This window comes from Nicotiana tomentosiformis, chromosome 6, assembly GCF_000390325.3.
Source record: "Nicotiana tomentosiformis chromosome 6, ASM39032v3, whole genome shotgun sequence".
Classification (NCBI taxonomy): domain Eukaryota; kingdom Viridiplantae; phylum Streptophyta; class Magnoliopsida; order Solanales; family Solanaceae; genus Nicotiana; species Nicotiana tomentosiformis.
The window spans coordinates 64,394,036-64,461,484 of NC_090817.1; the positions used below are offsets into that span (position 1 = coordinate 64,394,036).

Consider the following 67,449-nt stretch of genomic DNA (forward strand, 5'->3'; position numbering starts at 1 on the left):
AATCTATTTCTTATCATATTTTATCAACATATCTTAGATTTTATAATCAAAATCATGTGAATCAAAGTAGAAATTTATGAAACTTTGTCAAGATTTTAAAAAATAAGAAATTGAGTTTTCAGAGTCGATTTGGATTCGGATTTTGAAACTAATCATATATATGAACTCGTGGAGTCATGGGTAGACGGAATCTACAATCGAACCCAGGTTTTGACCGGGCGTACCCCGGGTTGACTTTTGTTGACTTTTTGGGAAAATTATAAAAAAAATTAACTTTATCTATTACAATTGAATTCCCTAGCATTGTTTGATGATATTGAGTCGATTTTGGTTAGATTTAAGTCGTGTAGAGGCGGATTTTAAGGGAAAAGTTATTTCTAAGTATTGAATTGGCCTAATTGAGGTAAGTGTCTTGCCTAACTTCGCATGGGGGAACTACCCCTTAGGATTGGTAGTGTTTGATTCAATTGTGCTAAGTAAAATTCGTGTAGCGCAAGGTGACGAGCGGGTACACGGGTTATACTTAGTATTTGACCGGCTTAGGCTACTTAGACTATTTCCATACTTTAATTGAAATACCATATTATGTTCTAAATTCTCATAGTCAAATCATCCTTAAGGTGGGACTTATGTGTGTGATTGCTTGTAGGGGAACTACGTGAAGCCCGGTGGCGTCATAAGGTGGGCTAAAGTGCATGTAGCTATTTCGAGAAAACTATTTTCAAAACCTATTTTCAAATGTAAGGCTCACGCGGCGGCATAAGGAAGGATTGTGATTGAAATCAAGAAATGTGAATACGAGACGGTACCTCGGTTGTTATTCTTGATTATACGAGGCGGTACCTCAGTTTGATTTCATTATACACGAGGTGGTACCTCGTTATGTTCCTTGCTGTTATTTCATGTTGCAAAGTGTCGTGGAAGAAATATTTCTTGTTGCTCCATTCGTTATCATTCTAGTAGTTGTAGTCTATGCATGATATTTGTATCACTTTAGTTTCTTCTTTCATGCTATTCACTTTTGATTTTTCAGTATTAGATCATGCTATCATTTTGTTTCGTATTAGTTGCTTTCTTACTTCCCATTTTATATTCATATTTCATTTTATACTATCTATTTCATATCTTTGTAGGTGTCTTGACCTAGCCTCGTCACTACTCTATTGAGGTTAAGCTTGATACTTGCTGTGTACCATTGTGGTGTACTCATACTATGCTTCTACACATCATTTTGTGCAGATCCAGGTACGTCTGCTCGTGCTGGTAGATAGAGATTTCTGCTAGTTGTTTTATCGGAGACTTCAAGGTATGCCTGCTCGGCGTTCGCAGGCCTCAGAGTCAGCTTCCTCTATTCTCATTTACTATTGTATTTACTTTTAGACAGTGATGTAGTAGTTACTCTCGTTATACTCTATAGAGCTTATGACTTGGTTCCACCGATTTTGGGGTGTGTAGTGTGAGACTTGGTTTTTGGAAAGTTTTCATCTATTTTTCAGTTATTTCCGCAATTTGTTAATTCATATCTGTTCAGTTTACATTATTGTTAGGCTTACCTAGTCGTAGAGACTAGGTGTAACTACACGACCGATTATTTTACTTTCTAGATCCTCATTCCCCTAAGTAAGACTCCCCATATGTGCTTTTACTATTTTATGACTTGCGGGAATAGTTAGTTTAGGTTTGGAAGGGTTCGGGATAAAATCGGAACACTCAGTTTCTTAATATTGGCTTTAAAGGGCTAGGTTTGACTTGGGTCAATATTTCTAGTAAACGACCTCAGAATCAGGATCTGACGTTCCTAATAGGTTCGTATGATAATTTTAAACTTGGGCGTATGTTCGGATCGGGTTTTGGATGAACCGGGAGCATTTCGGCACCTAGAGTTGAAAGTTGGTATATTGATGGTTTTAAAGTTCTTTAAATTTGGGTTGGAGTAGGTTTTGGTGTTATCGAGGTCCGTTTGGAATTCCGAGATTAGGAATAGCTCCGTAAGGTGATTTAAGATTTGCACACAAAATTTGGTATCATTCCGAGTAGTTTAAGTAATATTCGGAGTGTTAGGAGCAAATTGGAAGAACTTGAAGTTCATAGGTTGATTCGATTTGGTTTGGAGTGTGATTCTTAGTTTTGGTGTTGTTTTTCGTCTTTCGTGAGGTTGAGTAGGTCCGTTTTATGATTTCGAACTTGTTGGTATGTTTGGGTGGGGCCACGGGGCCCCCGGATGCCATTCGGACAAGGCACAAAACTCATTTGGACTTGGAAAGAATAGCTGAAGCATCAGAGTTCTGGTGCAATCGCACATGCGGAGGGCCAGCCGCAGTTGGGAGCTCGCAAAAGCGAGCCAACAGCCGCAGAAACAGCCCAGCATGGGCTTCTCAGAGATCATAGATGCGGAGCATGGTGCGCACCTACGAAAGCGCAGGTGCGATGGAAGCAACAACAGAAGTGGTCAAACCGCAGGTGTGGCACGTGCATCGCAGAAGCAGTCCCGCATAAGCGAGCTAGTGTCCGCAGATGCGAAAGTAGGCCAACTGGGGGAGATCCACATCTGATATGATATAGCCGCAGATACGGAGCCGCAAAAGCGGCCATAGAGCTGCAGAAGCGAAAGTGCTATAGGTAGTGAAGTACATTTAATACGGGACTCAGACAATTTTTGACTAATGTTTTTCATTTCTTGGGCAATTTTGGAGCTTCTTAGAGAGGGGTTTTCACCTAGCTATTGGAGGTAAATAATTTCTATCCAATATAAGTTAAATACATAGATTATGGGTAGATTGTAACATGTAAAATTGTGAAAATTATGGGTTTAGATGAACAAACCTAGGTTTTGATAAAAATAGAATTTAACCACGAAAATTATTATGGGATGGGATGATAATTATATATTTGAGCTCGTAAGGTTATGGGTTACAATTATTTTCAAATATTTTCGGAATCCGAGCATGTGGGCCCGGGGATGAATTTTAGGAATCTTCCAATTGGGATAGGGGAATCACTCTAATAGTTAGATTATGAACTTTTGAACATGTATTGATTAATTTATACAACATTTGACTAGTTTCAGGTTGTTTGGCACCTAGTTGAGGATTTAAAGCATAATTGTGGATCAGAAGCGAGCTTTGAGACAAGGTAAGTCTCTTGCCTAATCTTGTAAGAGGGAATTTACCCCATAGGTGATTAAATTACTATTTTCTCCTAATTGTGGGGGCTACATACGTACGGGGTGACGAGAGTTCGTGCGTAGCTACTAATTATGTCTATATCCGGGAAGCTTAGGACCCGAATCATGAGATACTTGTAATGTTTGCACATTATTTGTTAATTAAAGTGCCTAAATTATATTCAAACCTGATAGAGGAATTGTAAAAGACCGACTCCCACTTACTAGAGTTTTGGCGAGATACTTGACCGTTATTAAAAATTGTGCTTCTTTGTGTATTAGCTTTGTAATAGCTTTTAAATCGAATGTTTATAAAGTATCATCTCTTCTTGTGGAGTGGGCCGAACGCCTCGGCAGTAGAAATAAATGCATCTATGGTTCGTGCCGCTCGACCCTCGACAGTGTACACATTATTCTGGATTGGGCCGTATGACCTCAGCATAATCGTGCGCGATAATACTCGAAGCTTAATTATATTTGATATTATATTATGGCTTGAGATGTTAGAACTATATACGACATAAACTGACTTGGAATTTATTATTAGTGAAAGAATTATTACTCACTGCTTGTTATTGAGTATATTTAATATTTACATAATCCACGCTTATTTAGAAATTCCGTATTTTACTGTTAGCCCATAGTAAGTGTCGATGTCGACCCCTCGTCACTACTTCTTCGAGGTTAGACTAGATACTTATTGGGTACATGTGGTTTATGTACTCACGTTATACTTCTACACTACCTGTGCATAATCTGAGGCGGGTGCATCTGGCAGTCATACCGGCGCGCACCCCCGTTACCCCGAGGGCTAGTGGTGAGTTATTTCATGAGCCGTTCTGCAGCACCTAGAGACTCTCTTTTGCACTTACTTTCTGTCTACTTTTATTTCAGACAATAGTTAGAGTTTTGTATATTCTACTACTTACTCATACACTTGTGACACCAGGTCTTGGCATACATACTAGTAGACTTTATTGGAGTATTTATATCACTATGATTGCCACTCAGTTCCCTTTGTTTTATTTACTAAATTTTCTACTCCTTAGTTTCTTAATAAATAAAATTTTATTTCTTGGAAACTTATTAAAAGGAGTAATCACATAGTTAGTTCACCGTTGGCTTGCCTAACAACGACATTGGGCGCATCACGGCTTATAGGAGAAATTAGGTCGTGATAATAGGTGCCATCACGATATCCTATGGAGAAAAATTGGTGTCGTGACAAGTTGGTATCAGAGCTCTAGGTTCATAGGTGTTACGAGTCATAAGTTGGTTTAGTAGAGTCTTGCTGATCGGTACGGGGACATCTGTACTTGTCTTCGAGAAGCTACGGAACTGTTAGAAGAACTTTACTTCTTTGATTCCTTATCGTGCGAATTAGATGATTTCGAAAACTAAATCTTTGACTTTCTATTCTCTCACAGATGGTGAGGACACATGCCGTAGTATCCGACGATCAGACACCTGCGCCCCTTAATAGAGCCACGAGAGGACGGGGCGGGGGCAGATGCCAAAGACGGGCACGGGGTATAGCCAGAGCACCTTCCCAAGCTGCGACAGAGGAGCCACCAGTAGCTCCAGTCGGGGGGTAAGACATATAAGGCGCCTATGGATTCCCCTGCACATCAGGAGACCCTCGCACAGTTCATGAACATGTTCAGCACCTTAGCTGAGGCGGGGTTGATCCCACTTGCACCAGCCACATCTCAGACTGGGGGAGGAGCATAGACTCTCACGGCCCGTACCCCATAGCAACGGGTCCAAGTTGATCAGGTCCCAGAGGTTATACTGGTAAAGCCTGTTGCTCCAATTCAGCCCATGGTTAGGGGAGCAACATCTGAGGAGCAACAAGTTAGGCTCGAGAGGTTCAAGAAGTACCACCCTCCTACTTTCAGTGGTTTGGCTTCAGAGGATGCACATGGTTTTCTTGCAGAGTGCCATCGTATTCTCCGCACTATGGCATTGTGACGATAAGTGGGGTTGTATTTACTACGTTCCGGCTGAAGGGAGCAGCATATCAGTGGTGGCGGGCGTACGAGATGGGTAGCCTAGCCGTGGCAGCTTCACTTACATGGGATCTGTTTTCAGAGTTTTTATTAAGAGAGTTTGTTCCTCAGACCCTCCAGGATTCTTGGCACGTGGAGTTTGAGCGATTGCGTCAGGGTACTATGTCAGTGTCGGAGTATGCTGTCCGATTCAGTGACTTGTCTAGAAATGCACCAAACTTGGTTGCCACAGTCAGGGAGTGAGTCCGTCGATTCATCGAGAGGCTCAACCCGAGTATTAGGTTCAGTATGGCTAAGGAGTTGGAGTTAGACAATCCGTATCAGCAGGTGGTTGACATTGCACGGAGAATGTAGGGTATGCGAGACCGTGATAGAGAGGATAGGGAGGCCAAGAGGCCTCGTGGAATAGGGGGATTTAGTGGTGGCTACGCTGCAGCTTCAACCCATCATGGTAGGGGCTATGTGAGCTGCCCAGTTCATTCAGCACTTCTAGCTGCTAGTGGTGTTCCGGTTGTATCGAGGTCCAAGGTTGCACACTTTGCTCAGCCATTTTCTAGAGTACCTCCTACACGGGGTGGCTTCCGCAATCAGTCCAGCCAACCAGTCCTAGCCGCCACGCCTACCGAGAGCTTGTTTTGATTGTGGTGATACCCGCCACATGGTTAGAGACTTCTCCAGACTCAGTAGGGGTGCACCTTCCCAGAATACTCAGGCTCCACGGATTCAGTCAGGTCCGCAAACTTCTCAGGCCATGATTGCTGGCCCAGTTGCCGCTCCACCTGCTCAACCAGCTAGAGGTGGAGGTCGGGTAGGTAGAGGTCGCCCTAGAGGGGGAGGCCAGGCTAGATATTATGCTCTTCCTGCTAGGACGGAGGTGGTTGCATTCGACTCAGTTATCACACGTATTGTACCGGTTTGTCATAGAAATGCATCAGTCTTATTTGATCCAGACACCAATTATTCCTATGTATCATCTTACTTTGCTCCATATTTGGGTATATCCCGTGATTCTTTGAGTTCTCATGTTGTTTTTAGTTGTTCTTGGTGGTTTTGAGACCAGAGTTGATCTGTGGTTACTTAGTATGGTAGACTTTGATGTTATCTTGGGCATGGACTAGTTGTCGCCCTATCATGCTATTCTTGATTGTCACACCAAGACTGTGACACTGGCTATGCCAGGTTTACCACAGTTAGAGTGGAAGGGTGCATTAGATTATGTTCCTAGCAAGGTTATATCATATCTAAAGGCTCAGCGGATGGTTTAAAGGGGGTGTAATGTTTATCTAGCCTTTTTGCGGGATGTCAGTGCTGATACTCCTACCTTTGAGTCAGTTCCGGTAGTGAGAGACTTTCCAGATGTATTTTTAGTAGATCTTTTGGGAATGCCGCCCGACAGAGATATCGATTTCGGTATTGACTGTTGTCGGGCACTAAACCAATTTATATTCCACCATATCCTATGGCCCCATTAGAGCTGAAGCAGTTAAATGAGCAGTTACAAGAGTTGTTTGATAAGGGATTCATTCGACCTAGTGTGTCACCTTGGGGTGCCCCGATCTTGTTTGTGAAGAAGAAGAATGGATCTATGCGCATGTGTAAAGAATATCGTCAGTTGAACAAGGTTACAGTGAAGAACATGTATCCATTGCCACACATTGATGACCTATTTGGTCAGCTACAGGGTGCTAGAATGTTCTCCAAGATTGATTTTCGGTCAGGTTATCATCAGTTGAAGATTCGGGATTCAATATTCTAAAGACTGCCTTTAGGACTCGGTATGGTCACTACGAGTTCCTTGCGATGTCATTTGGGCTGACCAATGCCCCAGCAACATTTATACACCTAATGAACAGTGTATTCCATCCTTATCTTGATTCATTCGTCATTGTGTTTATTGATGACATCTTGGTATACTCCTGCAATCAGGAATATTATGAGCAACACTTGAGGATTGTGCTCCAGACCTTGAGAGAGAAGAAGTTATATGCAAAGTTCTCAAAGTGTGAATTCTGCCTTGATTCAGTGGTGTTTTTGGGTCATATGGTGTCTAGTGAGGGGATCAAGGTAGATTCGAAGAAGATTGAGGCGGTGCAGAGTTGTCCTAGACCATCTTCAGCTACTGAGATCCGGAGTTTCCTTGGTTTCGTCCGGTAGATTTTGTTTACTCAGTTTGTTGAGACTGCCAGGAGGATCGATCGCATCAGAGGCTAGGCTAAGGAGACGACCTTTGACAAAACGCCCCATCACATTGGAGGACTCAATGGTGCCTCGTCTGGAGGCATGGGTTCCTTTGGTAGAGGCCATCCTATGCTGGTTCAGTCAGCTTTAGAGGTTACCTATGGTACTTCACGTAGCCACAATACTTATGGATCTCGTCCCGAGCAGCTAGCATATAGTGCACCTCCATCTCCGATTAGTGCACCTCTGCTACAGAGTACCACTGTGGTTATTTAGGTCAACATCTTTTGTTCCAGGGTTAGAAATCACGTCAGTCGATGGCTTGTTACACATGTGGGGATTTGAGACACGTCGTGAAGTTTTTCCCCATGTCACAGAGTAGTATGCCACAGTAGGGTACTCGTGCCATGATTCCAGCACCGGTGGCTCCACCACCAGCACAGCCAGCTAGAGGCAGGGGTCAGGCAGCTCGAGGTAGGGTCTAATCAGTTAGAGATGGAGGCCAACCAATGAGAGGTCATCCCAAAGGTGGAGGACAGGTTGGTGGGGCTTAGCCCTGTTGTGATGCATTTCCTGCTAGACCTGAAGCGAAGTCTATCATAGATGTAGTTATTACTAGTATTATCTCAGTCTATCATAGAGATGCTTCCGTGTTGTTTGATCGAGGTTCCACATATTCTTATGTGTCTTCATATTTTGATTCGCATTTGAGTATGCTTCGTGATTGTTTTGATATTCCTATTTTCGTGTTTAAACTAGTTGAAGATTCTATAGTGGTTGATCGGGTGTACATGTGTTGTTATTATTAAGGGTTTTGATACATTAGTTGATCTTTTGTTGTTGAATGTGGTGGATTTTGAGGTCATTATTTGTATGGATTGGTTGTCCTTGTCTCACGCTATCTTGGATTGTCATGCTAAGATTATTACTTTACCCATGCTAGGGTTGCTTAGACTAGAGTGGATAGGGACCCACGGTCACTCCACTAGCAGGGTGGTTTCATATTTGAAGGCTTGGGGTATGGTCGAGAAGAGGTGTTTGGCGTATTTGTCTTATATCCGTAATTCTAGTTCAGAGATTCCTTCTATGGATTTGGTACCGGTTGTTAGTAAATATCTATCACCCCGAACCTGGGGGGCGAGACCGACAACTGGTGCCTCACTTAACCTTGCATACCAACTTGCGACTGAGGGACTCTGAACATACAATGTCATAATTTGGCTATGGTGCCACATTGCAAGACAATTTGCAAAACAAAATATAAAAATGAACGGAAACTAGCTCTGACTAGACATCAATATAAATCTGGGCTGACAAGGCCGTCATAACTACTACAACTGACAAACCAACAAATATACATACAAGGCCTACAAGCCCAAAATACTGCACCAACATCACTAGTACCAACATCAACACAACCATTTTCATCATCTCCACCTTCACTCTCTAGACGGAGCTTAGAAAAAAATATAAACAATTGTAGCAAAATATTTTTTTAATATTGTCTAAGAGATTTTTTGTTGAAGCTTTTTCCAAAAGGAAGAAGAATATTTTGGTGATAAAGCGGATATTACAAGAAAAAATGCATTTAAAATGAAACCAAAAACAAATGATAGTTCATTTATTCGGCTACTGAATTGGCCAAATTACGTTTTTCCTTTTTTCCCATCACATTGTGTTAGTACATATTTTGGGACTGGACTAATCGGGATTAACATCGGGAGTCAAATAAGTATTTACAAAATACTGGACGGAGCCTAATTGAAATATGTATATTTAATAGTTTTGAAAATTATTACAGTGATTAAATATTTTATGAAGCGAATATTAAAAAAATATTTTGCTACAATTACTTATATTTTCCCCTAAGCTCGGTCTAGAGAGTGAAGGTGGAAATGGTGAAAATGGTGGTGGTCATGGCGGTGTTGGTGGTGGCACTAGTGGTGAAGGGATATGAGGTGCTAGTGGTGGACGAAAAAGGAAAGGTGAGGAATAAAATGGGTTGGGGGCAGTGAGGTGACATGTCACGTGGTCAAAAAATGTTAATGCCACGTGGAATTTAGCGTTCACCTTGGATAATGTTAACGAAAGAAGCATATATTTGATCCAATTATATAACAGGAGAAATATATTCAAACACAAAATATAATAGAGGATAAACTTGATCCTTTTCTTATAGTAAAGGGGTAAATTTTGAACCTTTTCCCTATAGTGGTAGGGCGGGCAGCGTTTTTCTTTCTTTTCAGATTAAAAATCACGTGCTATGCACACGGATTTTGTTGTACAGTTAATTTTAGACGAAAATGTTAACTATGGACCAAACTTGTTCATTTTAGGACACATGAGGGATGTTGTTTGTTAGCTATAATACATTAAGGATGCACTTGAATCTGCAACTATACTTTAAAGGATGATTTTCGTCAAAACCTCGAATTCCCATTGCCAAGACTTAAATTCAAACATCTATTAAGGTTTCCTCCGCACTCCTTTCTTGCCTTGACATGGACTTGTCAACTTGCCCTTTCTGTAATCTCACAGTTCTCACCCTTGAACTCGAAAGGTATACCCGTAAAACTTCGCTTGTCTACTCTTCTTTTCTTTGTGCTTGTTTGTTATTCTGTTATGTTCTATGCCAATTGCTAATTTTTTCTTTCACATGTTCTAAATTTGACACTATTAATACAGACACGCAAACAGTCACTTCGACGATGAAGACATTTCCAAGGACTTGGAATTGGCACAAGAAATTTCCCTTGCTTCCTCAAGTCCATCTTATTTCCAGGTACCCCTTTTTCTCTTTGTGAATTAACTATTAATACTGCTCTTTTATTAGATCTTTGATAATCCCTGGAAATTATTAATTTGACTATCTACACAATGGCCATCACCATTTTTGTAACCCTTAGGGGCAGTGAGGGGCATATTTGACTAATGACCCTCTTTGGGGCGAAGACTCCAAAATCTAAAAGTAGGGTTAGGGTTTCAAACTTCTCGTTAATAATAGGGTAAGCTTTCGAACTGCCGTTGGCAATGTGGGATGGATAAGCATCTTTACCAATGATGTGGGTGCTTTTGTTATTTGCTAGTTGGTTTTATCATTAGGAAGGAGCTTTGGAGCAACACTAAAGTTGTCTCCCTCTGACCTACATGTCACGAGTTCGAGCCATGGAATGAACCATTAATATTTGCATCAGAGTAGGCTTCCTACATTACAGCCCTTGGGGTGCGTCCCTTCCCCGGACCTGTGTGAACGCGAGATGCTTCTTGCACCAAGCTGCCCTTTTCTTAATCATTTCGTAGATAACCTTATAGTCTGAAATTGGTTAATGTCTCTTGTAAATATATCTTTAATTGTAACTATGATTGCAAAATTTCATATGGAAGATTCTTCTATGTGGATCTGGAAGAAGCTGGTTTTTAGACTTCCTAATAAGTTATTTTTCGAGAAAGGTAAGAACTTGAATACATCTATCATTAGCACAAAGGCAGTGCTAAATGCTGTGTTACTGTTAAAAAACAAGAAAGTGTATCCCTGTTCTTCTTACAAGGACTCTGTAGCGTCTAGGATAGACTATGCATCATCTACAAGTTGTCCTTCTAACAATTTACAAGGACTTCTTAATAAAATATGCATAACACTTAGGTTTTGCCTAACTTTCTGTTTTAATCGTGACTTCTGCTATGTTGCATTCTGAAGGGTTTTTTCCCCTCCTTAATTAAATTAAAACTTTTAAGGATTTGCCTAACTTTTTGACATTATTTATAACTTTTGTTAAGTTACAATTTGAAGGAGGAATTGAAGATCATTTCCTCCTTCAAATTTTATTATATTTTTAATGATTTCTTAGCTTTTTGACATTATTTGTTACCTTTGTTAAGTTACATTGAAGGGCTTATTCTTCTTTCATATTTAGTTAATTTTTTTAAGGATTTGCCTAACTTTTTTGATGTTACCTGTAACTTTGTTAAGTTATGTTTTGAAGGTTTTCTTTCCTCCTTCAAATTTAATCAAATATTTTGAGAATTTTCCTAACTTTTTTCAGCGTTACACTTTGAGTTTCTTTTCTTTTCCTCCGTCAAATTTTATAAAACTGTTTCTACCTCCATATAATTTTGGAGTCAAATTTGTATTTTTTGGCTGCAAATGTTTAAGAATTTTAGAGCATTAAAATTTCTAATATTCTTAGTGTATTTTAAATTGGTAAAATTTGTCGTCCAAAAATGGCTTGTTACATAAGATGGGATATAGGGTCCTAAAAATAATGAAAAGGTTGTAACCTTGTTTTTTGCTAGCTCTAACTTTCTAAAGACTTGTTTACATGATCATCAGGTTGATGATGCCATGCAGTGTGAAACCAGTTCTCGGAAGAATCATGAGAATAGTTTCTTGAAATGTGATGCCAAAAATTGCACACCCGGAGAGAAAGATCTAACTGAAGAGATAAGGATTTTAGCTAGTGTGCAGATCAAGGAAATCTGCCCTCAGATTGGACAAGGCTCGATGGATTTGTTGAAGAACTGTTTAGAGTTGGAGACTGAAAAGACCACCACTATTTTGTGTGGTTTTGTTGATCATTTTCAAAGCAGCCCTTCAGAGGATTTTGGGTGGGGTTGTGGGTGGCGTAATATCCAGATGCTTAGTTCTCACTTGCTTAAGCAACATCAAGAAGCAAGGGAGGTGTTGTATGGAGGTTCTGGGTTTGTACCTGACATCCCTTCACTCCAAAGATGGCTTGAAATTGCTTGGCAAAGAGGCTTTGATAAACAGGGCTCAGAAGACTTTGATCGAGCAATTTATGGCAAAAGAAATTGGATTGGAACAACAGAATGTGCTACACTCTTCCGTTCGTTTGGCGTTCGGGCCAGAATAGTGGACTTTATAAGCCGTGACTCTAGGTCTAATGGAGTCGGGAATTATGTCAGCAAGATGTCACCGCAGGTTTATGGACCAATGGATAGATATCTGTCCAAAAAGAAAAATGATATATCTGAGGCTGTTTCTATTTCGTACGATGTAAAGGCTAAGCCTAGGGTACAACAGGCACTCGTTGATTGGGTGTGGAGTTACTTCTGTGACAATAAATTCAAGAATTCAAGCAATCATGGTATCCTAGTGAGTCAAAAAGCGTAAGTGAATTTAGTCAACAACTATATTTCCTTGATTAACTAGGACTATGCAATCATCTTATTTTTCCATGAATTTTCTTTTCCGAGTTGTTTCATCAACATTATCTCTTTTTGTAGTGGGATCGCTTATAAGCTTCATTGAAACAGGCCCTTGTACTTCCAGCATGATGGCCATTCAAGAACCATTGTTGGGATTCAAAGTAGATGTCAGAGAAATGGGTCGATACATTACAATCTATTGATCTTAGATCCAGGTCATGTAAGTATATGCACATGCATTGATAAGCAAGTCTTTTATCACGGCTCTATTATTGCTTTGTTCTTTATGCACATCCCTGATGGCTATATTGCGATACTTCTTGAAAGGATTTTTAGTTATCCCTGATGACCATATTTGTCATATTCCTTGAAAGGTGTATGTTACATCCTTAGTCTCCTCTTCCCTAGTTAAATGATTATAATGAGTTTATTTTCTTTTATAAACCATTTTCTTGTTATCTTGCCGGTGTTACTGCCTGTTGCTATTGCTTTTTTCATCTTTCCTTGAGCTGAGGGTCTATTGGAAACAACCTCTCTACCTTCTCAAGGTAGGGGTAAGGTCTGCATTCATGCTATCCTCCCCAGACCCCACTTGTGGGATTACACTTGGTTTGTTGTTATTGTTGTATTAACTGAAGATGGAACAGCATATTACATTAGATGTTGGTTTTATGATTCAGAAAGTTGGCTATGCTTCATGACTTCCTCTTTTGGCAGTTGGGTTCATGGTTTAACCTGCTTATGTATCAATTATCATTGGTTCCAGAACTAAGAAGTCTTAAGGAATTTTAGACTTTTGCATTAAATGTGTTGTTAAGGGTATTCTTACATTATCAATACAACTGGAATTGTATTATGTGGTCTAGATAAGCACATATGAGAGATTCGTGAATGTGCTGCTCTCATTTAATATTGCTGTGCTGCAAATGTGCACACTTATTAAATGTTATCGTTTAAGGTTCTTAATCATGTTTCCTTGCATGTTGTAGTTCTCATCACTTAAGGTTAAGACATGATTTGGGAATGCCTGAAGATGGGATAGTTATCGAAATGTTTTGCTTTCTCCTCCCTCCTTCTCTTGTTGAGGTGTTGAGAAGAAATCAAATAATGCTGTTCATTGCAAAGCTATTTAATGCCCTTCCAAGTTAGGGCGAAAGCTAAAAGACTTCTGATTTTATCGTTCTTTTTACTCGTAAATTTTGTCAAAATATCAAATTGCCTGTCCCGGGGTTTTGGGGGGGGGGGGGGGGGATGTTACCTTTATGATAAATCATCTATAATATCTCTGGATTACTTACCAGAAGTTCCTTCCACTATGCCATGTCTCAGCCAACAGAATCCCTGGCAAAATCTCTTAAAGAAAATGCCGGTTGGCAAAAGCTAGTAAAAAGAGGTGTCCACACCCTGAAGAAGCCATTGTATCAGGTATTACTGCATTTCAACCGTCTGGCATTTATTTGACTGTCCTGTTTTATGCTATCAATTAACACATTATTTCTCTTGCAGTTGTGTTTTATTGATCCTGGAATTGCCTCTGGGGAAGAGATGGAAAGACTAAAGAATCTACACAGTGTCCGCGTTGAAGTTTAGTCCTAAAATCTAAAGGATCTACAATATCCAACTTGAAATTTAGACAAAAATCTTAAAGGGGTGCTCTTTCGTTACATGTAACAATCCTGTGTACTCAGTCATTGTGGATATGAAATATAAGTTAACTGTTTTGCCATATGATTTCTGCATATAATAGCTACTTAGACACAACTCTTTTATCTACCAAAACGAGAAAAAGGATTTAGGAGGTGGAAGTGTGTTAAGGTCCCTAGTTTTGGATCTGAGTCACCAGATGATTAACAGGAAAATCAGGCCCAACACGCAGGTCTCGGCCCTTGTTCTTCTTCCTTGGCTTGCCTATGATTGCTGAATTTTGCAATTTACTAAAAGGGAATTGCAGACCTTGGAACTCATTTGAGAGAGTGTCTAATCTCTTTACTTTAAGGGAAATTCAACCTGTTTCACTGATAGACATTAACTCTCTTAAATGGCGTGTTGCAACTTACGATAGCTCGAATCGTAACAAAACAAATTTAAAAAATTATCTAGAGTCCTAACTCACTGGTTGAAATAGCAAAGTCCTAACAAAATAAAAATTGCAAGAGCTGTAATTCACTTAGGAAACTTATCTAAATCTAACTAAATAATTCAACAGCTATCAATCCCATATGGCCATACCTGCCCTATCTGGTATATCATTTCTCAACATATGCAACAGTGTGAAAACTAACAAATATATTGTTTACATGAGGGTGACCCATATCTGGTCTATTTTATGCAATTATCAGGGTGCTTCAATTCCCCCCCCCCCCCCAAATACTTTGGAGCCTAACAAATCTTGAATAAACACCATCTGTTTCTGCCATCAGGTTTGAGTGGCTACCCTTTTCTACAATCTTACCTTTGTCCATAACAATTATAGTATCTGAATTTATTACTGTGGAAAGCCTGTGTGCCACTGTGATTTGTGTCACTTTCGTGCCCCCAAAACTGTTTAGTTTCATTGATCCCAGTGCACTCACCACTGCCCTTTCTGACTCGGTATCTAAGGCACTTGTTGCTTCATCCAACAGCATTATTCTTGGCTTTTTGAGCAAGGCCCTTGCTATTGCTATTCTCTGTTTTTGCCCTCCAGAGAGTTGGGAACCCTTCTCCCCCACAAGAGTGTCATATCCGTCAGGCAAGTTACTTATAAACTCATGTATGTTTGCTGACCTTGAGACTTCCACTATTTCAGCTTCTGATGCTCTTTCACTCCCATAGCAGATATTTTCTCTAATTGAGCAGCTAAACAGGAGTGGCTCCTGTTGTACCAATCCAATCTGTGCCCTTAACTTTCTAAGATTGTAATATCTTATATCCTTGCCATCAATCAGAACTTTTCCCTCGTTAATATCATAGAATCTCAGTAACAACGCCACAATTGAAGATTTTCCAGCTCCACTTTGCCCAACAAGTGCCACCTTTAATCCAGCTTCAACTTGTAGACTGAAATTGTTGAGAACTATTACTTTTGGTCTCGATGGATAACAAAACAGGACATTTAGGAATTCAATTTCTCCTTTAATAGTTTCATGTTCTGAAGTATCTGGCGCGTCTGGTATAATTTCTGTGCACCGGTCAAGGTTTTGGAATACAGGTTTTAGTACATCTATGGCTGATAGTACTGTGGGTATCAGTGTCCATAGTTCTGTAATTGAGGGTACAGTTAGGGAGAATATCTGGTATGCCCTTATCCCATTCTCAAAGCTGGCTTGGTTCCTGTCGACAAGAATTGTTGTGTACCACAAGGCTACTGCATGAGCTATGTTCCATAAGCAGAGAGAGGTGCCTTGGATAATTCCAAATTTGATGCTTTCTGTCTTCCCTTTCCTAAGTGGCCTCTTCAAAGACAGTTTGGCCTTCTCGAGTATCTGCTCTTCGTGGCAAAAAGACGCAACAGTCTTTATATTAGTTGCAGATTCAGAAGCTAGGGCAACAAGTTCTGAGTGTGCTAGAGTACCATCATCAGAAAATCCTTTAGCTGACTTTGCTTGAATGAGGCCACCTATGAAGTGGCATGGCATCACAGCCCAGGCTACCAGACTCATTCTCCAATTAACTATCATGCTGACAGTTGTTGCAATCACTATGGATGAAATGCACTGAACAATGACAGACATGCGGTCAGATATTATGATCTTGACTGTGAATGTGTCACTGACTATCCTTGATGTAAGTGATCCAATACCGTTTTCGGGCTTTTCAAACCAAGCTAATTCATTTCGTAGTGTGGCTGCAAATAATTTTTGAAATATCATAAACCTCAACTTTTATATTGGTAAAACAAAAAGTTTCTGCGTAGGGAACAAAACTGAAGGTAAAATAGCCATGGAGAAAAGAGGAAATGGAAGAAAACAAAAACAGAAATTGATGTATCTGATCTTCCAGGAGTTCATGTAAGTAGGATACCTGTATACAAAGCTCGCCTGAGATTTGTCATGGCCTTTTCTCCAACTATTCCAAATAAGTAATGCTGCAAAGTGTTAGCAAACAAAGAAAGCACCCCAATTGAAGCAAATATTGCTGAATACAGAGCTACTTTCTCCTTTGAATCAGGATGGTAATATGCCACTCCTATCGTAATGATGAAGTACCCAAAAAAAGGTTTGGAGATGCCTGCAAAAGCTGCTGCTAAGGAGCCAATAGTAGTCTTTATGATCTCTTTCTCAGTCAAGGCAAACCAGATTCTGAAGAATATATGTGTTTCTTTTTTCTGGATGTGCTCCTTCTCAGGAAGTTCCTTAACCTCTCTTTTGCTTTCCCTTGGCTCATCATGTTGCTCATCGTCCTGAGATGAATCCTCTTTTATGGGAAGAGTTTTCTTTTTTGTAACTTCCGACCTGTCAATTAAATGTATTTCATTTAAGTTCAACCAGTTTAATTTGTAACGATGAATATGTATTTGTTGTTGTTTGTTGGCAGTACCTCCTTGGTACTTGCCTTAATAAAATTACCTTATTTTATCCAAATAAAGGAAAAAGAAATTGTAACGATGAATATGAAGTGGAGTATAATCTGACCTGGTTTGACATTCTTCACTGATGTGCTGCATGCTAAATAAGCTATTGTAGAATGTACTCGTATCTAATAGGTTATGATGTGTTCCTGTCTCCACTACTTTCCCGTTCTCAACAATAGCTATCATATCTGCATTAACAATAGTTGACATTCTGTGCGCAATTAAGATGACTGTTCTGCCTTGCGCTGCTGTTTCAAGTGCTTCTTGAACTTGCTTCTCCGACTCTGTGTCAAGTGCACTGGTGGCCTCATCAAGCAAAAGAATTGGAGGATTCTTTAAGATTGATCTTGCTATTGCAATTCTTTGTTTCTGTCCACCTGATAGTTGCCGACCACTTTGCCCTACCTAGGAGAGGACATTACAAGAAAGCTAATTTAGCAGGCTTTGGTTTTTTCATGGAAGCTGCGCTAATACAAGAATCAATACATAGTTTAGAATGTACTGTGAGGTCATGCCTTAAAGCTACTTTCCTTTTGATTATCATGCTGGGAGGATGACAGAGGAGCAATGAATATTTCTTCGATAAGAATTTGGAATCCTCAATTTAGGGCATTTGGCTCTTGATGTCCTACAGTAGTAATTAGTAAATTTTTATCGTTAATCGTATTCCACCGTTAGATTTCAATTTACTACTTTAGGGATTTTCTTACGTGAGTAACCCTCTTTGATTATCAAATGGTTTCATCCTTTGTCAGAGTGTACTTCTTATACGGGGTTGTATGTGGTAACCAGCTGTTCTTATTTGCCTTCTTTCTTTCATTTTCCTACTGTGCTATACAGGAAAATTGAATAAGGAAACAGCACTTTCAGGTGATCTCAGCAAATGCTCTCTTGAGCTTGTACTGCAGCTGAAATTGGTGTTCATGGAATTATATTGGTTCATTTGAATCTGTATATCTACTGTACGAAATCTGTGTGTTCTCATCCTTCTATTTAGCAATCTCTTATTGTCAATGTCTCAAAAGGAATCTAACAGGGAAGTCATTTGTCGTGGTTTGGGTAAAGGCAGTAAGACTTGCTAGGTGCACAGCTTTTTCCTCCAGGCGTTCTCAAGCCCAAGACATGCCTTTGGGTGTCCTTTTTGTTTCTGAGGTGGAGAAGCGGAAAATCCTTTTTTTATCCTGATCATGAGGAGCAAAACTTATCATGATCTGGCTTTGGTATGCAAGCTATGCTTATCAGTTCTTTTTTAATTGAATCTTGTCTTTTTAGAGTTCATAAAGGTCTAATTAGCTTCTGATTATCCCAGCTAATTAAGGATTCTCTGCAGATGAGACTTCGAGCTATGATGATGCCAAAAATTAATGCTAATATCTTTAGTTTAGAATGAGAAGTCAACACCTACGAATTTCATTAGGATGCAAACATTAGCTTTTGGTACTTGTTTTATTTCTCGAAGTGCATTTATGTTTTTGTTCTGTTTCATTTGGCCCCTTGGATGTTTCTAACTGAAATGTTGGATTTGGGAGACACTCTCAGATGTTTCTCCTCAACTTTGATTCTTTAGGAATCTACTAGGTTATGAACTAGCATGTTCAAGTAATTGTAGACAGGTGTGGTAGACTGTCTTTTTGATGAAGCTAGAAAACTCTTTCAATGTCTGAAGTATCATTGGAGGATATATAATGCTACCTAAATTCATATGGTAGCTAACTTCTTCTATTTATGAATATCCTTCTCCTCTTCCCCTCATCTTCCTCTTTTTCCTTTCTTTAGCAATACCTCTAATTGACCCTATGAATTGTAGAAACATTTTTTATTATTATACTCCCTCCGTTACAATTTATTTGAACCCATTTGACTGGGCACGGAGTTTAAGAAAAGAGAGAAGACTTTTGAATATGTGGTATAAAATGAGGCACATATATTTTGTGTGGCTATAAATCATTGCATAAAGGTAAATTGTTGCCAAATAAGGAAGGAGGTCATTCTTTTTGGCACGGACTAAAAAGGAAATAGGTTCACATAAATTGAAACAGAGGGAGTATTAATTTTCATGTTCTTTCCGGCATGATTTGCCCATTACTCCATGACCAAATAGGAAATTTAATCATTCATTTAATTGAAAATATGCAGAACTTAATACCACAAACTGTGTAGATGGCTATATTTCTTTTTTCTAGAATCAGCCTAATGAAACAGTTATCATTGTCTGAGTGCTAGTGGTCTGACCTCTGTTAGATATTGATCCGGTAACTGGGATATGAAAGCATGTGCATTTGCCAAGAGGGCAGCTCTCTCAATCTGTTGATCATCTGCGTCTATGTTTCCCATCTTAATGTTATCTTTGATGCTGCCAGCGAATAGTGATGGCTCCTGGGAAACTACTCCTATGTGTCTTCTAAGAAACTTTAAATCAAGATCCTTGATGTTGTGGTTGTCAAGGAGAATATCACCTGATGGTTTTCATACACAGTGAGTTTTTGGATTTTGTGTGATTCAGCTAATGTATTTGATTGATGCAGTATGAACATTATGAAGCTTTTAGACATTTAGATGTGAAACATTTCTTTTGTCAGATGCTCTTGCAAATTCAGCATCTGAGATTTGTAATTAATAGTGAATATATGACCAACCTCTCATGGGATCGTAAAATCTCATTAGTAGTGACATGATGGTGCTTTTACCGCACCCACTACTTCCAACAAGTGCCGCTACTTTTCCCGCTGGAATTGTCAAAGAAAACCCTTGAAGAACCAACTTCTCCTGCCGTGATGGGTAAGCAAAGTGTACATCCTGTATCTTGATATTGCCATCGATTACTTCAAATGTCATCCTTCCGGAGTCAGCATTTATTGTGGGTTTTCTGTCGATCATCTGGAAAACTTCTCTTCCGGCTGCTTTTGCTTGATTGAAGATTTGTATATCTGGTGCAGCATACGTAAGTGATCTGAAATTTGAGAAAGAGAACAAAAACTCATCTAGTTGCTGTTTCTAAGGTACTTGGTTTTTCTCTTTCATAATACGAAGTGTCTGTATATAGAATATGAAGTTTTGGCTCTTACATTGCTCCAAAGAGGATGCTCATAACTGCAGCTATGACATCTCCTCCACTGGACCTCCTGGCTGCTACTACAACAGCTCCCACCCACACAATAAGAGCCCACGAACTGAAAGTTATAGTTTGGAACATGCCTGTCCCAAGACCTTTTATAAATGCTTCTTTCTTGCTTATGCTCATTTGTCTTTCTGTGCAGTCTGAGAACGATTTGATTGATAAATTCTCTCCAACAAAAGCAAATACAGTTCTTATCTGGGAGATCGTCTGTCATATAGCATCAGATATGCAGTATGAATAAATTGTCATCTGATATTGTAAAATAAGCTTGGCTCATTGGCCTATGCTTTATAATATGAAATTGTCACTGAAGAAATTGCTATAACTTGTCACCTGTTCTACCATTGATGTGGCCTCTGACAGGTATGTCATTTTTTTATTCGAAATCAGACTCATTCTCTTTGTATAGCTGGCGCCAGTTAACATAATCAGTGGGACAACTAGTAAGGATAGGAGTGACACTTCCCAGCAGGATATGAATGCAATCAAAACTCCAGAACCGAAAGTTGCAATGCATGATAGAAAATGTCCCAACTGTCATGGAAAAGGAAAAAATGTTAGGTTGAAATGGATGATAGCAAGGTAAGTGCTAATATTAGATTATAAATAAGTGAGAGATTTGTGAGGCTTCTTGATGTCTAAGATGTCATAAGGTAAATATTGTTAACTAAATCTTTCCAACTGTTATGGACCGTCTTTGAACTCAATTTCGTGCGACAGGCAACTGGTTCAGCTCTGAGGAAGCAATTCTAAAATCTACTGAAGTAGCTCTATCATGTGTGAGGAAATATCCATTTGTATGCTAAAATGGTCGATGCAAGCTAGCACCGAACAGGCTTTTTTTCCTTCCCTTTTTATAGCTTATTGAGCTGTTTCATCACTGATTCAATCATCAAGTTCGCTTCATCCTACGGATCTTAACTTCATTGATCACTTAAGTGCTTTCTTACTTATCATTAAACTTCATTATGAGGAGTAAGGTTCAAAAAGTTTGGTCTCGGACTTTTTTTAAAAAAACTAACAGCTCTCGTAGAAAGTAATATTCATTTCAAGTTTGGTCAACTTTGCCTGGACTGGATTAATTTCCTTCATAAGGGGTTGGTCCGTGTCCTTAAAGGGACCTGGACCGGGCGACATTCTCAACTGGACCAGCCGGGTTCTGGTGTCCAACCCATGGCCTAAAAGATTGGATAAAGCTCCTTCCTTGAGAAATTTAACCAGGCTCGACTGGCTCCTAGTGGCCTGGTCTGGTCATATTTAAGTGGAGCAGACACTTTGCATTCATGGCACCTTAAGATTAAAATAAAGCAGCATATCATAGATTGCTAATGGAAGCCAAGAATAATGTTGAGCTATTTACCTTCTCTCCTATGGTGTCCTGTATGAGTGACATGTGGTTGCTTATGCCAGTAAGTACTTTGCCACTAGTTATATCTGTATCAAAAGCCCCAATATCCTGTCTTAAGACTGCACTTAGAAATTTTAGTCTCAAGCCTGCTACTTGTCTTTGACTAGCGTACATCCAGCATCCTATTTCTGCATATCCCACATTAGCACTTTTTAACTCCAAAATCTTTCTACTGTTTCAAACCATATTCACAGTAAAATGTCGTTGCTTGGTTTTGAATTTTCAACTTGACATTTTCTAAACTGCTGTTATCATAATCTTTGCAAGACAGACTTGCTTATTGAAACTTTAGTATATAGTAATAACGTTAATTTTAAGAAAAGAATTAGTATGATATTAGTAAAGTCGTTACCCAGAACTCCAGCAGGAAATGTTGCAAAGGCCATATACCATACATAAGGAACGACCTGAAATAATTGTGAGAAAGACAGCTTAATAAGACCCCCCTTCGCCTGGTGAATAAAATAGTGAATTTTCTGTGTGGCCATAAATATTATGGAGAAACTTGTTTGAGGAATATTTCAAGTGAAGTAATGCTTTTCTCTTATAAATCTTCATTGTTTTATGTGAAATAATGTATGTTTACCTTTTATCAAACTTCAACTTTAAATATTCTTTTTTCAACTTCAACCATAGCTGAAGGTTTGAGACATACCTTTTTGAGGGCTCTAACCATAGCTGCAGTATCATCAATATTATTTCCAAATGCATCAAGGGCTTTGCCAAGAAGAAAATAGCCAACAGGCTGGGCAAGTCCATGGACAATGGAACCCAGTGTTCCCAAAGCCATTAACGTCCAGTCAAGTGCATCTGCTTCACTCAGCAGTTTGTGAAATGGCAAAGTCTCAGATCTAGCCTTCTTAATCGTGTCGTCTTCCTCCTCACCTTTTTTTCTCTGATTATCAATGGCTTCTCTAACTTGAGCCATCTTAATTTCCTCTTTTGTTGTTTTCATGCAGACATTTATATGCAGACATGCATGTTGTTGATAACGCCCACGAGGAATATTTGCTCGGATATACCTAAGATAAAATAATATACAAACAACCTTATTTAATGGTAAACCATGATTCAGTATGTTTTCAACCCGTATTCGATCAGTTACCTATTTATCTATATATTCAATGGATTAGTCCCAAGGTTATCGACAAAAGGATTTGACTAAGCCACTTCATTTCTCCTTTTGTCCAAGTAATAGTTTCATCCCCCTTTATGATTTGACTTAGGGGTGTACATATACTGGGTTAGTTCGATTTTATCAAAATCAAATCACACTAAACCAACTATATCCGTTTGGATTGGTTCGATTTTTTCAGGGTTTTGAAATTTTTTGTTACATGAATATTATTTTAATCTTACTTTGTTCAATTTATAGATAAAATTTTAATAAGTGAATATATATTTAGTAAAAATTGACAACATATGATCTATTAAATATTCTTATGGGAGAATTTTTTTTACTAACACATGATAGTTATTTAATCTAACCGGTTTGGTTTGACTTTTTGGTTTGCTGCGGTTTTCTGGTTCGGTTTGAACACCCTTAATTCGACTTAGCCAATCATCAGCCAGTACGTATTGTTTTATGCAGCTGAGGAAAACCATGATGCCAGTTCCCATCGTTATGCAAGTGCTATATTCGGTATTCAGTATTCTGCAGTATAGTCTATGAAGTATAATTATTAGGTTGACCACTAGGTTTCGCCTGCTTTCGGTTAACAGAATTAGGAATGTAATATCTTGCAATAAATTGTTGTGACATTTACAATTATATAGAGAGCATGATAAAGACTGGGATGTTGATCTAATGTCCCTTTCTATCTTTAATTCCTTAATTATCAGGATCAGCTTGCATATTCTCAGGAAAAGAATGGGCGTGGGGAAGCGGAGGAACGTTTTCAAATGTAAAGTATCAAAGGTCTAGCATATACAACTACGAGATAACGATATACAACAATCTTTAGACAAAATGTAGAAATCAAATTTGTAGAATATATCTTTCCATCAATCTCAATTGAGAGCTGGAGCTAGTAATAATTGAATTCCCTTTGTCGAAAAATTGTACAAAAAGGATAAACGTAAAATTTATTATTTATATATAAACCGTTGAATCTCATTGTCATAAACGAAAACTCAAGTGTAATGGCAAAGAGGTTTAAAAGTTGGTCACAAGTAGGGGTGACAAGCGGGTCGAGTCGGATATGAGCGGGTCGAAAACGGATAATACAAAACGGATATATTATCCGGCCCGACCCATATTTAATACGGATAGAAAATGGGTTAACCGGCGGATAATAATATTATTCATGGCTTTTTGAATATGATACTTTTGGGAGAATTCCCAGTTTTCCAAGCTTGAGGAGCCCCCAATTTGAGTCTTTACAAATGTAAAAGTTAAACCTATTAGTTATCTATTAGTTAACCATTGATTATCCATTTTCTAAGTGGATAATATGGTTCTTATCCATATTTGACCAGTTTTTAAAAAGTTCATAATCCAACCTATTTTTTAGTGGATAATATGGATGGATAACTGTTTATTTTTATCCATTTTGCCACCACTAATCACAAGATTGAATCCCAAGTATGCATTCTATAGTATTTTCTTGAATTTCCCTTATATAAATTCCCGACTCCACCACTGAGTGTAACAATACGTCACATCTATTGGAAATAAAAATTTAGATCCATCTTGCCTTGTTTGGATAATTTATTTTGTTTCTTTCAATTTCAGTTTTCTTTTCGGCTAAAAGGTGGATAAGAAAGTCGAACCTTTGATTGACCTGAACCCATAAAATTTTTACCGTTTAAAGAGATTTCTGTTTACCCATAAAACGGTACAATTGAATTTGTTACATGGTTTAAAGACAAGCGAACTGATTTGATCTCAAAATAATAAATAAATTAAATGAAAAGTAAGACTTAATGTTGAAATCGAAAGAAATAACAAGATTGGTTCCGGAAGCAAGGCTTTCGAAGACAGCGACAAGAACTATACTAGACAAAAGATAAAATTGTATTATTCAGCTTGATAGTAAAATGTAGCATAAGATTTGCTAGAGATCTCGTGTGTTACAATGGTTATTGAATTCCCTATTTATAGCTATACCTAGGGAACAAGATCCTAGGATCAAGACCCTCTTAAATGACAATAATGGAGGTCATTGATGAATATGTAACGACATGTCATAAATGCCAAAATTCTCTGCAACGGTTGCATATTTAATTCAGAAGAATATTCTTCATTAAATGCCATCTGGTGACAAACATTCATTTGCTTCTGTTGACTGTGTTCCCTTCAGAATCTGCCCGGTATCAACTGAAGCTTCTATCTTCGGTCTTGGTTTTCACTCCCCTCATCTTCTGTCTGCCTCTGGTTCCACGTGTCATGTAATCATTTGAACATTTAATATAAACTAATTTTACCCTATACAGATAGTCCCCCTGCTTTCCGGTGGCACATCTTTGTGTCATCGGAAAGTTGGTGAAGATTCCTTTCTTGGCGAAAAATTTTCTGAACCCTTTTGAAAAGTTTCCGATGCTTGATAAGACTCACGTCATACGTGTTACCCCATGATTTAGAAATATTTTTGTCGGTTCTCGAGGTAATCATGACTACGATTTTAGCCATATATACCTTTACTTATACACCTCATTCTTCTTCTTTCACGTATAACAACTTCATAAGCTTTCTTAACTTTTTTGCACTTAACTTTCTTCTGTTTTCATCTCTCTTTGTTCTTCTTCAAAAAACTTTATCAACTCCTTATCATTATGGCTTCTTCTAAATTTTTCAAGAACTCTGGTCTTCTCTTTGGTAGGGGCCCGAAGAGGAGCAAAGATAAAAAGGTTGATGTTGATTCTGATCATCCCACGGTGAGCACCATCATACCCAAACATCTGAACACTGCCAAAGATTTTGAAGAGAAATTCTCTACTTCAAACTTTCGAACTTGGGCTGTTGGTAGATACCCTTCTTCTATTCGCCCTTCCAGTATTCCCGCTGTGAAGTAAGATTGTGACTACCATGCCCTAAATATTATTGCTCCTAACTTGGTGGAACGGGTGACCTTCACTAAGATGGGTTTTACGTACATTTACATGTATCCCTTCACTTTGGGTCCATTTTCTTTGAGCGGGGGACTTGACCCCGTGATTTTGGAGTTGTGCCATCGGTACCAGGTCTATTTGGCTCAGGTGGGCCCTTCGGTGTGGCGAACAGTGGCTTGTCTGCGGTGGCTGTGCCTGGAAACGAGGGAGCCCCTCACCCTGGCACATCTGATGAACCTATACTCCCCCAAAATGGGGGAGTAATAAACTTCAACAACCATGGCCACCATTCGTTTCTTACCAGCATGGACGATGACAATGACCGTAGATGGATGGAGCGGTTTGTCATCATTTCCACTAGGGATATCATCCCGGGCGCAACTCCATCTTTCCCCGAATCTTGGAATCGTTCACGTAAGTTCAAAATCTACTTCCTTCTCCGAAGAAGGTTGTCCCATGCCATTGTTAACCCTTTTTCTTTCGTTATTTCATCTACTCAGTGGACACTACCATAAGTTAAAGGCCTTGATCGATGGGTTCAGAAGATTCTGGACATCACTACGCTAGAAACCCGCCGGTGGAAGGAGTTGACCCCCAAATACGGGCGGAGGGCCAAGAACCACGGTAAACTGACTCTTCCTTCATTCCTCCTTTGCAAATAAGAAAACCTGCTAACCCTACCTTTTTGTTTGATTCAGGTCTCCTGAAGGGTACTGTTTCCTGCCTTGAGGAGGATGTTTTGGTCGATCCCACAGAGGCTGCGAGGTTATTGCAAGAGGCTCTCACCCGGATCGGTGCCCTCAGGTCTGCTTCCGGTGCAGGTGCTTCCTCTCGAAGTCCTCGGCTAGAGAACAAGCAACCAAAAAGGCGGGGTTCCTACTCAGTTGGGGTAAAAATTTAAGAAAGTGAAGAAGGCCACGCCCGAGCCAGCCGTAGCCACTGTGGTTATTGATGATGACGGGGATGCTAGTGATGAAGAGGCTTCCCTTCAAAGAGACAACGATCTTTATCAGCTTAACATAATGCTCAATTTGGAGAGCTTAGAACCCCAACCGAGGGCGAGGTCCGAGCACTCTAGGAGAGTGGATTTAGTGAAGAATGCTAATTCTCCCTTTCCAGTCCAAAGAGGTTGGGTACCGGGCCCCTTCTGCCTTTGGTTGATGAGAAACCAATAAACAACACTGCCTTTGTCGCAGTTGCTTATGAACCTTCAACACCATCAGCTTTATCTCCCTCCACACAAGTTGTGCCTTCATCACCAACAATTGCTACATCTCCTCCACCGGCCGCAGACGCCCGAGAGGAGGATGTCCCTCCTCCCCAGTCCCCCGACCATGAGAATTTGGGGCACAACTATTCATCCCCTTCTACATATCCCCAAGGGAGGAGGAGCGTTTCTCTCTCGGACTCAAATAAGTACCATCTTCTATCCAGGCCGGTGGAACTTGCCAACTATCTGAAGCTGCTGGCTTCAAAGAAAGATAAGAAGAAAATACACTCTCTTTTGGGGGAGTGTATGTTGAATAATGCCATGTACAATGCAGCAACGGTATTGTACTTGCTTTCTTTATTGTTTGTCTCTATTTGACTTGTTTAAATAGGGTTTCTGACTTCAATATTTGTTTTACAAGCCAAAATCCTCGCTTTCGAGGTACTTCAGAGATTGATCCTTGACAAAGAAGGACTTATATCAGAGCGGGATCAACTGTTGGCCGAGAGGAACCAACTCGCCGTGCACCTCCCGGTGTTAGAAGTGAAGGCTGTTGAAGCGGCCGGATTGAAGTCCGGTTGCAACAGAGTGAGCAGAAGGTAATGGCTCAAAGTCAAGAAGCCACTCAGCTACATGCACAACTTCAAGATGCAAAGGCTAAGTGGGCTGAGTCTCAAGATGCTGCTCTTACTGCTACCGAGAGCGAGTCTACCTCCATAAAATGAGCAAATAATTTGGAGGCAGCTTTGAACTCCAAAGCTGAAGAAGCTGCTGCTGCCGAGGAGAAGCGGGCCCGGATGGAATATAGGTATAATAAGATCATGGATCAAAATAAGTGTCACATAACCACAATCTGTGATCTCAATCCTAGCCTCAGTGCCATGAAGTCCGAGTAGGATGGCCTTTCGACCGAGGTTGATAGGCTCAAAGCAAAACTTCGGTACCAATAAGATTCCCTCATTATTGAAAAAACATACTCTATGTACCACATAAGGAGGAAAATATTGGAAGAGGCCAAAACGAGCGTTATTGATATCAACGATGAGATCGCCAAGTCCCGACCGCTGGAGTTAACTGCTCGAGAACGTCTCCCGCTCAGCCTGATGCAACTGATTCTTCTAGTCTTGGTTTCAAGTTTTCGGGAATCGAGGAGAAACTTGAAGAGAATGATAATGAAGGCCAAGATTCTACGCCTGGCAGAACCGCCTACTTCTCCCGGGGATGTATATGCCTCTCTTGCTCCGAGTTCTGGTGGTGACTAAGTTTAGCCTTTTTGCTTTCTTTTTCTTTCGTTGTTTATCTTTTGTTTTTTTGTACTTGTGTCTTTTGGCATGTATAAATAAAAGGATATTTTGTTTAAGTGTTGCACAAAGTTCATTCTTTTTTGCTTTGAAATAAGTGAAGCTACAGGTGTGTTTTCTTCTGATAGCTTTTGGGTTTCGGGTATAAACATTTTCGGAACCAACCCTTTACTGTGAGGGTTTCATAAGAGAGGGCCCTCTTATTTTTACGGTGCTCTTGAAGAGGACGTCTCCTGTCCATTCCGGCACTAGCATTTGAAGTTTTTAGTTAACTTTCAAATGATAAAATCAATTCATTGTTTGGGCAAGAAACAAGATTAAAATAAAAAGACTTCATTTTATTTCTTCTATCTTCAAAAGTACACAAGCATTCGTTTTCTTAAAGAAAAGAAATTTCCAATACATATGACTAGTTTGTACAACTTGTTTCTACGGGGCTAGCTGTGCAGTTTCCGATCCCAATGAGACATTATTATTCCCGGGTTTCGCAGTCCCGATTTTCGTGGCAATCAAGTTGTCATATTCTCATACTATTCCCCCCTCCCCCGAAGTGTTCGAATGCGAAGAATGTGAATTGGAACACTGGAAGTCTTGCTCCTTTGAGGAAAAATACTTGTGAATGGTTGAATAATCTTTGGTTCGATGGCAAGCTTTGTTTCCAGTTAGGAATTTTTCCATCGAGCCAAAGATTATCTAACCATCCCCTAGTGGCTAGTTGTTTCAGTGCCTTGTCATTTAAAGGTCTTACTTTGCTGAAGATGCTCCTTCAGTTGTATGCTTTCCGTTGCTGCCTCGTTAAAAACCTTGCCAAAAAACCCAATTGGGACAAAAACTAGTCGAAGGGAAAAAGAGTGCAGCACATACTTACAGTATAAGCAGGATCCATCAGCAGTAATACCTTTTGAGGCGAGTCACGTTCCAGTTGCTTGGTAATTTGACTCCATATTGATTCTCTAGTTCGTATGATCCCTTCCCCGTGACAGTTGAAACTCGATAGGGGCCTTCCCATGTCAAACCCAACTTTCCCGCGTTGATCTCCCGGGTGTTCTGAGTAACTTTCCTCAAAACCAAGTCTTCCACTATAAAATAGCGGAGATTGGCCCTCCGGTTATTGTATCTTTCCATCCTTCATTTCTGAGCTACCATTCTTATATGCGACAAGTCCCTGCATTCGTCAAGCAACTCCAGTTTGACTAGCAATGCCTCATTATTTACTTCTTCGTCCACTCGAAAGTACCGTAAGGCTGGTTCTCCTACTTCCACTGGGATCAGAGCTTCTGCGCCGTATAAGAGAGAAAAATGTGTTCCCCCCCTGCTCGACTTGGCCGTCGTCCGGTATGCCAATAGTACTCCCAGTAACTCTTCGGGCCACTTGCCCTTGGCTGTTTCCAACCTCTTTTTGAGGTTTTGAATAATCACCTTATTGGTTGACTCCGCTTGCCCATTTGCGCTCGGATGGTATAGTGAAGATGTGATTCTTTTAATTTTCAAGTCTGCAAGAAATTTTGTGATTTTGGAGCCTATGTGTTGTTGTCCGTTGTCGCAGGCAATCTCTTTCGGTATTCCGAACCAGCAAATTATGTTTTTTCATAGGAAATCGACCACTTCACACTCACCGATCTTTTGGTAGGGACCTGTCTCAACCCATTTAGTGAAGTAATCGATTAAAATTAAAAGAAACCTTACCTTCCCAGGACCCATTGGTAGTGGCCCAACTATATCCATCCCCCATTTCATGAATGACCATAGGGACAGTACCAAATGCAAGAGTTCTGCCGGTTGGTGCACCAACTATGCATGGCATTGACACTTATCGCATTTCTGAACGAATGCCTTCGTGTCTTGTTCCATTCGGGGGCAATAATATCCTGCTCTGACTAAATTTAGCACCAATGAATTTGTATCGGAATGATTCCCACAAATTCCTTCACCAACCTCTCGTGTTACGTAGTCTGCCTCTGAGGCTTCTAAATATCGGGCCAACAGGCCTTGGAACAACCTTCTATATAACTGACCCCCAGAGGCTGTAGCGAGTTGCTTTGGTGCGAAGTGACCAGGTTGCCTTTGGGTTTTCGGGAAACTTTCCATGCTGAAGGTAGTCTACGAACTCATTCCTCTAGTCCCAAACTAGGTTGGTTATATTTACTTCGCAATAACCGTCCACATCCAGTACCGAATGCATAAGTTGGATGACAATACCGAAATCTAAGCCCTTCATGTTCGTGACGAACCCAAATTGGCCAATGCATCCACTTCTATGTTTTCTTCTCTCGGGATATGGGTGATCGACCACTCTTTGAACCGCCTGAGCAAAGTTTGAACTTTAATCACATACTGTTGCATGTGTTTCTCCTTTGTGTCAAAGATTCCATATACTTGATTTACTACTAGTTGCGAATCACATTGATCTTTATGACCTCGGAGTCAAGTGCCCGGGCCCATTCAAGTCCTGCAATTAGTGCCTCATACTCAACTTCATTGTTAGTTAAAGGAACGATTTTTATGTCCTGCCTCAGGGTTTCTTCCGAGGGCGTGATTAAGACCACCCCGAGCCTGAACCCTTTCACATTGGAAGCTCTGTCCGTGAACAAGGTCCAAATTCCTGATGTCATTTTTTATACCATCACCGCCTCTTTTGCAGCCAAAGGCAGTAGCCGGGGACTGAAATTGGCCACAAAGTCGGTCAACATCCGTGACTTGATCGCAGTCCTAGGCTTATATTCAATATCAAATTTACTAATTTCAAATGCCCATTTGGCCAATTGACCTAACAACTCAGGTTTGTGAGGGACATTCCACAGGGGAAAAGTTGTCACCACGGCTATAGAGTGACACTGAAAATAAGGCATAAACTTTCGAGAGGCGACTACGAGAGCTAAGGCCAGTTTTTTGAGGTGCGGATAATGAGTTTTTACTCCCGACAAAATTTTGCTAACATAATAGATAGGAGATTGCGTACCTTCATTCTCCCGAACTAGAACGACACTTACCGCTACCTCCGAGACCGCTAAGTATATCAGCAACTGTTTGCCTTCCTTCAATTTTGATTGTAGCGGAGGGATTGATAGATACCGTTTCAGGTCTTTTAAGGCCTGTTGGAATTCTGGAGTCCATTCGAAGTTGTTCTTCTTCTTCATAAATGAGAAGAAGTGATGACATTTTTCTGAAGACCAAAAAATGAACCTGCTTAGAGCAGCCAATCTTCCAGTTAGACTTTGGACTTTCTTCACGCTTGTCAGCTGGTCAGGGATGTCCTTGATGGATTTGATCTTATCGATATTTACCTCAATCCCTCTTTGCGACACCAGGAAACCCAAGAATTTACTAGAGCTAACTTCAAACACGCATTTTTCGAAGTTGAGCTTCATGTTATGCTTCCTTAGGATATCGAAGGCTTCCTGGAAGTGTTTTAAGTGGTCACCTACATTAAAAGACTTGACCAACATATCATCTATGTATACTTCCATTGTTTTACCTGTTTGTTTTTCGAAAATCTTGTTCAAGAGCCTCTAATAAGTGGCTCAGGCATTTTTAAGCCCGAAAGGAATCACATTATAACAATATGTGCCAAAGTTCGTTATGAACGAAGTTTTTTCCTGATCCTCCAGGTTCATCTTAATTTTATTGTACCTGGAATAGGCGTCGAGGAAACTCATTAACTCGTCCCCAGTCGTGGCGTCAATCATTTGATTGATGTTGGGTAATGGGAACGAGTCTTTTGCGCATACCTTATTCAAGTCCTTATAATCTACGCACATTCGAAATTTATTATTCTTTTGCGGAACTACAACTACATTAGCTAGCAAGTCAGAATACTTTACCTCCCGGATTGAACCGATGTCAAGTAACCGAGTTACCTCTTCTTTAACAAACTTGTTTCTAACCTCAGCTATTGGGTGCTTCTTTTACCTTACCGGTGGGATGCTTGGGTCCATGCTTAGCTTGTGCACGACCACCTCTAGCGGGATACCTATCATATTCGCGTGCGACCATGCGAAACAATCAACGTTAGTTTTAAGGAAATCGATAAATCCTAACCTGAGCTCCGGGTTGAGTCCTGTCTCCAAGTGAAAGTTTCTCTCGAGGAAGTTTTCGAACAAAGCCACTAGTTCGAGTTATTCTGTCGTGGACTTGGTCACATCTGTTTCTTCCGGTACTTGGACATATCTTGGTACCTGGTGGGATTTCGACTACTCCTCCCCTTTATCGTCTTTGCTTGGTTCGAGAGTAGGCGTCGGTTCCTATAATTGCTATGTGTTGAGTTCCTTCTCTTTACTGCTAGAAATCGATACTGCGTTCATTTCCCTTGCTGCCAGTTGATCTCCTCTCATTTTTTTGATTCCCTCAGGAGTTGGAAATTTCAGTAGTTAGTGATATGTCGATGGTACGACCTTCATCTCATGTAACCATGGCCTGTCGAGAATTATGTTGTAGCCTATGTTGCCATCCACCACTTCAAATAAGGTGGTCTTTGTGACCCCTTCGGCATTTTTGGGCAGCAAGATTTCCCCTCGGGTTGTCACACTTGCTAAGTTGAACCCGACGAGGAGCTTTGTTGCCAGAATGATGCTTCCAGTTAGTTTTGCCTGTTCCAGTACTCTCTAATGAATGATGTTGGCTGATCTTCCTGGTTCAACCAAAACACGTTTAATCTTGAAATCTGGAATGTTAAGAGAAATTACCAGGGCATTGTTGTGCGACAGAAGAAGTCCATCGACGTCTTCTTACGTAAAGGTGATGTCTTCTTCGGTGACTTCCCGGAGTTTCTTGCTATGAGTCACTGATACCTTCATATTTTTGGATGCCGAGAAGGTTACACCGCTGATCTCGTTCCCCCCGAAAATCATGTTGATAGTTAGTCGAGGAGGGTCTTTCCCTATCTTCGAGAGTTCTGCATTGTCTCGGCTGCGACCGTATTGTTCTTGGCTCGGTCGCTTAAGAATTCCCTGAGATGGCCATTCTCCAACACCGTTGCAACCTCTTCGCACAGATGTCGACAATCCCCAATTTGGTGGCCACGAGTCCCATGATATTCGCACCATAAATTAGGACCCCTCTGGTTGGGATCAGATCTAATCTGCCTCAGGAACTGTGCTTCCTTAATGTTTCTCATTGCCGATACCAGCTCCACTATGCTAACGTTGAAATTATACTCTGACATCCTGGGATAAGTGGAATAACGGGAACCCAATACCTCTTTGTCCTGCAATGACCTATTGTTTCGGCTGTGGTCAGTTCATCTATCGGGGGCGAATCTATTCGCTGACCGGAATCCTTTTCCACTGCGTACTTCGGCCCTCTCGTAGGTCAATAATCGGCCCTTAGAATATCGTCGATCTGCATCAAAATCATCCTTAGATTTATCCTTGTTCTTTTCTCGATCCCGACCCTTGGTTGATGCCGGGAACCCGAGCTGATCATATTTTATCCTTATCTTTGATTAACGGTTATGGACATCTGCCATGTGGTTACTTAGAACTTGAACAAGCTTTCTTTCAGCTTTCGGGAGGCGTCGGAGTTCCCCGGGTTCAACATCTTAGTATATACCACAGCTGCTCATTCGTCTGGCATGACCGGTAACAACATCCTTTCTTTCTGAAACCTAACCATGAAATCATGCAACAATTCAGACTCTCCTTGCGAAATTCTAAATATGTCCATCTTCCGGGCCTGGACCTTCCTGGCCCCGACATGGGCCTTTATGAAAGAATCTGCGAACATCTCAAAAGAATCAATTGAATGTTCGGGTAAAAGCGAATACCATATCAACGCCCCATTCGTGAGGGTTTCTCCGACTTTCTTCAACATGACCAACTTAATCTTATGTTGGTCCAAGCCGTTTCCTTTAAGCGTTGTTGTATAAGTTGTAATGTGCTCCTGAGGGTATGAAGTCCCATCATACTTCTGTACGTCTGGCATTTTGAACCGTTTCGGAATCAAATCTAGTGTTGCGCCCGGATTGAATGGCAATTAGGTGTACTTCTTCGAGTCCGGGCCCTTCAATACTGGTGGTGCGCCCGAAATGTGATCCTTTCGAGAGTGGAACATGATCTTAACCAAGTCATACCTCAAATTGGGGTTGTGAAGCGGTCGATTACAATAATAATACCCAACTAGGAGTCGGGATTGAATCCACATGGAGCGTACATGGGATTAGTGGTATGTATTTGGTCTAAGCACGTGAGTTGTCTAAGTTGCACTTCCATAAACATTTTTTTGATTTTACTTCTAAAATTATACTAAGGATTGCAATTGAAAAATATGAAACTAGAGAAGAATGTTTTTATTGTTGTTTTTCAAATATGTAATCTAGGGTTGTGACTTCCACCTAGGTGTTTGCCTAACGAGTTGTGGGCTTTAGGGCGAGTTTCATTGGTCGGGGTGTATTATAACAAACAACACTCAAATACCCACTCAATACCTCTCGGTAAGAGAGTGATTTTGCCCAATTTGGCTTTCTCAAGTCCAAATGGGTATTGAACTAAACAGTTGACAAATTGCTCAAATCGGGTTTTACTATCTCTAGGTTCAACCCTTTAATTGGGACTATCAATCTCTTGATTTCATCCCAAACTCGTGTTAGCCAAGTTTTCCTAGACTAAGTCTCTCTTTCTCAAGTATAGACCAATTTAAATAGGCTTGAACCAATGTTTGCAACCATTAATTCTACAATTATAGCAAGAACTAGGCTAAATAATACACACCCAACCATAATCAAGCCCTAAATCAAACACCCATTAGGTTCCCTCACTAGGGTTGGGTGACAACCCTAGCTAGAAATTTAGCTACGCATAGTGGTAATGAAGAAAATAAAGAAGAAAAGATGATAAAACTCATATTGAAAGATAAATAGATGAAAATCCAATGTAAAATCAATAATATAAACTAAAGTTTCCTAAAAGAGTAAAGAAAAACAGCTATAGACTTTTTGGTACTCAAAACTTCACCTAATTTTGTGAAAGTAGTCTATTTATACAAAGCTGGAATTTTTGGACAAAATTGCCCTTTCGGAGGTTCTGCGGCCGCATAATTCTATGTGCGGTCCGCACTTTGCTTCAGCTCTTGACATGAGTTGGATCAGTGGATGCACAATTCTGCACTGCGGCCGCATCTCTTTAGTTCTGCGGACCACACAATTCTAGGTACGGCAGCACATTTGATTTTTGCGGCCGCACAATTATAGTGCAGTCCACAGTTCTTACTGGGCTTCGAGTTGGAACTCTCTGAATCTTGACTTCTGCGGACGCACAATTATTGTGCGGTCCGCACCATACATTGCAGCTCTGTTAATTATTCTTTATGTTCTGCGGCTGTACACAAAATTCTGCGGTCCGCACGTTAGCTTTTTTGTGCTTTATTTTTGTCCTTGTTCAAAAGCACTCCTCTTGAGTTTGATTTCATCGTAATGGCTTATTTTTTAATACTCCTGCAAGTAAGCATATTTCATCAGTTTTCGGAAATACCTTTAAACATTTTTGAACTAAAACAAAAGTCAAAAGGCGCAAATAAGTAGTCAAAATTCCCAATAATCAACTTCCCTAAACTTAAGCTTTTGCTTGTCCTCAAGCAAATAAGGTAATTCCCACCTCCACAAGAAAAGAGCTATTCCAGCTAATCTAAGATGAAGCAAACACACATCAATTGGGACCAACAATTACCCACGACACTTATGAATTATCAACAAGGCAATGATTTGAAGTTTTAAGCACAAATAGTTCTAATGTGACACTTGAGCATTAAGAGTTGACTTACTCATCAAGGAAGTTCGCTCTTTCATGTACGTCACTTTGGATCTCAAACTTCTCCTCCTCTACTCTCCGTTAGCTTATCTCACTTAAGAATGTAGCACTCACTTCAAGGATTTGTGAAACGTTTGCTCATCTTTCTCAAAAGAATGTCACAAGTACGGATTTAAGTACCATATGCTTGCCCCTCATGTAAATCACCACTAATGTAAGTTCACTCGGCTTGAAATCACGTAGGGCTTTTTTGGAATGTAATGAAGGCTTTTGGACTGGTAGGAAATGTTAGGACTGGTAGTTCATCTTTCCTTAAGCACTCAATTATCTCTTTTTGGCACATGCTTTGCCGACTCTTTGAGTCATTTTCTTTTTACTTAGGGGAACTAGAGAGACTTGACATCACTCTTTCTTGGTCATGATATTCATTTTTTTCCTTCTTTATTTCCCCCATGCTTTGCACTTTTGCTTTTCTTTGAATCTCTTTAACTCTTCAATTTATTCACTTTCTTTTTATATTTTTTCTTTTGTTCTTTTTTTTCTTTGCCTTCCCCTTTCTTCATTTCTTTTCTCTTTTTATACCTTGATCTTTCAAACTCCTCGTCTCTCCCCCAAACTTATGTTTTCGCCAATTTCTTCTCATGAGTGTTAAGGAAAGCTCGGGTGCCAAGAGAGGGTAACTACAAAATGAGTAAAGGCTTGTAACATGGTTATCAAATGAGAAAGGCTTTAGGCTCAAAAGGGTTGACTAGGGATAACATCATTGATGGTCCATGGAAAATTTCAAAATGGGTCAAGAAGAGCCTACAATCACTTCTCAAGCCAAGCAAAACTTAAAATTTTGCCTAGAAATACATTCGGGGGCAAGTTCTAGACCATTCACAAGGGTACTTGGACTTGCAACGAAACATCTCACCTCTCACACAGCTGGATTGTTAAAGAGGATAGAGTAGAGGGCCCATAACAACCGTATTCAAGATTGAAAATCACTAATGGTTCAACTAAACCACTCGATGATTGCCTAAGTCAATGCAAGAGTCACAAGGTCACTAACTAGAGCTATTTCTTTTCCAAGAACTTGTTTTTAATCATAAGCATGTAGTTAAGTGTGTTGGTACCAAGTGAAGCATGCTTGACTCTTCTAGTTCGACTCAATTAGGTCCTCTTATTCATTATTACTATTGTTCTTACCTAAACATAAAAAACGGACTCAATCCCTTAAAAAATTGTCACACCATCCATCGTTGGGAAGAATCACCCGGTTCACACAAAAACCACCGTTGGAAAGGACCGTGGCATTAAGAAAAGCAAAGGCTTATTAATCACTTAAACATGAAAATAAACTACTAAATTAAAAAGAAGCTATTAAAGTAAATAAGAAGCTATTATACTAAACATTGCCTATTGAGAAAACAAAATAAAGAAGCTATGAAGTAAACTACTGAAAGCATAAATGAATATACAAACTGAGAAAGGGAAAGAGAATATATACATCAATAGAGAGAAGAATATGTACATAATGAAAGTAAAAATAAAAATAGAATGTTATCAGTTATTACAGGCTAATGTCAAATGTCATATCAAATCAAAATAGACCACCCCCCTGAATAAAAATAAGCATTGTCCTCAATGGTTAACAAAAATCAAAATAAGGAAGGGAAAAATTAGAGAGGACTCCCTATGTGGTCTCAGTGTCCATAGCAGCATCACCTCCCTCGGGCTCCTCCAAATGGATTTCATCATCCTCTGCTCGGGGAGTAGCTGGGTTGGTGAACATCTATAGCACCGCCTCAGCTGTGTGGACAGCGAGGTCTGGCTCCTCAGACTGGCCAGCTGGTGCCACTGGAACTGATGGTGCTGCTGGGTCTACTGGTACTGATGGATCTGTCTCCATCAGTAAGTCAAAGGGAAGATCACCAGCTGCTGCTATCTTGGTCACTTCACGTCTCAACTTGTCCATTGATTTTCTTGAGGCCTGGGATTTTCTCATCTTCTTCACCTGTTTACGTAGCTCCTCAATTGCTCCTTCATGTGCCACCAAGGTATCCATGATGGTCTTCTGATTATCCAATATCTTCTTCAATGTTTCCTCCAGTGACGGAGGAACCTAGGGTGCTAAGGCAGAAGACTGTGCTGCAACAACACTGGATAGGTCAAACATCTTTGCAGTAGCTGTCTGCATCCAGTTGTTGAAACTCGTAGCGCAGTGAGTGGATAAGTGGATGATGAAGGCACTGATACTGATGCTGATGGCCCTGAAAATGGAGGTGGTGGCATGGCAGCTGTCTCGGTGGAAGGCCCGGCTTCTGTGGAAGGCATGGAAGTTGTAGAAGGCATAGCAGCAGAATCTGCAACTACCACCGACGGCTCATTAGACTGGCCTACGGTAGTAGTCGACTTACCCTTGTTCTTCGGGTTCCTTGGGTCCTTTTGAGAGTAACAGGAGAAAGGCTGAGAGAGTACCAAGAGAAGGCTGCTTAGCCCTAACCTTCGTATCAAAGCTCTTGGGCTCCACCTGTCACGACCCAAAATTCCCACCTTCAGGACCGTGATGGCGCCTAACATTTCACTTGCTAGGCAAGCCAACGTTTAAAATAATCTAAACCATTTTTAAGCAATTTAATTTAAATAGAATTCAATTAATGAAATAAAGCGCGGAAGACCATAAATACAGAATTATCAAAATACATCCTCGAATCTGGTGTCACAAGTGCACGAGCTACTAAGATAATACAAATAAAGGTCTGAATAAAATTCAAGCTGTTTGAAAGATAATACACAAATAAAATAAGATAGAAGGCGACTTCAGAACTGCGGACGTTGTACAGTTATACCTCAAGTCTTCTCTGGGTAGTTGAATCCGAGCAAGTCTATGGTACGCCACTAGGACCCAACTCCAAAATCTACACAAGAAGTGCAGAGTGTAGTATGAGTACAACCGACCTCATGTACTCCGTAAGTGTCGAGCCTACCCTTGGCGAAGTAGTGCTTAGGCTATGACAGGACACGTACATAAACAACCTATACAAGTATATACAAATACAAAGCAATAATAAAACAATAAATAACACTTTATAAATTTGGGAGGGAACATGCGAAATGGGGTTGATATAATAATTTCAGCAGGAGAATGATCACTTAGCAGCCAAATAATTCCTCAACAATAAAATGAGCCACTGATGATATGAAAATGGCACGACACCACCCTTCGTACTTTTATTCTCATTTGGCACGGTATCACCCTTCGTGCTTTTACACTCTATGAAAATGACACGGCATCACCCTTCATGCTTTTACACTCACAAATGGCATGGCAACACCCTTCGTGCTTTTACACTCTTCTTTACCATGGAAATAATATTATAAATAATAAAAATGGCACGACATCACCCTTCGTGATTTTACACTCTTCCTAACCATGAAAATAATAATATAAATTTGGAAGAGTATTTAAATGCGGGGATATGTACTTATCAATCAATTCAATACCAGAATACCGACTTTACCTTCCAAAATATTCAACAATAATTAAATGAATAACAACTTCACGAATAATAATCGAATAATCAATAATAAACTTAAGCAGGAATATCTTAATTAAATAGACAATTATTCACAATAAAACAATTCCACTCGCATGATTTGACTCAACCACAATGCATAAGAACTCGTCACCTCACATATACGTTGTACCCGTACATTAAATAAGTCCTACTCCCTCAAGTCAAGGTTAATCACGACACTTACCTCACTTTGCAACCAAATTCAAGAATCCAATAAACCTTTGCCTCGTGAATTGGTGTCCGAAATCCTCAAATCTAGTCATAAATAATTTAATATACTCAATAAAAATCGTAGGAATTAATTCCATATGAATAGTCTAATTTGCCGGATTAAAATCCGAAATTCATCTAAAAAATATCAGTAGGGCCCACATCTCGAATCTCGGAAAAACTTACGAAATTCGAACACCCGTTCCGAGACGAGTCCAACCATACAAAAATTATCAAATTTCGATGTCCAACGGACCTTCAAATCTTAATTTTTCGTTATTGAAAAGTTTTACAAAAATTCCAATTTCTTCCATCTAAATCCGAAATAAATGATGAATATAGACACTGATTTATGAAATATAATCAATTTTGGTTATAGAACACTTACCCAATTCAAAGTCGTGAAAACCCCCCTTTGAAATCGCCTAAATCCGTGCTTGAAATGTCTAAAAATGAGAAAAATCTCGGAGTCTTCGATTTATACACTGCCCAGGGATTTTCGCTTCTGCGGTGGACTTGACCGCGCCTGCGGTCTCGCTTCTGCAGAAGCAAATGCGCATCTGCGCTACCTTCCGCTTCTGCGGAGGCGCAGGTGCATTCGAGGTCCCTCACCTGTGGATCTTTGCCCAACTTGCCCAGGCCACTTCTGCGAGGGATTGCTCGCTTCTGCAGAGCCGCTTCTTCGGCCAAGACTTCGCAGAAGCGAAGGCACCAGAAGCAACAAAATTCAGATTTTGCTTAAGTCCAATTTTTGTTCCGATTTCGATTCGAATCACACTCGGGGTACTCCGAACCCCGTCCGAATATAGCAACAAGTCCTATAACATAATACGGACTTACTCGGGGTCTCATATCACGTCAAACAATACTGAAATTACAATGCACACCTCGATTCGAACTTTTGAGTTTCAAACTTTTCAATTTACAAAACTTGTGCCGAAACATGTTAAATGAATCTGAAATGACTTCAAATTTGGCACACAAGTCATAAATGATATAATAGAGCTATTTCAATTTCGAGAATCGGATTCCAGCCCATATACCAAAAAGTCAACTTCGTGGTCAAACTTGGAAATCTTTAGCCTTTAAATTTCTAGTTTCCATTAAATGGCCATAACTTGAGCTAAGGACCTTCAAATTAAATTTCGGGCATACGCCCAAGTCCCAAATCACGAGACGGACCTACCGGAACTATTAAAATACTAATCCGGGTCCGTTTGCTAAAAATGTTGACCAAAGTCAACTTAATTGAGTTTTAAGACTCCCTTTTACATTTTAATCAATTTTTCACATAAAAACTTTCCGAAAAATTATACGGACTGCGCACGTAAGTCGATGAATGATGAATAGTGCTATTTGAGGTCTCAGAACATAGAAAGAATTATTAAATTTAAAGAAGACCTTTTAGGTCATCACATTCTCCACCTCTAAAACAAACGTTCGTCCTCGAACAGAATTAGAAAAGTACCTGAGCTGGTAAAAAGGTGTGGATGTTTACTCCTCATGTCCGACTCGGACTCCCAGGTAGCTGTCTCAATTGATTGACCTCTCAATTGCACCCGAACTTAAGGATAACTCTTAGACCTCAACTGTCGGACCTGCCGGGCTAGAATAGTTAGTGGCTCCTCTTCATAAGTCAAATCTTTTTCCAATTGGACTGAGCTGAAATCTAACACATGGGAGGGGTCACCATGATATTTCCGGAGCATAGACACATGGAACACCGGATGAACCACTGATAAACTAGGTGGTAATCCAAGCCTGTAGGCTACTTCGCCCACCCTTTCAAGAATTTTGAAGGGTCCTATATACCTAGGGCTTAACTTGCTCCTCTTTCCAAACCTCACTACACCTTTCATAGGTGAAACCCGGAGCAATACTCTTTCTCCAACCATGAATGCAATATCACGAACCTTACGGACGACATAACTCTTTTGCCTAGACTGAGCTATGTGAAGTCGATCCTAAATAATTTTGACCTTATCCAAGGCATCCTGTACCAAATAGGTACCCAACAACCGAGCCTCTCCCGGTTCAAACCAGCCAATTGGCGAACGATATTGTCTCCCATACAATGCTTCATACGGAGCCATCTGAATGCTCGACTGGTAGCTATTATTATAGGCAAACTCCGCAAGTGGCAAGAATTGATCCCAAGAACCTCCCGGCATGGCTAAGGTCACCATCTTGACTGTCCGTCTATCTGTAGATGAAATTTTGTACTCAACTCAAACCGTGTGCCTAAATCACACTGTACATCCCTTCAGAAGTGCGAAGTGAACTGTGTATCTCGATCAGAAATGATAGACACGGGCACACCGTGAAGGCAGATAATCTTACGAATGCAAATTTCAGCTAATCACTCTGAAGAATAGGTAACTGCCACTAGAATGAAATGTGTTGACTTGGTCAACCTGTCCACAATGACCCAAACTGCGTCGAATTTTCTCTGAGTCCGTGGGAGCCCAACAACAAAATTTATAGTGATACACTCCCACATCCACTCAGGAATTTCTTACTTCTGAAGAAAACCACCAGGTCTCTGATGCTCGTACTTGACTTGCCGACAATTTAGACACCGAGCTACATATGCAACTATTTCCTTCTTCATTCTCCTCCACCAATAATGTTGCCGTAAATCTTGATACATTTTGGTGGCACCTGGATGAATAGAATACCTGGAACTTTGTGCCTCCTCAAGAATTAATTCATGTAGCCCGTCAACATTACGCACACAAATACGACCCTACATTCGCAGAACTCCATCTTCCCCCACATCAATATATTTGGAATCCCCGTGCAGTACCGTGTCCTTAAGGACAAGTAAATGAGGACCATCATACTGCCGCTCTCTAATGCGCTCATATAAAGAAGACCGAGCGACTGCGCAAGCTAGAACCCGACTGGGTTCTGAAATATCTAACCTTACGAACTAATTAGCCAAACTCTGAACATATTCCGCTAACGGTCTATCACCCAACGGAATACACGCAAGACTGCCCATACTCACAACCTTTCTACTCAAAGCATCGGCCACCACATTGGTCTTTCCGGGGTGATACAAAATAGTGATATCATAGTCCTTCAACAGCTCCAACTATCTTCTCTGCCTAAAATTGAGATCCTTTTGTTTGAACAGATATTGTAAGCTATGATGATCAGTAAATACCTCACACGAGACACCGTACAGGTAATGCCTCCAAATCTTCAGCGCATGAACAATGGCTGCCAATTCTAAGTCATGCACAGGATAATTCTTCTCATGAACTTTCAACTGCCGCGACGCATATGCAATCACCCTGCCATCTTGCATCAATACTGCACCAAGCCCAACATGAGATGCATCACAATACACCGTATAAGATCCTGAACATGTGGGTAATACCAACACTGGAGTCGTAGTCAAAGCAGTCTTGAGCTTCTGAAAGCTCAACTCACACTCGTCTGACCATCCGAATGGAATACCTTTCTGGGTCAGTCTGGTCAATGGGCTTGCTATATATGAAAACCCCTCCACGAACTGACGATAATAACCTGCCAAACCCAGGAAACTCCGGATCTCTGTAACTGAAGTAGGTCTAGGCCAATTCTGAACAGCCTCAATCTTCTTAGGATCCACTTTTATGCCTTTTTCCTATACAACTTTCACCAAAAAAGGCAACTGAGTCTAACCAAAATTCACATTTTGAAAATTTGGCATATAACTGATTATTTTTCAAAGTCTGAAGCACACTCCGAAAATGCTTCTCATGCTCCTCTTGACTGCTGGAGTAAATCAAGATATCATCAATGAATACAACCACAAAAGAATCCAAATAGGGCTTGAACACCCGATTCATCAAATCCATAAATGTTGTTGGGGTATTTGTCAGCCCAAATAACATCACTAGGAATTCGTAATGCCCATACCGAGTCTGAAAAGCTCTCTTAGGGACATCAGATGCCCTAACCTTCAACTGATGGTAATCAGACCTCAAGTCGATCTTTGAAAACACCTTGGCACCCTGAAGCTGATTGAATAAGTCATCAATTCTTGGTAGTGGATACTTGTTCTTGATAGTAGCCTTGTTCAACTGCCTATAATCTATACACATTCGCATTGAACCATCTTTCTTATTTACAAATAACACTGGTGTACCCCAGGGCTAGACACTAGGCTTAATAAATCCTTGATCAAGCAAGTCTTGTAACTGCTCCTTCAATTCTTTCAGTTCCAATGGGGCCATACGGTATGGTGGAATAGAAATGGGCTGAGTGCCAAGAGCCAAATCAATATAGAAGTCTATATCTTTGTTGGGTGGCATCCCCAAAAAATCTGCAGGAAATACTTTTGGAAATTCACGAACAACTGGTACTGAGTCTATAGAAGGAACATCCGTATTGGGATCGCGAATATAAGCCAAATAAGCTAGACACCCCTTCTCGACCATACGTCGAGCCTTCATATAAGAAATAACCCTGCTGGTAGAATGACTAGGAGTTCCTTTCCACTCTAATCGAGGTAATCCCGGCATGGCTAAGGTCACCATCTTGGCATGACAATCCAATATATCACGATAAGGTGACAACCAATCTATACCCAAGATGACATCAAAATCTACCATATCGAGAAGTAGAAGATCCACACTAGTCTCAAGACTCCCAATAGTAACCACACACGAACGATAGACATGATCTACCACGATAGAATCTCCCACCGGAGTGTACACACACAAGAGCACTCAGAGAATCACAAGGCATCACCAGATATGAAGCAAAATAAGAGGACACATAGGAATAAGTAGATCGTGGATCAAATAGAACTGAAGAATCTCTATGGCAAACTGGAACAATACCTGTAATCACGGCATCAGATGATTCATCCTCAGGCCTAGCTGGAAAAGCATAAAATTGGGGCAGGGCCCCACCACTCTGAACTGCGTCCCTGGGAAGGCCTCTAACTGGCTGGCCTCTACCTCTAACGGCCTACCTCCACCTCTAATGGTCTGACCTCCACGCCTAGCTGGCTGAGCAGGCGGTGAAGCAAACAATGCTGGAATCATAGCACGAGAACCCTGCTGCTGCATGCTGCCCTGAGACCTGGGGCAGAATCTAGTAATGTGCTCGGATCACCACAAGTATAACAAGATCTCGGCTGATGTGACTGCTGACCCTAAAATTGTCCCTGTCGACCTGAGTAACCACCCTAAAAACTTTGGATTGGAGGTGCACTGATAGGAGCTGGTGGTGCACTATAGGATGCCTGTAGTGCTGAATGAAATGGACTGGGAGGATGACCCCTACCAAAATTACCCCTGCCTCCAGACGAGGCACCACTGAACCCACCGAACTGACGAAGCCTCTTATCAGACCTCTGCCCTCTTTCCTGTACAAGAACCATCTTGATCCTCCTAGCAACATTAGCAGCTGCCTGAAAGGAAATCTCACTTCCGGTCTCCTTGGCCATATGAAGCCTGATAGGGTGAGTAAGTCCCTCAATTAACCTCCTCACTCTCTCTCCCTCAGTAGGAAGTAAAAGGAGAGCATGACGGGCTAGATCCACAAAACGGGTCTCGTACTGAGTAACAGTCATACTGCCCTGTTGGAGACGCTCAAACTGCCTGCAGAAATCCTCTCTCAATGTGATGGGGAGGAACTTCTCTAAAAATAGCCGTGAGAACTTCTCCCAAGTCAGCGTAGGTGACCCAACTGGTATGGTCAACATAAAATCTTTCCTTGGCGGAACCCGTTATCTGAAATACAGCAAAATCGACCCCATTGGTCTCAACTATACCCATATTCCGCAGCACCTCATAGCAGCGGTTAAGATAATCCTGTGGGTCCTCAGAAGGTGTACCACTGAAGTGAACTAGAAAGAGCTTAGTAAATTTATCTAAGTCTCAATAAGGCCTTAGAAGATATGGCGGGCCTATCACCGGCCTATGCCGCAACAACTGGCTGAACTACCCCAACTAGCGGGGCTGCTGGAGCCTGATACTGGGGAGCCATATGCTCTGGAGCGGGAGTAGTGGGGGTTTGTGCTCCTCCCCCAGCCTGTGAGACGGCTGGTGTCGCTGGAAACGTATCATTCTAGGCCACGCCCTCCATAAGACTCACCAAACGGACTAGGACATCCTGAAGCATTGGAGTAGCTATGAATCCTTCCGGGACCTGAACTGGTCCAAGTGGTACAGTCTGAACCGGAACCTCCTCCTGAAGATCCACCTGACGTTCTACAATAGGTGATGCTGCTCGAGCTCTAGATTAAGCTCCGCATATGCCTCTGCCTCTACCTCTGCCTCGGCCTCTAGCACGACCTCGACCTCTACCCCTGGTCATAGTTGCCACCGGGGGCTCTGGTCCATGTCCATCGGTAGATGTATTACGTGTTCTCACCATCTGCGAGAGAATAAGAATAAAATGGTTTAATCATCGATGATAGAATAAAATCGCACGAGAGAATAAGAAAGAAGTAATATTGTTCTTAAACTTTATAGCCTCTTAAAGATAATTACAGACATCTCTGTACCGATCTTTCAGACTCTACTAAGCTTGCTCATGACTCATGAGACCTAAGTAACCTCGGGCTCTGATACCAACCTTCACGACCCAAAATTCCCACCTTCAGGACCGCGATGGCGCCTAACATTTCACTTGCTAGGCAAGCCAATGTTAAAAATAATCTTAACCATTTTTTAAGCAATTTAAATTAAATAGAAGTCAATTAATAAAATAAAGTGCGGAAGACCATAAATACCGAATAATCAAAATACATCCCCGAATCTGGTGTCACAAGTGCACGAGCTACTAGGATAATACAAATAAAGGTCTGAATAAAATTCAAGCTATTTGAAAGATAATACACAGCTAAGATAAGATAGAGGGGGACTTTAGAACTGCGGACGCTGTGCAGTTATACCTCAAGTCTCCTCTGGGTAGTTGAATCCGAGCAAGTCTATGGTACGCCGCTGGGACCAACAACAAAATCTGCACAAGAAGAGCAGAGTGTAGTATGAGTACAACCGACCCCATTTACTCCGTAAGTGTTGAGCCTAACCTCAACGAAGTAGTGACGAGGCTATGACATGACACGTACGTAAACAACCTGTACAAGTATATACAAAAATGAAGCAACAATAAAATAATAAATAACACTTTATAAATTTGGGAGGGAACATGCGAAGGGGGTTGATATAATAATTTTAGCAGGAGAATTATCACTTAGCAGCCAAATAATTCCTCAAGAATAAAATGAGCAACTGATGATATGAAAATGGCACGGCACCACCCTTCATACTTTTACTCTCATTTGGCACGGCATCACCCTTCGTGCTTTTACACTCACAAATGGTATGGCAACACCCTTCGTGCTTTTATACTCTTCCTTACCGTGACAATGATATTATAAATAATAAAAATGGCACGACATCACCCTTCATTCTTTTACACTCTTCCTTACCATGAAAATAATGATATAAATTTAGAAGAGTATTTAAATGCGAGGATATGCACTTATCAATCAATTCAATACCAGAATACTGACTTCACCTTCCAAAATATTCAACAATAATTAAATGAATAACAATTTCACGAATAATAATCGAATAATCAATAATAAACTTAAGTAGAAATATCTTAATTAAATAGGTAATTATTCACAATAAAACAATTCCACCCGCATGCTTTGACTCAACCACAACGCATAAGTACTCGTCACCTCACATATACGTTGTACCCGCACATTAAATCACGTAGCAAATAGACAAATAAGTCCTACTCCCTCAAGTCAAGGTTAACCACGACACTTACCTCGCTTTGCAACAAAATTCAAGAATCCAATAAACCTTTGACTCGCGAAATCGTGTCCGAAATCCTCAAATCTAGTCATAAATAATTCAATATACTCAATACAAATCATAGGAATTAATTCCATATGAATTTACTAATTTTCCGAATTAAAATCCCAAATTCATCTCAAGAATTATCAGTGGGGCCCACATCTCGAATCTCAGAAAAACTTACGAAATCCAAATACCCGTTCCGAGACGAGTCCAACCATATAAAAATTACCAAATTCCGATGTCAAATGGACCTTCAAATCTTAATTTTTCGTTTTCGAAATGTTTTACAAAAATTCCAATTTCTTCCATCTAAATCCGGAATTAATGATGAATATAGCCATGGATTTATGATAAAATCACTTTTGGTTATAGAACACTTACCCAATTCAAAGTCGTGAAAACCCTCCTTTGAAATCGCCTAAATCCGTCCTTGAAATGTCTAAAAATGAGAAAAATCTCGGACTCTTCGATTTATACACTGCCTAGGTAATTTTGTTTCTGCGGTGGACTTGACCGCGCCTGCGGTCTCGCTTCTGCAGAAGCAAATGCGCATCTGCGCTGCTTCCGCTTCTACGATCGAAGGGTCCGCTTCTACAGACGCGCGAGTGCGTTCGAGGTCCCGCACCTGTGGCTCTTTGCCCAGCTTGCCCAGGCCGCTTCTGCGAGGGATTGCTCGCTTCTGTGGAGCCGCTTCTGCGGCCAAGGCTTCGCAGAAACAAAGGCACGAGAAGCAGCAAAATTCTAGATTTTGCTTAAGTCCAATTTTTGTTCCGATTTCGATTCGAGTCACACTCGGGGTACTCGGGACCCCGTCCGAATATTCCAACAAGTCCCATAACATAATACGGACTTACTCGGGGTCTCATATCACGTCAAACAACGCTGAAATTATAATTCATACCTCGATTCTAACTTTTGAGTTTCAAACTTTTCAACTTACAAAACTTGTGCCGAAATATTTTAAATGAATCTGAAATGACTTCAAATTTGGAAAACAAGTCATAAATGACATAACAGAGCTATTCCAATTTTCAGAATTGGATTCTGGCCCCGATATCAAAAAGTCAACTCCGTGGTCAAACCTGAAAATCTTTAGCCTTTAAATTTCTAGTTTCTGTTAAATGGCATAACTTGAGCTAGGGACCTCCAAATTAAATTTCGGGCATACGCCCAAGTCCCAAATCATGAGAAGGACCTACCGGAACTGTCAAAATGTTGATCTAGGTCCGTTTGCTAAAAATGTTGATTAAAGTCAACTCAATTGAGTTTTAAGACTCTATTTCACATTTTAATCAATTTTTCCCATAAAAACTTTCTGAAAAATTATACGGACTGCGCACGCAAGTTAAGGAATGATGAATAGTGCTATTTGAGGTCTTAGAACACAGAAAGAATTAAGAAATTTAAAGATGACCTTTTGGGTCATCATACCACCCTCGCATCCGTGAGATACTCAGTGATAGTTTTGGGATACGGATAGGAGCTTTCACCCTGCCTGGCAACCAGAGACATGTTGGCCGACATGATGGCACCCACATTAATTGGGTACCCGGCCATGATAGATGCAACTAAGACTGCCCGGGGGATTAGAAGATTGTTTTCATTCCGACTTGGGGCTATGCGACTGCATACAAATGTTTGCCACCCTTTTGCTTCAAAGTTGAGGGTGTTCCGCAGAATAGGAACCCCTGCTGTGATCCATAGTGGTGGTGGTCCTGGAGCTGCTAGGATCTCAACTAGCCAAGGTCGAGCTGCGTCACCTAGTGCGAACTTCTCTAAATACTGCACCGGCTCCATATCCTCGAACCCCAATTAAGTGTTTAGGGTGCTCTGATCAAATCGTACTTTCAAGTTCCGCACCTTAGTAACCTTAGTCCCCTTCTTGATGTGCTCCACATTGGCGTAGAACTCCCGGACTAAGTGCTCTTTGGCATCCAATATGCTTTTTTTGAACCACTTCCACACTTTTCTTTCCCTAAATTGTCTTAACACATTGGGATTGTACCTGTCCAAGTCTTTCAAAAGAAACTGACGCTCAAGTGTGATCAATCTATGAGGCCACCACTCTCGGAACCTGTTGAATGTAGTCAGGCTCACAAACCTATCTTCCCAAACTTCCTTCTTCTTTGACCTGTCCAAGCCTGCAACTCTAGTATCTGTCACGCCCCGAACCTAGGAGCGAGACAAGCACCCGGTGCCTCACCTAACCTGGCGTACCAAATTGCGACTAAGGGACTCTGAACATATAATGTCATACTTTGGCCATGGGGCCACCTTGCAAGACAATTTGCAAAGCAAAATATAAAACTGAATGGAAACTAGCGCTAACTAAACATCAATATAAAGCTAAGCCGACAAGGCCGTCATAGCTACTACAGCTGACAAACCATCAAATATACATACCAGGCCTACAAACCCAACATACTGCACTAACCAACAGGATATGTCTACAAGCCTCTACTGATAGATGTACTATGATCGGAACAGGGCCCCGACCTACCCATAACATATATACAGATATACATAAGATGTACACAACACTCTAGACCTGGCAACTCCGAAAGACGTGGAGCTTACCGATCAGGCTGAACTCGGGAAACACCTACTGAGGAGATCTACTCGTCTGTCTATCTGAACCTGCATGCATGAAATGCAGCGTCCCCGGAAAAGGGACGTCAGTACGAAATAATGTACCGAGTATGTAAGGCAATAACATAACTGAAAATCGAAACTGAACTGATAATATAATAACTGGAAGTAACTGGGAGTCAAAGATGATCTGGAGATATACTTACCTGCTGATACTGACTCAACTCCTTCAATATAGTAAGTAAAATAATTGTACGGCCTTATAAGGCTCGGTATATATAACTGCTCTGCCATAGTAGGCTCGCTCATAGGCGCTCGGCCATACTAGGCTATGTATCTCGACCATGCTGGGCTCGCTCATAGGCGCTCGGCCACAGTAGGCTCGGTATATAACTTTCCATCTGATCAGAGGTTGCCCAATAGGGGCCTGCCCATCGATTATAGCTCGATGGTAATGAAAATACTGTAATACTGTATATATAGGCTTGCTGCTCTCTTGACTGGAAGAAGACAATACTAAAATTGAATATAGAGTCTCGATAAGGAATAATATTGTAACTTATGAGACTAGAATAGTGTGAATAAATTCATGAATATGAACTTCTCTTTTTGTCTCATTACTAACACATGTAGCTACGAGATCATGCCAAAATGAAGGAAGGCTTAGCCTTAACATACCTTATCACAATCTTTCCAATCACCAAGTTGAACTCACCTCTTCGCACCTTAATCTACAAGAATGATAATAATACTATCGTTAAGTTACGAAAGGTACAACTATCGCACAACGAACGACAAACCTATTTTGTATTAAAACGGGCAGCATCTCCCCTATAATCCTTACTTCCTCCAAATTCAAGATAACACCAACAATACAAGAACAGAACAATAACAACATATATACATCATTTTCCAGCCCTATATACACCATCAAATACTACAAAACAGCCCAACACACCCCAATCTCTTCGTACACAAAACGACCAACCGTAGTAGTGTCAAACGACCCGAAAATGTTATGACGAACGACCAGCCAACCACCCTACATTTATATGGTGTTTATAAACCCCCTTCCTCGTCCAAAACTCCACAAAATAGTAGTAAAACACGCAGCCCAACAGCAACACAAAACAGTCCACAAAACAGTCCGCTACAAGTGAATAACTCAAACTCACGGCTTCCGATCACCGTCCCGTGAGTTCTTACAAGTATAGAACGACTTACCATGAATTTACAGAAGAAAAACTGGATGAAAGAGAGCAGTAAACTCACCTTATTTGTTGGATAACTCAGCTCCTATCTTGGTTCTTCAAACTCTAGGTTTTACCTCCAATTAGAACTTGAAAGGGAGAGAAAATCAATTAGGGTTTGTGGAAAATTTTTGGGAGGATTCTTTGTAGAACTTATGTCTGGTTATTATGCTCTATTTTAAGTCTAATATATGAAGAAAATAGGCCCTTAAAAGGCCTCTTTGGACGACCCGAAATGGCCCATTTTTGGGCTTTTATTTAAGCAAGTAGGTGACACACCTACTTGTCACCTAGTAGCTTGCGCAGTATCGCAAAAATGCCCATATCTCATTACTCCGATGTTATATTGACAAACGGTTTAATGCATTGGAAAATAGACTCATAGATCTTTAATTTGATGGGTGGAACACCCCATAACTCTAAGTATATTGGGAGAAAATCGCAGTTACATTTGACCCAAAGTTTCAGTAAAACTTATGAATGTAACTTGTGATGACTTTCATCGACTTTTGTTCCACAACTCTCTTGACTTCAAAACATAACACACGGATGTCATACGACTAATATAAATCATAACATAATCTCCTTATCATGTTAAGCACCCTAGTCTCACCCCAAAGGTATATGTTATAACATTCCCAACTTGTCGACTTTCGACGAAACATTATTTTCTTCAATTGCTTTAGCTTCTGAACTGTCCAACCCTCTTTGTACTTGTTGTTCATGATCTTCAATATTTGTAACCTCAGAGGTAACATGATTAACTTACTTTATATACTTTTAAATATTATCTCATTTTTGGTCCTACATTAGTTTGCTTACGACGCATTTTTACGTACGAAAATATAGGGTGTAACATCACTCCCCCTTGGGAACATTCGTCCTCGAATGTTTACTCTTAGAGACTTTGGAAAATTTTGCCAAAGTATCCTTCGTACACTAGGTTAAAACCAACCTGCACGTAGCCAGAAACATACTATGCATGCCACATATGGCCAATCTTTATAAATAGCAGCAATTTGCCTCACCGACCGTAAATCATAAATATTGAAAGTGAAAAATAAAAGCTTACCTGATGACCTGCTAGCCTACATAGAGCTATGTTGTAGCGTCCCATCTCGAACCATATCTTCAGTTTGAAATAGGTGGGGGTATTTAGACTTCATTTCTTCCTCCGATTCCCACGTCATCTCTTCTACATTCTTGCTCCTCCATAAAACCTTTACGGAAGCTACCTCCTTATTTCGTAGATTGCGGATTTGTCGGTCTAGGATGGCAACTGGAATTTCCTCGTATGACAAGTCCTCTATAATCTGTACATCATCCGTGGGCACCACTCGGGTAGGATCGCCAATGCACTTCCGTAGCATAGATACGTGAAAAACCGGATGGACAGACTCCAATTCTAAGGGCAACTCTAACTCATAAGCTACTTGGCCCACTCTCCGAATGATCCTATAAGGCCCAATATACCGTGGGCTAAGCTTGCCTTTCTTGCCAAACCTCATCACGCCCTTCATAGGTGATACCTTTAAGAATACCCAGTCATTAATCCTGAACTCTAAGTCTCGTCGCCGCACGTCAGAATATGACTTCTGACGACTCTGAGCTGTCAACAGTCGCTCCCGGATAAGCTTTACTTTCTCTATGGCCTGTTGAACCAGGTCTGGCCCATATAACCCAGATTCCCCAACATCAAACCACCCTATAGGAGATCTGCACTTACGCCCATACAAAGCCTCGTACGGAGCCATCTGAATACTGGAGTGGTAACTGTTATTATATGCAAACTCGACAAGAGGTAGATGTTCATCCCAACTTCTTTTAAAATCCAACACACATACTCGTAACATATCCTCGAGCGTCTGAATTGTGCGCTCGGCTTGTCCATCAGTCTGTGGATGAAAAGCTGTGCTGAGATTCACCTGAGTCCCTAGACCTCTCTGAAATGACCTCCAAAAATTTGCTGTAAACTGAGCCCCACGGTCAGATATAATAGAAACTGGTACTCCGTGTAGCCGCACTATCTCCTTAATATATAACTTTGCATAATTTTCTGCTGTATATGTAGATCTGACCGGTAGGAAGTGAGCTGATTTCGTGAGCCTATCGACTATCACCCATATGGAATCGAACTTACGATTAGAACGAGGTAAACCCGTGATAAAGTCCATGTTTATCGCCTCCCATTTCCATGTCGGGATCTCTATAGTCTGCATTAGCCCTCCAGGCTTCTGGTGCTCTATCTTCACTTGCTGGCAACTAGTACATTGGGCGACAAACTCAGCAATGTTCTTCTTCATATCATTCCACCAGTACACATCCTTAATGTCATGATACATCTTCGTCGATCCAGGATGGATGGAATACCATGAATAATGTGCCTCTGACATAATCCTGTCTCGTAGCCCTGCTACATCTGGAACACACAAACGACCCCTGTATCTGAGAACCCCATCTCCCTTGAGCTCTAACAATGGCTTCTTCTGCTGCGGAACTCACTCTCTCAACTCGACCAACTCTGGGTCCTCGTACTGCCTTTCCTTGACTTCCGCTATGAGGGATGATTTTGTAGTGTTTTGGAGTACAACTCTACCATCCTCAGAATCTGCTAACCGAACCCCCAATGAAGACAATTGATGAATCTCGCTAGCTAATTGTCTTTTCTTGGGCTCTACATGTGCTAAGCTACCCATAGATCGGCGACTTAAGCCATCTGCTACAACATTAGCTTTCCCTGGATGGTAGAGAATGTTAACATCGTAATCTTTCAATAACTCAAGCCATCGCCTCTGTCGCAAATTCAACTCTTTCTGCTTGAAGATATATTGTAGGCTTTTATGATCAGTAAATACATCAACATGAACACCATATAAATAATGCCGCCATATCTTAAGTGCATGGACAACCGCAGCTAACTCGAGGTCGTGGGTCAGATAATTCCTCTAGTGCTTCCTCAACTGCCTTGAAGCATATGCAATTACCTTCCCATGTTGCATCAGGACACATCCTAACCCGACACCTGATGCATCACAATACACGGCATAACCCTCTAGACCCTCTAGAAGTGTTAGAACTGGAGCTGAGGTCAACATGTTCTTAAGCTCTTGGAAACTCCGCTCACAAGCCTCTGTCCATTGAAACTTAGTTTCTTTCTGTGTCAACTTTGTCAATGGTGCCGAAAGGGAAGAAAAACCCTCTACGAACCTCCGATAGTATCCTGCTAAGCCTAGAAAGCTATGAACCTCTGTCGGAGTGGTAGGTCTAGGCCAAGATTTCACAGCCTCAATCTTCTGAGTGTCCACCTTTATCCCTTCATCTGATACAATATGCCCCAAGAATGCTACAGACTTCAACCAGAACTCACATTTAGAAAACTTAGCATACAACTTACAATCACGGAGGGTTTGGAGTACCGCTCGCAGGTGGTCCGCATGCTCATCCTCTGAACGGGAATAAACCATAATATCATCAATAAATACTATCACGAACAGATCTAAAAATGGTCGGAATAGGCTATTCATCAAGTCCATAAATACAGCGGGTGCATTAGTCAACCCGAAGGACATGACAAGGAACTCGAAGTGGCCATATCGGGTCCTGAAGGCTGTCTTCAGAATATCTTTTTCCCGAACTCTGACTTGGTGGTACCCCGACCTCAAATCTATCTTTGAAAAGCATCTAGCCCCCTGCAACTGATCAAACAAGTCATCGATCCTTGGAAGTGGATACTTATTCTTAATAGTTACCTTGTTCAGCTGCCTATAATCGATACACATCCTCAGCGAGCCGTCTTTCTTCCGCACAAATAGTACTGGTGCACCCCAAGGTGAGGTACTGGGCCTGATGTAACCTTTCTCCAACAAATCTTTTAACTGCTCCTTCAACTCCTTCAATTCGCCAGGTGCCATTCTATACGGAGGGACGGATATTGGTTGAGTTCCTGGAAGCAAATCAATGCTAAAATCAATCTCTCGCTCTGGAGGAATACCTGGAAGCTCATCTGGAAACACATCTGCATACTCTTTGACTACGGGAATAGACTGAAGTGTAGGTATCTCAGCATCTGCATCTCTAACTCGCACAATATGATAAATGCACCCTTTTGCGATCATTTTCCTCGCCTTCAGATAGGAAATAAACCTACCTCTGGGTGTTGGTGTATTACCTACCCATTCAAGGACTGGCTCACCCGGAAAATGAAATCTGGCTGCCTTTGCTCGGCAATCAACTGTGGCATAGCAAGCTGCCAACCAGTCCATGCCCATGATAGCATCAAAATCCATCATCTCTAGCTCAACTAGGTCAGCTGAGGTCTGACGACTACAAATTGTCACCGTACAACCTCGGTAAACCCGTCTAGCAATAATCGATTCTCCGACCGGTGTAGATACCGCAAAAGGATCACTTAGTATTTCAGGCACTATACCAAACTTCCTCGCGACAAATGGGGTAATATACGATAAAGTAGATCCTGGGTCTATCAAAGCATAAGCATCGTGAGAGCAAATGGTTAATATACCTGTCACAACGTCTGGTGAAGACTCTTGGTCCTGTCGACCTGCTAAAGCATAGATACGGTTCTGATTACCACTTGAACTGGAACCTCTACCTCTGCCCCGACCTCTACCAGCCGAAGACTGAGACTCACGCCCTGAAGGATGCACGGACATAGATGATCCTGTTGCTGAACTCGCTGGTTGTGCCATTCCCCCCGAATCTCTATTTGGGCAATCCCGCATCATATGCCCTGGACGCCCACATGTATAACAAGCATCAGAACCTGCTCGGCATTGGCCCAAGTGTCCTCTACCAAAGATGTCACACCATGGAGGAAATGACCATGTCTGCGCAGATCCTCGCTAGCGCTGCAAACCCGATGCCCATGAGCTCTCACCTGATCCTGACTGAGTATAGCGGTCATACCTGTAACCCTGTAACTGAGGTGGCGGAGGCCTAGGTGGCCATCCGAAGTACTGGGTCCTATAACTACCCTGATATTGCTCCTGAGACCTGGGAAATCTCATCCTCTTACGTTGCCCTTGCTCAGCCCTTTCTGCATCCTACTGCCGACGCCTACCCCTTTCTATATTCTGGGCGAATGCCTGAATCCGGTAGATATCCATACTATCCTGCAATGCAGCGGTGGCACATGCCTCGGTTAACTCTGGGGCTAACCCTGCTATAAACCTGTGAATCTTATCCCGCATAGTAGCAACTATGGATGGTGCATATCTGGCCAATGAGTCAAAATGGAGACTATACGCTCGAACACTCATATTACCCTGCTTGAGGGCTAGAAACTGATCGGCTCGAGCCTGTCGGATCTCCCGTGGTAAGTACTGGTCAAGGAAGGCATCTGAAAATTCTCCCAAATAGCTGGAGGTGCATCACGTCCCCTGAACCTCTCCCATCCCTCATACCAAAGGATGGCTATATCTCGGAGTCGAAAAGTTGCTAGCTCAACTGCCTCTTTCTCCGTGGCATGCATAACATGAAAGATCCTGTGAAGCTGATCTATGAAATCCTGCGGGTCCTCCCTCTGATCTGTCCCCGTGAACTCTGGGGGACTCAAAGCAATAAACTCTCGGACCCTTGAACTCCCAGACCCCTCAGAAGTTCCTGCACTAGCTGATGCCCTAGCCTGTTGCTGGGTAGCTACCAACTGTGTCAACAAATGCACCGCACTCCTCAAGTCCTGATCTGATGGAAGTGGAGGGGGAACTGGATGTGCGGTTTCCCTAGGAATCTCCGTAGTTGGTGGAGGAGCCGGTAATGGCTGAGTAGGGGTCTCACCTTGAGCCTCAGACTGGGCCCCATCTACTGGGGGTACCCTGCTGGTCCCCTCACCTACTGTTGTATCTCTCCTCTGGCTAGCCGTAGTCTTCCTAGTCACCGGCATCTGTGCATGCAAACACCAACACATAAGTTTAATTCAAATTTTCTATAACTCAGTTCTGTAGCACGATTTAGATTTCAAAGAAGGGTAACCAACTCCTAAATGCCCTGTAGTGCCCTGCTTATATAATGTGGTGCACAACACATCTATAAACAAGACCCTACTAGACACGGCTTGTAGACTCCCTAGGACAGAACTGCTCTGATACCAAGTTTGTCATGCCCCGAACCTAGGAGCGAGACAAGCACCCGGTGCCTCACCTAACCTGGCGTACCAAATTGCGACTAAGGGACTCTGAACATATAATGTCATACTTTGGCCATGGGGCCACCTTGCAAGACAATTTGCAAAGCAAAATATAAAACTGAATGGAAACTAGCGCTAACTAAACATCAATATAAAGCTAAGCCGACAAGGCCGTCATAGCTACTACAGCTGACAAACCATCAAATATACATACCAGGCCTACAAACCCAACATACTGCACTAACCAACAGGATATGTCTACAAGCCTCTACTGATAGATGTACTATGATCGGAACAGGGCCCCGACCTACCCATAACATATATACAGATATACATAAGATGTACACAACACTCTAGACCTGGCAACTCCGAAAGACGTGGAGCTTACCGATCAGGCTGAACTCGGGAAACACCTACTGAGGAGATCTACTCGTCTGTCTATCTGAACCTGCATGCATGAAATGCAGTGTCCCCGGAAAAGGGACGTCAGTACGAAATAATGTACCGAGTATGTAAGGCAATAACATAACTGAAAATCGAAACTGAACTGATAATATAATAACTGGAAGTAACTGGGAGTCAAAGATGATCTGGAGATATACTTACCTGCTGATACTGACTCAACTCCTTCAATATAGTAAGTAAAATAATTGTACGGCCTTATAAGGCTCGGTATATATAACTGCTCTGCCATAGTAGGCTCGCTCATAGGCGCTCGGCCATACTAGGCTATGTATCTCGACTATGCTGGGCTCGCTCATAGGCGCTCGGCCACAGTAGGCTCGGTATATAACTTTCCATCTGATCAGAGGTTGCCCAATAGGGGCCTGCCCATCGATTATAGCTCGATGGTAATGAAAATACTGTAATACTGTATATATAGGCTTGCTGCTCTCTTGACTGGAAGAAGACAATACTAAAATTGAATATAGAGTCTCGATAAGGAATAATATTGTAACTTATGATACTAGAATAGTGTGAATAAATTCATGAATATGAACTTCTCTTTTTGTCTCATTACTAACACATGTAGCTACGAGATCATGCCAAAATGAAGGAAGGCTTAGCCTTAACATACCTTATCACAATCTTTCCAATCACCAAGTTGAACTCACCTCTTCGCACCTTAATCTACAAGAATGATAATAATACTATCGTTAAGTTACGAAAGGTACAACTATCGCACAACGAACGACAAACCTATTTTGTATTAAAACGGGCAGCATCTCCCCTATAATCCTTACTTCCTCCAAATTCAAGATAACACCAACAATACAAGAACAGAACAATAACAACATATATACATCATTTTCCAGCCCTATATACACCATCAAATACTACAAAACAGCCCAACACACCCCAATCTCTTCGTACACAAAATGACCACCGTAGTAGTGTCAAACGACCCGAAAATGTTATGACGAACGACCAGCCAACCACCCTACATTTATATGGTGTTTATAAACCCCCTTCCTCCTCCAAAACTCCACAAAATAGTAGTAAAACACGCAGCCCAACAGCAACACAAAACAGTCCACAAAACAGTCCGCTACAAGTGAATAACTCGAACTCACGGCTTCCGATCACCGTCCCGTGAGTTCTTACAAGTATAGAACGACTTACCATGAATTTACAGAAGAAAAACTGGATGAAAGAGAGCAGTAAACTCACCTTATTTATTGGATAACTCAGCTCCTATCTTGGTTCTTCAAACTCTAGGTTTTACCTCCAATTAGAACTTGAAAGGGAGAGAAAATCAATTAGGGTTTGTGGGAAATTTTTGGGAGGATTCTTTGCAGAGCTTATGTCTGGTTATTATGCTCTATTTTAAGTCTAATATATGAAGAAAATAGGCCCTTAAAAGGCCTCTTTGGACGACCCGAAATGGCCCATTTTTGGGCTTTCATTTAAGCAAGTAGGTGACACACCTACTTGTCACCTAGCAGCTTGCGCAGTATCGCAAAAATGTCCATATCTCATTACTCCGATGTCATATTGACAAACGGTTTAATGCATTGGAAAATAGACTCATAGATCTTTAATTTGATGGGTGGAACACCCCATAACTCTAAGTATATTGGGAGAAAATCGCAGTTACATTTGACCCAAAGTTTCAGTAAAACTTATGAATGTAACTTGTGATGACTTTCATCGACTTTTGTTCCACAACTCTCTTGACTTCAAAACATAACACACGGATGTCATACGACTAATATAAATCATAACATAATCTCCTTATCATGTTAAGCACCCTAGTCTCACCCCAAAGGTATATGTTATAACATTCCCAACTTGTCGACTTTCGACGAAACATTATTTTCTTCAATTGCTTTAGCTTCTGAACTGTCCAACCCTCTTTGTACTTGTTGTTCATGATCTTCAATATTTGTAACCTCAGAGGTAACATGATTAACTTACTTTATATACTTTTAAATATTATCTCATTTTTGGTCCTACATTAGTTTGCTTACGACGCATTTTTACGTACGAAAATATAGGGTGTAACAGTATCACCCTCCGACCGTCATCCGAAATATCATCATCATTATCAACTGTGATTGGTGCGGCGGGGGCATGAGTAGATTAGGGATCCGAATCCTGGTTGTTCCCTTCCGACCCCTCAGAAGTACTCTTAGAAGAGGTAGGCTCATCTCACAGTCGGTATCTGTCCTGGGGCAGCTGTGGCTGTGATTGCACAGCAGGCTTCCTTTGCACTTAGTCGCCCTCCGCTGCTTCCATAGACGGGGCATATGAACTTGATTCAGAGGGCTCCGGTTGTCTACTTATGCCTATTGTTGCCTTCTTATTGATCATTTTTTGCACGGAGAGTGGCAGGGTACCCCTATGTAATACCCCGAAAAATTTTGAAGAACTTAAGTGTAAAGCCCAGTAAAATTTTCAAAGAAAATAATGTTTTATGGTGCCGGACTAGGATTACATGTTTGAGGATTGTAGAAATTCTTCACAGTGAGCTTGCTCGTCGTGGCTCGGACCTTTTGGGTTGAACAATGCATGGGAAAGTAAAGGAAACTTTTTGGCAGAACAGTGCATTTCTGCGGTCCATTATGTGACCGCAGAATCACTCTGCGGACAGCAAAATAGCCGCAGAGTGATGCAGTTAATTGGGTTAGTTGGAAGCAATTATGCGGTCGACTATGCGATCGCATAACCGTTATGCGGTGCACTATGCGACCGCAGAATAGCTATGTGGACCGCATAGTGACTCCATACACAGACAGTTCTTTTGGCTATTTTATAACCAATTATGCGATCGATATGCGGTCCGCATATCGGTTATGTGATTGCATATGCGATCACATACCTTGTTCCGGGGCTCCATTTTTGAGTTTTTCAAACTCGACCCTATTTCGTTAAATACACTCTTTGGGTCATTTTTGAGGTATAATATGATATTTTAGAGTGAGAGAGAGTGCCCTAGAGTGAGAAGGTGTTCCTTAATAATTGATTCTTCAATTCTTGCTCAAGTTTTGGAAGATTAAGGAGGGAAACTCACTAGGTCTTCATCCTAGAGGTAAGATTCTACACCCTAACCCTCAATTTCGAATTTTGTCTAAAAATGGGTAATAAGCAAGATAATTTTTGGGCAAGAGGGATTGTTTATTTTACATGCATGTGTTATCAAAGGGTGTAGAAATATTGTTGATCTAAAAATGGTAAAGATTGGGTTGTGGGATGATGTAATCCTCCATAAAAGGACCTTGAACCTTAATCCACACTTAGTGTTTGATAAAATGCTCAAATGAACCGAGACCATGAATATCTTCCTAATTATGGTTCAATTTTGTTATGTCTCAAATAGATTGGGATTGCTAGAATTTACGGAACGTCTTTAAATTTCTGGAGCGTGCTCAAACCTGTAAATCTTTAGCCTTTAAATTTCTAGTTTCTGTTAAATGGCCATAACTTGAGCTAGGGACCTCCAAATTAAATTTCGGGCATACGCCCAAGTCCCAAATCACGAGAAGGACCTATTGGAACTGTCAATGTTGATCCAGGTCCGTTTGCTAAAAATGTTGATTAAAGTCAACTCAATTGAGTTTTAAGACTCTATTTCACATTTTAATCAATTTTTTCCATAAAAACTTTCTGAAAAATTATACGGACTGCACACGCAAGTCGAGGAATGATGAATAGTGCTATTTGAGGTCTTAGAACACAGAAAGAATTATGAAATTTAAAGATGACCTTTTGGGTCATCATACCACCCTCGCATCCGTGAGATACTCCGTGATAGTTTTGGGATACGGATAGGAGCTTTCACCCTGACTAACAACTAGATATATGTTGGCCGACATGATGGCACCCACATTAATTGGGTACCCGGCCATGATAGATGCAACTAAGACTGCCCGGGGGATTGGAAGATTGTTTTCATTCCGACTTGGGTCTATGCGACTGCATACAAATGTTTGCCACCCGTTTGCTTCAAAGTTGAGGGTGTTCCGCAGAATAGGAACCCCTGCCGTGATCCATAGTGGTGGTGGTCCTGGAGCTGCTAGGATCTCAACTAGCCAACCACTCTCGGAACCTGTTGAATGCAGTCAGGCTTACAAACCAATCTTCCCAAACTTCCTTCTTCTTTGACCTCTCCAGGCCTGCAACTCTAGTATCACCCACGACCGTCATCCGGAATATCATCATCATCATCAACTGTGACTGGTGCGGCGGGGGCATGAGTAGATGAGGGTTCTGAAGCCTAGTTGCTCCCTTCCGACCCCTCAGAAGTACTCTCAGAAGAGGGAAGCTCATCTCTCAGTTGGTATCTGTCATGGGGCAGCTGTGGCTGTGATTGCACAGCAGGCTGCCTTTGCACTGAGTCGCCCTCCGATGCTTTCCTAGACGGAGCATATGAACTTGATTCGTAGGGCTCCGGTTGTCTACCTTGGCCTATTGTTGCTTTCTTACTGATCACTTTTTGCACAGAGAGTGGTAGGTTACCCCTGCCTCGGCCTCGGGAGGGTTCACCCCTCACCTTGGATGTATCACCTCGTCCCCGTGATCTAATCATTGTCTGCAATACATAGCAACAGAAATCAGTTATAGTTAAGTGCAGGTAAGCATAAAATTTGCAGAACAAAACATGTTGCAGGTTTGGGGAAGTGCAGACCGCACATTTTTGAGTGCGACCACAGATGTGGTTGTGCGGACCTCACAATGTGAAAGTGCGGCCGCAGTGATGATTATGCAGTCCTCATAATTTTAAGTGTGGTCTGCACATCTGAAGTGCGGTCCGCACAATTTTGGGTGCGGTCGCACATTGAAACTTAAAAAATGACAACTCTCTGAAGTCAGAGGATTGCTTGATCTGCGGCCGCACACACTTTTCTATGGCCGCGGTTGAATTTTTGCGGACCGCACAATTTTGAGTGCAGTCCGCACAATCAATGCACACATTTTCCCTGGCCTAAAAATCTGCGGACCGCACAATTTCTTGTGTGGACGCACAATTTAAACACCAACAACAGTGAACTTAGGGCTTTTCAATTTAGCATAATTTAGACATGGTAGTGGCAATTTAGACATGATACACAGTTTACCCATCCCCCAATTAGCAACTTGGAAGTTACCCACATAATTCTAAGCACATATGATGATAAATTTGACATTAGGCCTAAAAATAACTACACTAACTATGAACAAAATTAAGAAAATTGAAAAATTGAAGATGATTTGAACCTACCAGTGATGTAGTGATACAAGGAATAATCAAGGAAGATGAAATGAGTGTGAGATACTTGAATCAATTTAAGTGCACTGTGCTGGCCTTTGTGTTAAGTGTTTAGAGTGTGTAAAGTTTTACCAGTGTGAGGGGGGTTGCTATTTATTGTTTGACCGACTAGGGAAAAAATGCTAAGTTGAGTGCGGCCGCATAATTTTATGTGCGGTCTGCACTTCTTACCTGTTACCAATTACCTTTTTTGACGATCTGCGGTCCGCACATTTTTGAGTGCGGCCGCAGATTTTTGTACGGACCGCACATTTCCTTGTGCGGCCGCAGATCGGCCATTTCTCTGACATGCAAACTTCAGAGAGTTTGCAATTTCTAATTTCAAGTTGTGCGGTCGCAACAAGAATTGTGCGGCCGCAAATCCCTTTCTGCCGTGGCCATCAAAATTGTGCGGTCCGCACAATAAATATGCGGTCCACACTTTTTTCACACTTAGCCACTTTTCCAGAGCACAGTTCCTGCAAATCTCACTCATTCCTGCAACATACTTCAAAATCAGTTAGCACAAAACAAGACCTATCTAAAAAAAAAAGAAAAAGAAAAATAAAAAGAAACATGGGTTGCCTCCCAAGAAGCGCATGATTTAACGTCGCGGCACGACGCGGATTACTATCAATCACTTGAAATGAATCAATGCCACGACGTGACCATCAAATAATGATTTTCAATATCCAAGGACAATTTGCGGGCTTCATAAGTGTAAGACCCCATTCCTTGCAATGCATTCACACAATCCACATAGCCATCCTTATCATCATCATCAAGGTTGAGCAAAACGGCCTCCAAAGTATCATCCACATTTATCATGGAACTAGTATCATCAATAATCACATCGGTCACCAAGTCCACAAATGAACAAACTTTATTGCTATTTGGTTGCCTCATCGATTTGCACACATGGAAAACCACCTTTTCATCACCCACCCGAAAAGTGAGATCACCAGCTTCCACATCAATAAGAGCCTTCCCCGTAGCAAGGAAAGGTCTTCCTAGAATAATAGGCACCTCATAGTCTACTTCACAATCAAGAATCACAAAGTTCGCCGGGAGGATGAATTTAGCAACACGAACCAACACATCATCAATAATACCCAATGGTCTCTTCATAGTGCGATTCGCCATTTGTAACCTCATAGATGTGGGTCTTGGTTTCCCAATTCCCGAGGTCTTGAAAACTGAATAGGGCATCAAATTGAAACTTGCCCCAAGATCACAAAGAGCTTTTGCAAAATCGGTGCTTCCAATAGTACAAGGGATTGTGAAAGCGCCAGGATCTTCCAATTTAGGAGCCATTGAGTGCACAATTGCACTCACTTGATGTGCCATCTTTATAGTCTCATAATTCATCGACCTCTTCTTTGTCACCAAATCCTTCATGAACTTTGCATAACTGGGTATTTGCCCCAAAGCCACAACCAATGGCACATTAATAGATAGGCTTTTCATCATGTCAATGAACTTTTTGAATTGGTTCTCGCCATTTTTCTTGGCAAGACTTTGAGGGTATGGAGGAGGAGGCCTTGGCATTGGTGCCTTAGCCTTTGGCACTACCGATTCTGGTATGTCTACAATGTGCTCCCTAGACGGGGTCACTTCCTCTTGAGTCTCCTCCATATTGTCATCAATATCAATTCTTACTTCATCATTGGCTTGCACCAAATTGTTTGGAATCTCATCTTCTTGAATCACTTGTTCATCATCCACAATTTTTCTTTAACTTGAGGTGGTTGCATCCCCACTTTTTTCACTCCTTGTAGTCACGGCCATGGCATGTCTCGTGTTATTCCCACCCTTTGGGTTCACCACCGTGTCACTTGGTAGTGTCCCCTTAGGAGGAGTGTTCAAAGCTTGTGAGATTTTCCCCAACTGAACTTCCAAATTGTGAATTGAAGTGTCGTGAGAGGCTAGTTGAGCATCGGAGTCGGCATTCTTCTCCATCATTTGTTTTAACATGTTCTCAATTCGCCCCATCTCATTGTTGGAAGATCTAGGACCATGTGAAGGATAAGGAGGCGGGTTGTTTGGTTGTTGATACATCGGGGGCCTTTGAAAGCCCGACCCCCAATTCCCTTGGTTATTGTTACATCCCCCTTAGTTTTTTCCTCCCCAATATCCTTGACTATTGCCACCCCAATTGCTTTGGTTGTTTTGACCATTCCAATTTCCTTGATTATTTTGATTGTTCCAATTACCTTGGTTGTTACCACCACTCCAATTGCCTTAGTTGTTTGAGTTCCAATTCCCTTGATTACCTTGAGATCGCCATTGTTGTTGATTCGGGCCTTGAGAGTTGTTTCTTTGCCCTTGGAAGTTGTTCACATATTGTACTTCCTCCTCTTAGTTATTGTTCCATCCCCCTTGGTTGTTTCCTCCCCAATATCCTTGACTATTGCCACCCCAATTGCTTTGGTCGTTTTGACCATTCCAATTTCCTTGATTATTTTGATTGTTCCAATTACCTTGGTTGTTACCACCACTCCAATTACCTTGGTTGTTTTAGCTCCAATTCCCTTGATTACCTTGAGATCGCCATTGTTGTTGATTCGGGCCTTGAGAGTTGTTTCTTTGCCCTTGGAAGTTATTCACATATTGTACTTCCTCCTCTTGTTCATTGTAAGATTCATCTTGGTCAAACCCACTATCTTCTTGCACATATTGTTCCGCACGATTTTGCACTTGTTGACCCTTTTTCCTTCTCTTGTTTACCATCATATTGACACCCTTCATTGCATTTACTTTCTTAGGACCTTGAACTTGTTGGAGTTGAGCTTTGGCTAATTGATTCATTGTAGTGGTCAACTCAAAAATTGCTTGCCCATGATCATGCAATTCTTTATGTAGGTGAATCACATTTGGATCACCTTGAGGAATATTTTCTCTACTTTGCCATGCCGATGAAGTATCCGCCATTTCATCTAAGATCTCACAAGCTTCGGCATATGGTGTTGTCATGAAATTTCCACCGACAAGTTGGTTGACCACGCATTGATTGGTAGTATTGATCCCCCTATAGAAAGTTTGTTGAATCATAGCCTTTGTCATGTCATTGTTCGGTCACTCTTTCACCATAGTTCGGTACCTCTCTCATATCTCATACAAAGGCTTATTGGGTTTTTGTTTGAATGCTAGAATCTCGTCTCTAACAGTATCCATATACCCGGGAGATGGATGGAATGGTTTGGCAGCCTTTCTAACCAATCCAAGGCTTTCCCTCGTAAAGAGAAGGGAAATAGCCTCAACCTTAGAGCATCCTCGGAGACGTTGGTCTGTTTACTCCCCCCAACAAGTGTCCACAAACCCCTTCAAGTGTTTGTATGCATTTTGACTCGGAGCCCCGGTGAAGAATTCCCATTGCTCTAGCAATGTGAGCATGACATTTGTGATCTGGAAGTTGCCTGCCCTAATGCGGGGCGGGATTATGGCACTTACATACCCTTCATTCAGCAACACCCGGTGTGGAGACACTCTTGGTAGAGGTGGGGGTGGAATGAAAACGTTGTCTTGAGGCGGTCGGCCTTGTCTATTTGCTTGAGGTTCAAGAGGAACCTCTTCAACTTGGTCATCTTCCACGTCCACATCCCCCAAAGGCATGTTTCCGAGAGGATCATTGTTGTTGAGAGACATTGTTTCACCTATAATTATTTCACCAAAAAGATTATTAACGCGGAAGGAAAAGAAGACAATTCACACACAAAACCAAATATATAGCTAAATCCATTTTTATGCTCCCCGGCAACGGCGCCAAAAATTGATCTCGCCCAAGTCACACCTCAAATTGGGGTTGTAAAGCGGTCAATTGCAATAATAATACCCAACTAGGAGTCGGGATCGAATCCATAGGGAGCGTAGATGGGATAAGTGGTATGTATTTGGTCTAAGCACGTGAATTATCTAAGTTGCACTTACACAAACTTTGTTTTGATTTTACTTCTAAAATTACACTAAGGATTGCAATTGAAAAATATGAAACTAGAGAAGAATGTTTTTGTTGTTGTTTTTCAAATATGTAAAAGGTCTAGGGTTGTGACTTCCACCTAGGTGTTTGCCTAATGGGTTGTGGGCTTTAGAGCGAGTTTCGTTGGTCGTGGTGTATTATAGCAATCAACACTCAAATACCCACTCAATACCTATCGGTAAGAGAGTGGTTTTGCCCAATTTGGCTTTTTCAAGTCCAAATGGGTATTGAACTAAACAGTTGATAAATTATTCAAGTCGGGTTTTACTATCTC

General features: G+C 41.2%; 2 protein-coding genes across 2 annotated transcripts; one reads left to right on the forward strand and one right to left on the reverse strand.

Moving 5' to 3' along the window:
* Positions 1-9,729: 9,729 nt before the first annotated feature.
* Positions 9,730-14,242, forward strand: LOC104119883 (uncharacterized). The gene is made up of 6 exons (XM_009631490.4): positions 9,730-9,910; positions 10,036-10,132; positions 11,681-12,477; positions 12,625-12,736; positions 13,846-13,941; positions 14,023-14,242. The coding sequence occupies exons 1-6, from the start codon at positions 9,852-9,854 to the stop codon at positions 14,104-14,106; spliced, it is 1,245 nt and encodes a 414-aa protein (XP_009629785.1). The 5' UTR covers positions 9,730-9,851; the 3' UTR covers positions 14,107-14,242.
* Positions 14,243-14,537: 295 nt separating this feature from the next.
* Positions 14,538-22,522, reverse strand: LOC104119886 (ABC transporter B family member 19-like). Its single transcript, XM_033652483.2, has 10 exons — positions 22,250-22,522; positions 21,947-22,001; positions 21,547-21,722; positions 20,520-20,720; positions 20,134-20,393; positions 19,705-20,018; positions 19,301-19,524; positions 17,130-17,473; positions 16,519-16,949; positions 14,538-16,342 (listed from the first exon to the last, which is right to left on the reverse strand). Exons 1-10 carry the CDS (start codon positions 22,520-22,522, stop codon positions 14,862-14,864), a joined length of 3,759 nt encoding a protein of 1,252 aa, XP_033508374.2. The 3' UTR covers positions 14,538-14,861.
* Between the last annotated feature and the right edge of the window lie 44,927 nt (positions 22,523-67,449).

Bases quoted from the DNA above. Each gene is read 5' to 3' on its own strand.
- LOC104119883 (XM_009631490.4), top strand. From the start codon at position 9,852: ATGGACTTGTCAACTTGCCCTTTCTGTAATCTCACAGTTCTCACCCTT. The intron at 9,911-10,035 runs GTATACCCGTAA...CTATTAATACAG, and splicing joins CTCACCCTTGAACTCGAAAG to ACACGCAAACAGTCACTTCG. The intron at 10,133-11,680 runs GTACCCCTTTTT...CATGATCATCAG, and splicing joins CAAGTCCATCTTATTTCCAG to GTTGATGATGCCATGCAGTG.
- LOC104119886 (XM_033652483.2), bottom strand. From the start codon at position 22,522: ATGGCTCAAGTTAGAGAAGCCATTGATAATCAGAGAAAAAAAGGTGAG. The intron at 20,394-20,519 runs GTGACAAGTTAT...GCTATATGACAG, and splicing joins CCACATCAATGGTAGAACAG to ACGATCTCCCAGATAAGAAC. The intron at 19,525-19,704 runs GTTGGTCATATA...GAAAACCATCAG, and splicing joins ATTTTACGATCCCATGAGAG to GTGATATTCTCCTTGACAAC.